Here is a 70272-nt window from a genome sequence, read left to right as displayed (position 1 = left end):
CTTGTTGGCTTGATGAAGCCAACACCAGGGACAGAAGACATAAGACAGGGAAAGCTACACTAACCTCTGCATCTCAGTGCCTCAAACTAGATCCTGATCTGGACTCTGCTCTGCCCAGAAGACAGCCAGCACCAGCTGTGGACCAAGGAGGAGCAGCCAGCGCTCCGGAAATGATGACAGCCACAGTCATAACCACACCATCACAGCCAATTCCATGCCCAAGGGTGGGAAGACAAGGACTTCCACCTCCACCATATGCTACAAGATATTGTGCACCGCACACCTTTCCCCATGGGATGAAAGCAGAACACGACCAGGCACAGTTTTCAAGTCAACAGACTACTCAGACCATGGACATACAACGAGATGAAAGAAGCTGCTACTCACCTCCCCTCAGTCAAAAATGGGGGAGAGGAGTTTGCAACACAATTGGACGTTTTCTGTCAACAATTCAGACCATCTGAATGAACTGAAGCGACGAGGACATCACAACAAGGGACAGGGCAGGCCGTGGGACAACTGACGCTTGTTTCACGTGTGGAATGATGGGACATTGGGCTAAAGACTGTTCGAAAAAAACAAGGAAAATGAGAACGAGATTCCACATGAGACCGAGGCTGATTGACTAGGGGTGGAGCAGAGGACAGTGACGGACACATCTGGTTATGACGCAAGGGCTGAGACGGCAGATCACTCCACACAGCAGATAAGTAGAAATGCATCCACTGACATGCAAAACACAACAGAAATAGACACACCCAGCAAGCAACAGCTTATCTCACTAGCCATTCAACAGAATTATTTTGTTTTGGTTTGTTTTGGTTTTATTTGTTTTGGTTTCCACTTCCCAATGTATTCTTGTAACAAGGATTCCCCAAACAAATTCCTTTGTCAGATATGGTAGGGAAGACCTAATGTCAACAACACACTGACTTCATGACATCACAAGGCCTCCACTGCACTACTCACATCTTGCAGGGAGCAGACAGTGAGTTTGAGGAAATATGGTATAGGACAGATCAGGACAGACACACACTCAGACTAAACTGGTTATATTGGACCTATAATCGATGTGCTGTGTCAGTAACTCTGTCTAATCCATTTTCTAAAACTCTGTTCAGGATACCACACTCCAACCCCCATGTTTCACTGGTCAAACCCAAAACTAAAAGGTGGGAGGACTTGGGACCTTGGATTGCAATGAGGCCTCCGGGTGGGGAAAAACATCAGATCCTGATGTTGATTTCCATCCGCTTCTAAAAGGTGCACCGAAAAAGATTTTCTGCTGTAGTGACTGCGGAAAACACTGTTGAGCTCATTCCAGACACAAATTTCCAAACAACCACAGAGGTAAAAGATTTCTTTGATTCATTTTTCGGCAATCACATTGTCATAGAAGACGTCTCTGAAATTCCTGAGCTAAGTCAGGTACCATCATGTTTATGGGCACAGCACAAATATGATGTAGGACTGATTAAAGGTGCCGAACCAGTTGTGATCACACCAAAATCTTTGTATAGGCCATGCAAAATCAATATCCTTGAAGCAGGAGTAATTGTTACATATTAAAAATCTCCTGTGCAAATACCAATTTTTCCTGTAAAGAAAATCAGAAATGCTGAGCAACACGATAAGTGGAGATTTGTACAGGATCTGCAAGCAGTAAATGCAGCAGTCCACGCGCGCACCAAATATACCAAATCCACACACAATTCTCTTTCGAGTTCCATCTGACAGTAAATGGTTCTATGTTGTTGATCTCGAAAATGCTTTTTTTTTTTTTTAGTATCCCAGTGGATAAAGAGCCAATTTTGGTTTGCTTTTCAATTTGAGTCCAAAATGTACACTTTTTCTAGGCTCTGTCAAGACTATACTGAATCTCCAACCATTTTTAATGCAGCATTAAAAGACAATCTAAATTCACTCAACTTACCAATTGGTAGTATTTTTTTTTTGCAATATGTGGGTGACCTAATGATTTGCTCTCTCACACAGGAAGCCTGTGTACAAGACACACTCGCTGTTCTGAACCATCTGGCTGATAACGGTCACAAGGCCAGTTTGTCAAAACTTCAGTTTGTTTCAAAACAAGTCACTTTTCTGGGTCATGTGATCACAGCAGAGGGCAAAACCCTCTCACCCAAACGAATTGAAGCAATCCAAAACATTCCACAGCCTGAAACAAAGAAACAGGTAATGAGTTTTTTAGGAATGACGTCATATTGCAGACAGTGGATCCCAAATTATGCAGAAATTGAAGCGCCATTAAGTGCTCTCGCCCATGGGAGAGGCCTTACAGCAAAAGATAAGGTCATTTGGACACCTGAGGCTGTAAAAGCCTTTGTTGATTTGAAATTGGCATTACAATCTCCACCAACATTGGGCCTTCCGGATTGCACCAAACCATTCACGAAGACTGTTGACGAACAGGGGGGGTACATGACTTCCATATTGACACAAGACCATGGGGGACGACAGAGACCGGTAGCTTATTTCTCATCAAGACTTGACTCGGTTGCTACAGGACTTCCTACATGTCTAAGAGCTGTGGCAGCTGCAGAAAAAGCTGTGAAAGCCTCATGTGACATTGTAGGCTATGCTGATCTCACCATACTGGTGCCACATGCGGTTTCAATGATTTTGCTTGAACAGAAAACTTCCCACCTGTCAACAGCAAGGTGGCTCAGATATAACACAATTCTGCTTGATATGCCTAACATAACTGTTAAAATATGCAATGTTCTTAACCCTGCAACTCTTCTCCCTACACCAGATGATGGACAACCACATGACTGTGTGGCAGTAATAACTGAAGTTTGTTCCCCCAGACCTGATCTGCAGGACACACCTCTGCAGAACGCTGACCTGGAACTGTTTGTGGATGGCTCAGCCTCGAGAAACTCAACAACCGGTAAAAACCAAACGGGCTTTGCTATTACAACATTACATGACACAATTGTTGCACAGCCACTCCCCTCAAATTATTCTGCACAAGCAGCAGAATTAGTAGCGCTGACAGAGGCTTGCAAGATTGCAGCTAACAAAACAGCCAACATATATACTGACAGTATATATGCATGGGGAGTGGTACATGATTTTGGCCGCCTTTGGGCCAATAGAGATTTTTTAACATCAACAGGCAAACCTATAGCCCATCATGCAATGGTTGCTGCACTTCTCGATGCTGTCCTCCTTCCAAAACAGGTTGCTATCTGCAAATGCCAAGCACACACAAATAATGACGATCTTGTTTCACAGGGGAATACCAGAGATGACGCTGCAGCCAAAACAGCGGCACAGCTAGATAACACTAACAATAACATTCAATGTCTTGCTATTGTTAACTCACCACTGACATCCACAGTTGATTTGTTTGACCTACAGGCCAGAGCCAGCCCTGAAGAGAGGGTGGCTTGGAAGAAAGCAGGCCTAATGGTAGACAAGGTCTACCCAAATACTTATTTCCTCATTATGCTAAGTTGACACATGGGGGATCATGTGTCAAAAGGGGGAATGATGAGTGAAATACAGAGGTATTGGTTCACAAAGGGTTTCTCTAACTTTTCCCAAAAATTTTGTCAAAGTTGTGTGATCTGTGCTACTAACAATGCAGGCAGAGGCGTCCAGATGCAACAGAGTGCGCATCCACCACCACAAAAACCTTTTGATCACTTACACATGGATTTCATTGAGCTAACGCCTAGTGAGGGAAAGAAATACTGTTTGGTTTTTGTTGACATGTTTTCCAAATGGGTAGAAGCTTTTCCCACTTCTAAGCAGGACTCAGCAGCAGTAGCCAAGGCTCTAATCAGAGAAATAATTCCCAGATGGGGAATTCCAGGTAAAATCTCATCCGACAATGGTACACCTTTCGTGAGCGCAGCCCTTAAGAGCGTGGGTGAGTATTTCGGCATTGAAATGAAGCAACATTGTGCTTATCACCCAGCCAGTGGGGGGACTGTTGAAAGAGAGAATGGTACATTGAAAGGAAAATTGGCTAAATGTTGTGAGGAAACTGGTTTAACTTGGACAAAAGCACTACCGATTGTTTTGATGCACATGAGAGCTAGGGTCAGAAGCAGAAATGGCCTTAGCCCATTTGAAATCCTCTTTGCACGACCTATGAATACAGGAATTGGACCGGTCAAGAGGCAACTTCCCAGTGTGAGGATGAAATGTTACGTTATTGTGCAAACCTGTCCTCTGTGCTTACTGATATTCACAAACAGGCTAAGGACGCCCTACCAACTGCCACGGAGCGAAAACCACATGACCTGGAATCTGGAGACTGGGTCGTAGTGAGGGATCTGAGGAGAAAGAGCTGGAAAGCACGCAGGTGGAACGGACCTTTCTAAATCCTCCTCACCACGGAAACAGCAGTGAAGGTCGCAGAGCGGGCCACCTGGATACACGCCAGCCACTGCAAACGGGTTCCTGAACCCACGGAGGAGATACCATCAAGCGTGCAGAGCATCAGTAAGTGAACCAACACTTTCCCCCGCCTTGTACTGACCAACAGAAGGGGTGTGGTTTAAAGTAGGACCACACGTCTCTAGTACACTGATTACGGGGGTAAGCTGAGGCACCACGGCTGATGCAATGACGCCAACGAATATACAGTGGCGCTGGAGGGGTGACAGATGTAGAGGAATTTGCAGCATATTCCTGCTCACTGTCATCATCGTCCTGCTACTGCTCCTGCAACAAGACACATCTCAGCCTGAACAACAACAGGGGGGAAAAAACTCAAACAGCAGCTGCAGAGCATCCAACTGCAGAAAGAGGAGAGAATTGCTGCCTGAGTTTACTCATCCCCTACTGAAGCCTGAGGAAAATTCTTGGTACGCTGTAGTACTATCGACAGCCAGAAAGATTACAAATGACAGCTGCTATGTCTGCACACAACTTCCTCACGGGGTGGGAGACGCAATACCTGTGACGCCGACACCATTGAATGTTCCGGAGACACTAGGCGTCATGGTAGCTTTCACCCTGGGGGGTTTCCCTGGAGGACCGGATTGTGAAGGACATGGCTGAGAACATCGACATGTGCAACATCAGCATCGTCAACTACGGGGGTTCAACGGCGAGATTCTGGAACATGACGCAGGTGAAACAACCAGGAGTTCACCAATCTGTCATGACTATAAACCCCATCCAACAACAAGGAACTGTTTGTTTCACTAGGAAGTGCTTCACTGAACAAGAGCACTTCCTGGGAATATCACTGTGCAAGCAGGTGGTTACGGCTACCTGTGGGACATTACGGACAATATGACTCATATTGTCTCACACCTGAATGACCTGTTGTATGAACAAAAGATCAAAGACTCTGTGAATCAAAGTCCATGGTTATGGCTGACCCAGAGAGGATGGAAAATGACATTACTGAGAGCATTGACACCTTTGCTTGTTACCCTGACAGTGTTTATGGTTGTGATCTGTTGTGCTATACCTTGCATTAAAGCTTTGGTCACTTCATTGGTTAAAACCCCTGTTGGGCAATTCATGATTCAATCTGAAGATGATTCCTCTCTGAACTGGGTTCCACCCTATGCTGACTTACATGATTTTGACAGTACTGTTTAATCTAGTATCGCTCAATCTGGGAATATAGTTTGCTTTGATTACTTGAGGAAAAAAAAAGATGTTGTTAATCAGATTTTTTTGATCATTAGTTTTGAATTTCAATGATTAATGTTTGTTTGATTAATGTTAATTTGTGAGCGTAATACGCTCAAATGGGGGAATGTAATGGAAATTCTTATTATTCATCTTGTCTGAGCAAATGAGTAATTATGTTATTTGATTAGATGTATGTGTGTGCATCATAATCTGTTGACCATGCCATGAAATGCTGATTTAAGGAATATCATTGACCTTTGATGGAACATCATGTATGTTATAGTCTACTGATTAACTATTGTCCTGATTGTATACACGTGATGACGTGCCTATTGTGATGACATTGGTCTGTTGATAGAACAATGTCTCCCTTTCTATGATAATGTATTGTATATAATCTGACTGTTTCCTCTGCTCGGGGCTCGCTTTTTCATCTCACGCTTGAGACAGAAGGAGTCCGTCTGCAGACGACTGAATAAACTAGAGAAAGACAACGTTACCAGCTTTGTGCTTATTGATAAATAAATATTGCCAGAACACTTCCTTCTTCCTCCCTTCTTTCCTTCCTTTCTTCCTTCCTCCTTTTTCTCCTTCCTCACTCCCTTCCTTCCTTCCCTCCTCCTTTCCTTCCTTTCTTCCCTCCTCCTTTCCTTCCTTCCCTCCTCCTTTCCTTCCTTCCTCCTCCTCCTCCTCCTCCTCCTCCTCCTCCTCTGACTCTAACAGAGTAGCAGCACTCTGCTGGCACTCTGTCCTTCTACAGTCTCCTCTGACACACTGTCTGTCTGTCTCTCTGTCTGTCTGTCTGCCTGTCTGTCTGCCTGTCTCTGTCTCTCTGCCTCTCTGTCTGTCTCTCTGTCTGTCTCTCTGTCTGTCTATCTGCCTGTCTGTCTCTCTGCTTGTCTCTCTGTCTCTCTCTCTGTCTCTCTGCCTCTCTGTCTGTCTCTCTGTCTGTCTGTCTGTCTGCCTGTCTGTCTATCTCTCTGTCTCTCTGTCTGTCTCTCTGTCTGTCTGTCTGTCTCTCTGTCTGTCTCTCTGTCTGTCTGTCTGTCTCTCTGTCTGTCTGTCTGTCTGTCTGTCTGTCTCTCTGTCTGTCTTTGTTATATTCAGAGGTCAGAATGTCTTGTCTGTCTCTCTCTTGTGTCTCCAGGTCTCACCATCGTCCTGCTGGGACACTCCGGAGTCGGTAAAAGTGCGACAGGAAACACCATCTTAGGCCGACCAGCGTTTGAGTCTAGAAAGACTCTCATACCGGTGACCACACAGATCTGTGAGCAGACAGGAAGTGTGTTAGGGACACAGGTCTCAGTGGTGGACACTCCAGGAATATTCTGTGATGGTGCTGAGAGGGAGATTAAGACCTTCTGTCGGGAAGCTCTGGAGTCCAGCAGACCCAAACTGTTCCTGGTGCTGCTCCGAGTGGGTCGGTTCACAGCAGAGGACCAGAAGGCCGTGGAGGCGGCTGTCTCACTGCTGTCAGATCGACAGTTTGAGACCTGTTACCTGCTCTTCACAGGCGGAGACGCTTTGAAGGACATCACACTGGATCACTACATCAATGAAGACCACGAGGAACCTGGTCCGCAGGTTCTCAGGAAGGAACCACGTCTTCAACAATGAAGACGGAGGACAGGAACAAGTCAGAGAGCTGCTGCTGAAGTCAGGTGAGATTCTTCATACATGACATCATACATGACATCATACATCATACATGACATCATACCTGACATCATACATGACATCATACATAATACATGACATCATACATGACATCATACATCATACATGACATCATACATGACATCATACATCATACATGACATCATACATGACATCATACATCATACATGACATCATACATGACATCATACATCATACATGACATCATACATCATACATGACATCATACATGACATCATACATCATACATGACATCATACATGACATCATACATCATACATCATACATGACATCATACATGACATCATACATCATACATGACATCATACATCATACATCATACATGACATCATACATGACATCATACATGACATCATACATCATACATGACATCATACATGACATCATACATCATACATGACATCATACATCATACATGACATCATACATGGCATCATACATGACATCATACATTACATCATACATGACATCATACATCATACATGACATCATACATGACATAATACATGACGTCATACATGACATCATACATGACATCATACATGACATCATACATCATACATGACATCATACGTGGCATCATACGTGACATCATACTTGACATCATACGTGACATCATACATCATGTTATAGTTATATAATATGTATATTTCCACATGTATGACGTGTGTCTCTCCTCCTATCAGCTGATGGGCTCAGGAAGTCTCTCCAGCTGGTGGAACGGAGGATCTTTCTGTTCGGTGTTTCAGGATCTGGGATCAGTTCTTCAGGAAACACAATCCTGGGCCGGATCAGTTCCCATCAGACTGCAGCTTTGAGTCAGTCAGTACAGAGACTGTCTGTAAGTCAGCACAGGTGGACGGTCACCGGCTCACTGTGGAGGACTGTCCTGGAATCACAGTCAGAGATCCAGACACAGGTCTCTGGAAGGTGATTTCAGAGATCAAGAAGATGATGAGGAAGAAGAGGATGACAGATGATGATGATGTACCTGCTGTGGTGTTTGTGGTGAGAATTGGCAGGATGTCCGGAGAGGAGTTGACCCTGATCAGGTCAGTGACAGAAGGATTTTACGGTCATATTCTTCATCACATGATGGTTCTGTTCACTCATGGAGATGAGCTGGGAGGCCGGTCCATCGATCAGCTGATCCAGTCCAGCACATATGTGTCTGTCCTGGTGTCCAGATGTGGACGACGATACTGTGTGTTCAACAACAAGGAGACAGGAAACAGAGAGCAGGTCCAAAGGTTCCTGAACATCATCGATCAAATGTGTGTCGATAATAAAAAAACAGTCTATGATATATTATATATAAGGTCTGAAATGTTCTTTATGTTCAGTGACATGTTTGAATTCTCTCTTAATCCCCTTCTTGAAGCTACGAGTCGTCTTAATGAACTTTATAAAGAGCTTGATGATGAAGATAGATCACAGTGACTGAAAACACCAACCTTCATCATCATCATCATCAGTTACTGCTGCTACATGCATGTTACCATGGTTACGTGATTATCCACATGCGTCCTCTCAGCTGTGCTGCTGCTGACAGTTCACAGTGACGTTTGTTTCAGACTGAGGACCAAACTTAAATATATCATTGCTGTGAAAGTGAAACTGTACATGTGGCTCTGCAGAGGTGAGTCTATTATAAGAAGAGATGTGAAGGGTTAGAGTTACTCTGCTATACTCTCTCTCTCTCTCTCTGTCTCTCTCTCTCTCTCTCTCTCTCTCTCTCTCTCTGAGCTCTCTCTCTCTCTGTCTCTCTCTCTGTCTCTGTCTCTCTGTCTCTCTCTCTGTCTCTCTCTCTGTCTCTCTCTCTGTCTCTCTCTCTCTCTCTCTCTCTGAGCTCTGGACTCAACATGTTCATCAACTTGATAAATGTGTAAAATAAAATGAATGCAGAGAAACACCGACCATGTGTGAATGTTCATTTGTTCAAACGGTTGAAATAAAATAACTGCTGATCCAAACTTCTGTTAATCTTCAGCTGGAAGAACCCAGAAATACAATCTGTGTTTATAATTCAAAGTTTTTATTCTTTTTTCATTATTGCAGCAGACACAACGAACATCAAATACAACAGACACAATGGAGGTCAAAGATAGTAGTAATAGTAATAGTAAGAGATAAATAGAAAAATAAATAAATAAAATTAAAAATGAACTAACTAAATGAATTAGTTAGTTAATTAACTAAAAATAAGAGAGGCAGGTAATAAATAGGCAAAGGCAGGCAGATTAACACATCTGTCTACCAAAACTATCCCATTCTTCTTTTATCAAATCATTTTCACAATTTAATCTCCCCAACATCTTCTCGTCCCCATCATCTGTGTTTTCCACATACTCAGGGTGGGAGCTTGGGGTTCCCTCCAACACCTCAGAACAGCTTTTAATATTTTAAAACTATATTTGTTCAACAGGGGTACCACAGTTCTGTCTTGGTGATCTGGGAAGTTCACTATGAATGATTTGCTCATATAATCTATAACTTTCTCCCATAAGCGGAGGATCCGAGACCCAAGGGTGTAGGTTTGGTCTCAGCATTGGTAGGGACAATATAACAGCATAACCTGCACGTCTGTCGGACTGGTTGGACTGTGTGTCTGTACAGTGTGTGTCTGCGTGTGTGTGTGTGTGTGTGTGTGTGGGGGGGGGGGTTGTGGGGTTGTTTGGTCATCAGCCAAATGAGACTGTGACTCTGAACATAATGCAAATCATTCACTCCATAACGGTCGGGTCTATCGTTGCAAAATATGGGAAGACAATCTAAACGACTCTATAACTGCACTCCAAAGATAATGTGAATAAGGTTAAAGGTTAAAAGTTGTTGGAACAATTTGGGCCTCCTGAAAAGTTGGTATGGTCATGTCCCTTCCTCCCCCCATGCCGAGAACATTCCCATCATGCATGGATAAATGTGCCACTTCCTGCCCCACACTCCCAACATAGATCTGTGTTCATTACTTATGTTTATATTTAGTCTGTTTGTTCCAACAAAGAATAAATAAAGTAATAAATAAATAAAGTAATTTCGTGTAGTACCTGTGAAGGCCTGCAGGGGGCAGCAGCGCCTCCTCCTCTCTGAGTCCCGCTCTGCAGCAGCAGCAGAAGAAGAAGCAGCTGATTTCCAGCTGAAAGCTCCGGAAGCTTTCTGTGTTTGAGTCCAGAACCGGAGCAGACCGGGACCCGGAGCGGACCAGGACCCGGACCCAGAGCAGACCAGGACCCGGAGCAGACCGGGACCCAAAGCAGACCCGGACCCGGAGCAGACCGGGACCAGGAACAGACCAGGACCCGGAGTTAGCAGCTGTTAGCAGGTCAGAAGCTTCTTTTATTAACTGTTTATATTCAGCTGTACGTTAAATATATATATATACAGTATGAATGTAACTTATATATACAGATATATAAAAGTTACATTCATACTGTATATATATCTATATCTATGTGTGTGTGTGTGTGTGTGTGTGTGTGTGTATATCTATATGTCTTCACACAGCATGAATGATCACTCTGAGTGATTTTGTGTTTTCAGGTCAACATGAGTCGATCAGCTGTGAAACCCAGAGACCAGGACGAGGAGGACGACTTCTACGACTGCCAGGAGACTCTGCAGGAGGAGCAGGGAGACAGGCTGCAGGAGGAGCAGGGAGACAGGCTGCAGGAGGAGGAGCAGGGAGACAGGCTGCAGGAGGAGCAGGGAGACAGGCTGCAGGAGGAGCAGGGAGACAGGTGGCAGGGAGACAGGCTGCAGGAGGAGCAGGGAGACAGGCTGCAGGAGGAGCAGGGAGACAGGCTGCAGGGAGACAGGCTGCAGGAGGAGCAGGGAGACAGGCTGCACGAGGAGCAGGGAGACAGGCTGCACGAGGAGCAGGGAGACAGGCTGCAGGGAGACAGGTGGCAGGAGGAGCAGGGAGACAGGCTGCAGGGAGACAGGCTGCAGGGAGACAGGCTGCAGGGGGAGCAGGGAGACAGGCTGCAGGGAGACAGGCTGCACGAGGAGCAGGGAGACAGGCTGCACGAGGAGCAGGGAGACAGGCTGCAGGAGGAGGAGCAGGGAGACAGGCTGCAGGAGGAGCAGGGAGACAGGCTGCACGAGGAGCAGGGAGACAGGCTGCACGAGGAGCAGGGAGACAGGCTGCAGGAGGAGCAGGGAGACAGGCTGCAGGAGGACTCGGACGGTGGAGCTGAGTTTGATGATGAATATCTGAGGGAGGAGCAGAAGGAGCTGACGGAGGAGGAGAGAGAGGTAAGAACCTTTAACCCAGAACCAGGAGGAGAGAGGAGCCCAGTGCATCATGGGAGTCCCCCGGCAGTCTAAGCCTATAGCAGCATAAACTAGGAGCTGGAGCCCAGTGCATCATGGGAGTCCCCCGGCAGTCTAAACCTATAGCAGCATAAACTAGGAGCTGGAGCCCAGTGCATCATGGGAGTCCCCCGGCAGTCTAAGCCTATAGCAGCATAAACTAGAAGCTGGAACCCAGTGCATCATGGGAGTCCCCCGGCGGTCTAAGCCTATAGCAGCATAAACTAGGAGCTGGAACCCAGTGCATCATGGGAGTCCCCCGGCAGTCTAAGCCTATAGCAGCATAAACTAGGAGCTGGAACCGGCCCCAACTAGAAGCTTTATCACAAAGGAACGTTTGAAGCCTACTCTTAAACGTAGAGAGGGTTCTGCCCCCCGGGTTCATCATCCAGCAGGAACCAGAACCAAAGCGGTCCCGGGTCCTGCTGGATGATTCAACACAGGGTCTCCAGAGCTGTGATGGTTACTGGTTTAATGGTTACTGGTTTAATGGTTTAATGGTTTGTTGGTTTCAGAGTCGACGGCAGCAGAGTTTAACTGTGAAGGAGAAAGGCAACAGTCACTTTAAAGCTGGAGGTGAGTACAAACCAGTAGAACCAGTATAACCAGTATATAACCAGTATATGAACCAGTATAACCAGTATATAACCAGTATAGAACCAGTATAACCAGTATAACCAGTATATGAACCAGTATGTAACCAGTATAGAACCAGTATATAACCAGTATATAACCAGTAGAACCAGTATAGAACCAGTATATGAACCAGTATATAACCAGTATAGAACCAGTAGAACCAGTATAACCAGTATGTGTCCTGTGTGCAGACTGGTTGGAGGCGGAGCAGAGCTACACAGAGTCTCTGGTTTTGTGTCCGGTGTGTTTCAGCAGAGAGCGATCCGTGCTGTTCTCCAACCGAGCTGCTGCAAGACTGCACATGGTAACTACCGTCACCACGGTAACACACCCTAACTACCGTCACCACGGTAACACACCCTAACTACCGTCACCATGGTGACACACTGTAACACACCGTCCCCACAGTAACACACCCTAACTACCGTCACCATGGTAACACACGTAACACACCGTCACCATGGTAACACACCGTCACTATGGTAACACACGGTAACATATCGTAACCATGGTAACACACTGTAACTACCGTAATCATGGTAACACACTGTAACACACCCTAACTACCGTCACCATGGTAACACACCCTAACTACCGTCACCACGGTAACACATCGTCACCATGGTAACACACGGTAACACACCGTCACCATGGTAACACACTGTAACTTCTGTAACATTCTGTCACCATGGTAACACACTGTAACTACTGTCACCATGGTAACACACCGTCACTATGGTAACACACTGTAACACACCGTCACCATGGTAACACACCGTCACCATGGTAACACACTGTAACACACTGTCACCATGGTAACACACTGTCACCATGGTAACACACTGTAACTATTGTCATCATGGTAACACACTGTCACCATGGTAACACACTGTAACTATTGTCATCATGGTAACACACTGTAACACACCGTCACCATGGTAACACACTGTAACACACCGTCATCATGGTAACACACTGTAACTATTGTAACATACCGTCACCATGGTAACACACTGTAACTATTGTAACATACCGTCACCATGGTAACACACTGTAACTACTGTAACATACTATCACCATGGTAACACACTGTAACTATTGTAACATACCGTCACCATGGTAACACACTGTAACTATTGTAACATACCGTCACCATGGTAACACACTGTAACTATTGTACTCTTCCTGTGTGTCTCAGGACCGGAAGGACCAGGCGATCTCAGACTGCTCCAGAGGTGAGTGATGACATCACACTGCAGCTGATTGATGGGTTGTGTGGTTGCCATAGCGATAGCGCATACTGATTAATGGGTTGTGTGGTTGCCATAGCGATAGCCTGTACTGATTGATGGGTTGTGTGGTTGCCATAGCGATAGCGTGTATTGATTGATGGGTTGTGTGGTTGCCATAGCGATAGCGTGTATTGATTGATGGGTTGTGTGGTTGCCATAGCGATAGCGTGTGCTGATTGATGGGTTGTGTGGTTGCCATAGCGATAGCGTGTATTGATTGATGGGTTGTGTGGTTGCCATAGCGATAGCGTGTGCTGATTGATGGGTTGTGTGGTTGCCATAGCGATAGCGTGTATTGATTGATGGGTTGTGTGGTTGCCATAGCGATAGCGTGTATTGATTGATGGTTTGTGTGGTTGCCATAGCGATAGTGTGTACTGATTGGTGGGTTGTGTGGTTGCCATAGCGATAGCGTGTATTGATTGATGGGTTGTGTGGTTGCCATAGCGATAGCGTGTGCTGATTGATGGGTTGTGTGGTTGCCATAGCGATAGCGTGTATTGATTGATGGGTTGTGTGGTTGCCATAGCGATAGCGTGTGCTGATTGATGGGTTGTGTGGTTGCCATAGCGATAGCGTGTATTGATTGATGGGTTGTGTGGTTGCCATAGCGATAGCGTGTATTGATTGATGGTTTGTGTGGTTGCCATAGCGATAGTGTGTACTGATTGGTGGGTTGTGTGGTTGCCATAGCGATAGTGTGTATTGATTGATGGTTTGTGTGGTTGCCATAGCGATAGAGCTGAACCCGGACTATGTGCGGGCGCTGCAGAGGAGGGCCGAGCTTTACGAGCAAACCGACAAACTGGACGAAGCTCTGGAGGATTACAAGAAGGTTCTGGACCAGGACCCGACCCACGGGGGGGCCCGGAGGGCCTGCATGGTGACTACTACACACTATACTACACACTATACTACACACTATACTACACACTACTACACACTACTAGACACTATTACACACCACTACACACTACTACACACTATACTACACACTACTACACACTATACTACACACTATACACACTACTACACACTATACCTGTTCTAATGATGAAATAACAACCTGTCTCTCTCTGCCTGTCTGTCTGTCTCTCAGAGGCTGCCTCAGCAGATTCAGGAGAGGAATGAGAAGCTGAAGGAGGAAATGATGAGTACGAGCTGCACCTGAACGCACCTCAATAACTTAATCACTAAATCACTCATTAATTAATTAATTAATATTTGTAGTTTGTCTGCGTAGCGTTGCCATGGTTTCCACTTAGTTTATTATTTAACCTCATGGTGTTATGATGGTTCTCTATTAAACACAACAACTTTACAGCAGAATATTTCATATTTCATTATGACCTCTGACCCCTGACTGACCCCTGTGTGACCCCTGCAGGTAAGCTGAAGGACCTGGGGAACCTGATCTTGAGGCCTTTTGGTCTCTCCACCAACAACTTCCAGCTGAACCAGGACTCAGAGACGGGGTCCTACTCTGTGAACTTCGTCCAGAAGCCCGGAGACACGTGATGATGACGTCACTGATGACCTCACCGACGTCACTGATGACCCCATCGACGATGATGACGTCACTGATGACATCACTGCTCCCTCTGTGCTCTACCAAATAAAAGCTGCTGCACTTGTTTCCTGTGTCAGTGTTCTCTATCGCCACGGTAACAGCTCACATCACCACGGTAACCTCAGCAGCTGCTGACCAATCAGCTGGAAACACGAGTCACAGTCAGAATAATAACTGATCAATAACTTTATTGATCACAAGACAAAAAAACAGAATCATTTTATTTATTGAACAGTGATCAGACGCTAGGGGGAGGGATGGTCATGTGATCAGACGCTAGGGTGAGGGGGAGGGGTGATCAGACGCTAGGGGGAGGGGTGGTCATGTGATCAGTGATCATGTGATCAGTGAGCTCTGCGGGACAGCAGCATCTCTCTGATGTTATCCTCCGCTTCCTTCACGCTGCGTTCAAGGTACACCTTCTTCTGCTGGAAATAAGAGAACACACTGTCAGACAGACAGACAGACACACACACACAGACACAGACACACACACCTCTGATCAGCTGATCAATAAGTGTTATACCTCCAGTTCTTTGATCTTCTCATCAGCTGTTTTCTGTTTGTCTGTCAGCTGATTATTGATTTCCTCCTTAGACTGCAGGATGAACCTGAAACACACAAATTACACACATTATATATACACACACACACACACACAGCCTTTCTATCTAGGTGAGTCTCAGGTGAGGCTTGTGTGGTTGCCATGGAGACTCACATGCGTCCCACTCCCTCGTAGAGCCGCGTGTTGTCCGGCAGCGTGGTGATCTCTGCGTGCGTGAGCTTGGCGTGTTTCTGGACTCGAGTCAGCTGATCGATCTGAAGATCTGCGAGTTTCACCTTCTGCTGCGTGTCGATCATCTTCACCTGCAGCTCAGAGAAGGCCTACAGACAGGAGGGCTCACTCTGGTTAATATCCTACAGACAGGAGGGCTCACTCTGATTAATATCCTACAGACAGGAGGGCTCACTCTGGTTAATATCCTACAGACAGGAGGGCTCACTCTGATTAATATCCTACAGACAGGAGGGCTCACTCTGATTAATATCCTACAGACAGGAGGGCTCACTCTGATTAATATATAATATCCAGCCTACAGACAGGAGGGCTCACTCTGATTAATATACAGCCTACAGACAGGAGGGCTCACTCTGATTAATATCCGAGAGGGGTAGTGGGGGGGGTAGAGGGGTAGATGGGGGTTTAGGGTAGGGCTGGACGATTAATTGAATTTTAATCGCGATATCGATTTTGGCCTCCCGCGATTATAAAAACATTAATAATCGACATAAAGCGATTATTGTTCCGCCCGGCGCGGAGCACCTGTGACGTAAATGCAACCCCTCCCGTCTTTCCCAGCTGGTTCTGTGTACCGCCCCTCATGTTAGACCCGCTGGAGGAACTCTGTGTTTCTGCTGATCTGGGAGATTTAAACTGACAGAAAGGCCTCTCACTCACACACACACACACACACACACACGCTGCACTGAGAGACACACACACACACACACAGACACACACACGCTGCACTGAGAGTCACACACACACACATACACGCTGCACTGAGAGTCACACACACACGCTGCACTGAGAGTCACACACACGCTGCACTGAGAGTCACACACACACACACACACACACACACACACACACACACACACACACACACACACACACACACACACACACACACACACACACACACACACACACACACACACACGCTGCACAGAGTCACACACACACGCTGCACTGAGAGTCTCACACACACACACACACACACACACACACACACGGGGGGGGGGTAGAGGGGTAGATGGGGGTTTAGGGGGGAGGTAGTGGGGGGGTAGAGGGGTAGATGGCGGTTTAGGGGGGAGGTAGTGGGGGGTGGGGAGGTAGAGGGGTAGATGGGGGGGTAGAGGGGTAGATGGGGGTTTAGGGGGGAGGTAGTGGGGGGGTTGAGGGGTAGATGGGGGGGTAGAGGGGTAGATGGGGGGGGTAGAGGGGTAGATGGGGGTTTAGGGGGGAGGTAGAGGGGTAATAATCGACATAAAGCGATTATTGTTCCGCCCGGCGCGGCGCACCTGTGACGTGAATCCAACCCCTCCCGTCTTTCCCAGCTGGTTCTGTGTCCCGCCCCTCACGTTAGACCCGCTGGAGGAACGCTGTGTTTCTGCTGATCTCACACACACACACACACACACACGCTGCACTGAGAGTCACACACACACACACACTGCACTGAGAGTCACACACACACTGCACTGAAAGTCACACACACACACACACACAGAGTCATATAAAGACACACCAATATACATGAACACACACACACACACACACACACACTGCACTGAAAGTCACACACACACACACACACACACACACACACGCTGCACTGAGTCACACACACACACTGCACTGAGAGACACACACACACACACACACGCTGCACTGAGAGTCACACACACACACACACACACACACACACACACACACACACACACACACACACACACACACAGGGGGGGAGGTAGTGGGGGGGTAGAGGGGTAGATAGGGGTTTAGGTGGGAGGTAGTGGGGGTAGAGGGGTAGATGGGGGGGTAGAGGGGTAGATGGGGGGTTTAGGGGGGAGGTAGAGGGGTAGATGGGGGTTTAGGGGGGAGGTAGTGGGGGGGTAGAGGGGTAGATGGGGGTTTAGGGGGGAGGTAGTGGGGGGGTAGAGGGGTAGATGGGCTAGATGGGTGGGTAGAGGGGTAGATGGGGGTTTAGGGGGGAGGTAGTGGGGGGGGTAGAGGGGTAGATGGGCTAGATGGGGGGGTAGAGGGGTAGATGGGGGTTTAGGGGGGAGGTAGTGGGGGGGGGTAGAGGGGTAGATGGGGTTTAGGGGGGAGGTAGTGGGGGGGTTTAGGGGGGAGGTAGTGGGGGGGTAGAGGGGTAGATGGGGGTTTAGGGGGGAGGTAGTGGGGGGTAGAGGGGTAGATGGGGGGGGTAGAGGGGTAGATGGGGGTTTAGGGGGGAGGTAGTGGGGGGGGTAGAGGGGTAGATGGGGGTTTAGGGGGGGAGGTAGTGGGGGGGTAGAGGGGTAGATGGGGGTTTAGGGGGGAGGTAGTGGGGGGGTAGAGGGGTAGATGGGCTAGATGGGGGGGTAGAGGGGTAGATGGGGGTTTAGGGGGGAGGTAGTGGGGGGGGGGGTAGAGGGGTAGATGGGGTTTAGGGGGGAGGTAGTGGGGGGGTTGAGGGGTAGAGGGGTAGATGGGGGTTTAGGGGGGAGGTAGTGGGGGGGGGGTAGAGGGGTAGATGGGGTTTAGGGGGGAGGTAGTGGGGGGGTTGAGGGGTAGAGGGGTAGATGGGGGTTTAGGGGGGTGTAGAAGGGTAATAATCGACATAAAGCGATTATTGTTCCGCCCGGCGCGGAGCACCTGTGACGTAAATCCAACCCCTCCCGTCTTTCCCAGCTGGTTCTGTGTCCCGCCCCTCACGTTAGACCCGCTGGAGGAACGCTGTGTTTCTGCTGATCTCACACACACACACACACACACACACACACACACACACACACACACACACACACACACTGCACTGAGAGACACACACACGCGCGCTGCACTGAGAGTCACACACACACACACACACACACACTGCACTGAGAGTCACACACACACACGCTGCACTGAGAGTCACACACACACACGCTGCACTGAGAGTCTCACACACACACACACACACGCTGCACTGAGAGTCTCACATACACACACACACACACACACTGCACTGAGAGTCACACACACACACACACACACACACACACACACACACACACTGCACTGAGAGTCACACACACACACACGCTGCACTGAGAGTCACACACACACACACGCTGCACTGAGAGTCACACACACACACGCTGCACTGAGAGTCACACACACACACACACGCTGCACTGAGAGTCACACACACACACACACACGCTGCACTGAGAGTCTCTCACACACACACACACACACACTGCACTGAGAGTCACACACACACACGCTGCTCTGAGAGTCACACACACACGCTGCTCTGAGAGTCACACACACACGCTGCACACACACACGGGGGGGAGGTAGTGGGGGGTAGAGGGGTAGATGGGGGTTTAGGGGGGAGGTAGTGGGGGGGTAGAGGGGTAGATGGGGGTTTAGGGGGGAGGTAGTGGGGGGTAGAGGGGTAGATGGGGTAGGGGGGGTTTAGGGGGGTAGATGGGGTTAGGGAGGAGGTAGTGGGGGGTTGAGGGGTAGATGGGGGTTAGGGGGGAGGTAGTGGGGGGTAGAGGGGTAGGGGGGTAGAGGGGTTTAGGGGGGGTTAGGAGCCGCCGTGTCTGCCGGTTTTTAACCTCTAACCGGTTTAACTAACCGTTTGTTCCGGTTTGTTTCTCAGCTGTAAATATTTTATATTATATAAAATATATTATACATAATTTACATTAAATTATTATTATTATAAATCACACTGAGCGCGTGCATGAGTCTCAGTTAGCTCCTCGTGCCACAGACCGTTAGCTGTCCGCGTGCAGGCTGCTGTTAAACACAGCTGACAGACAGACCGACAGGTGACGTCAGACAGGTAGACAGGTGAACAGGTAGATATATAGATATATATTTATGTGTTTACCTTTTTCAGCTCCAGATCTATGGACGTCGCCATCTTCTCTAACTAGCACTGCTACACACTGCGCATGTGCACTGACCACTCCTTCTTCTTCTTCTTCTTCTTCTTCTTCTTGACATCCAGTTTCCGGTGCGTTAGCGCCACCAGCTGCTCTGGAGGCGGAACCTAATCTAATGTAATCAGCAGCAACAGCAGTTAGTTAATAAGTCAATGTGAAAGTTTATTAGTGATACTATAATTATATTTTATATATCTTAAGCTGAGTGAGACATCTTTGTTTAAACCCCGGTAAACGGCAGCAGAGTGAGACATCTTTGTTTAAACCCCGGTAAACGGCAGCAGAGTGAGACATCTTTGTTTAAACCCCGGTAAACGGCAGCAGAGTGAGACATCTTTGTTTAAACCCCCGGTAAACGGCGGCAGAGTGAGACATCTTTGTTTAAACCCCGGTAAACGGCAGCAGAGTGAGACATCTTTGTTCAAACCCCGGTAAACGGCAGCAGAGTGAGACATCTTTGTTTAAACCCCGGTAAACGGCGGCAGAGTGAGACATCTTCTCAGCTGTGTTGTAATAGAATATCTTTGCTCCCGGTTGTGCCCGCCCCCGGAAACGGAATTATGCGCGCGCGCGGGATTTAAGTTTAGAATCAGCGCGCGGCAGCAGCTCGAGCTTTGTCGGTTTGTCTCATACAGTCTATGGTTTGTCTCCGCGCGGACAGTAAACAACAACAACAACAACAACATGGCAACTCCACCGAAGAGAGCGCGAGCTGTTCCCGCCACTTTCTCCCGCAGAGGAAAAAAGATTTCCATCGAGGGAAACATCGGTGAGTTCAACCCGGTAACTCCGGTAACCCCGTTAAACTCCGGTAACCCCGTTAAACTCAGGTCACCTCGGTAACCCTGTCAAACTCCCCTAACTCCGGTAACCCTGTTAAACTCCGGTAACCCTGTTAAACTCCGGTAACCCTGTTAAACTCCGGTAACCCTGTGAAACTCCGGTAAACCTGTTAAACTCCCGTAACTCCGGTAACCCCCTTAAACCCCGGTAACCGGTAGTCTGTTAGGACCAGAGCAGCTGCTGGTTATAAAACCTTCATCCTGACCCGTCATGGTTAGGGTTGGGGGGGGGGGGTCATGGTTAGGGTTGGGGGGTCATGGTTATGGTTAGGGTTAGGGGGGGTCATGGTTAGGGTTGGGAGGGGGTTGGGGGAGGGGTCGGGGGGGGTCATGGTTAGGGTTGGGAGGGGGTCGGGGGGGGTCATGGTTATGGTTAGGGTTAGGGGGGGTCATGGTTAGGGTTGGGAGGGGTTTGGGGGGGGGTCATGGTTAGGGTTGGGGGGGTCACGGTTATGGTTAGGGTTAGGGGGGGTCATGGTTAGGGTTGGGGGGGTCACGGTGAAGTTGACTTCCTGTGTGATGAAATGTGTTCTATAAACATCTGGAGCTGAATCACATCAGTGTATCATGACTATAAAACTACTTCCTGTATTTCCTGAGATATCTTAAATACTTTTACTTGTTGAAGCAAATACTTTTAGTACTTTTACTTTAGTAATATTGTGACTGAGCTACTTTACTAGTATTGCAGTAATATTTGGAGTATCTGTACTTTTACTAGTAACGGAGTAATATTTGGAGTATCTGTACTTTTACTAGTATTGCAGTAATATTTGGAGTATCTGTACTTTACTAGTATTGCAGTAATATTTGGAGTATCTGTACTTTACTAGTATTGCAGTAATATTTGGAGTATCTGTACTTTACTAGTATTGAAGTCGTCTGATCATCATAATTATTATTTTATTATAAACTCTGAAGATTTACATTCTCACCTGTCTCTCTCTCTCCACCTGTCTCTCTCTCCACCTGTCTGTCTGTCTCTGTGCCTGTCTGTCTGTCTCCACCTGTCTGTCTCTCCACCTGTCTCTCTCTCTCCACCTGTCTGTCTGTCTGTCTCTGTCTGTCTCTGCCTGTCTGTCTCTGTACCTGTCTGTCTGTCTCTCCACCTGTCTGTCTGTCTCTCCACCTGTCTGTCTCTCTCCACCTGTCTGTCTGTCTGTCTCTGTACCTGTCTGTCTGTCTCTCCACCTGTCTTTCTGTCTGTCTCTGCCTGTCTGTCACTGTACCTGTCTGTCTGTCTCTGTACCTGTCTGTCTGTCTCTCCACCTGTCTTTCTGTCTGTCTCTCCACCTGTCTGTCTGTCTCTCCACCTGTCTGTCTCTCTCCACCTGTCTGTCTGTCTGTCTCTGTACCTGTCTGTCTGTCTGTCTCTCTCTCCACCTGTCTGTCTCCACCTGTCTGTCTGTCTCTCCACCTGTCTGTCTCTCTCCACCTGTCTGTCTGTCTGTCTCTGTACCTGTCTGTCTGTCTGTCTCTCTCTCCACCTGTCTGTCTCCACCTGTCTGTCTGTCTCTCCACCTGTCTGTCTCTCCACCTGTCTGTCTCTGTACCTGTCTGTCTGTCTCTCCACTTGTCTGTCTCTCTCTCCACCTGTCTGTCTCCACCTGTCTGTCTGTCTCTCCACCTGTCTGTCTCTCCACCTGTCTGTCTCCACCTGTCTGTCTCTCAGCTGCAGGTAAGTCTACGTTTGTGCGCCTCCTCCAGGCGGCGTCGGAGGACTGGGAGGTGATTCCTGAACCGATCGGGAAATGGTGCAACATCCAGAACGACAGCGAGGACGTCTACCAGGTGAGTCCCACCTGGTGATGTCACAGGATGAGCTCTCAGTCCTTTCAGAATAAAGTGCTGAGTCCTTTCAGAATAAAGTGCTCAGTCCTTTCAGAATAAAGTGCTCAGTCCTTTCAGTGTAAAGTGCTCAGTCCTTTCAGAATAAAGTGCTCAGTCCTTTCAGAATAAAGTGCTAATGTTAAACTGTGTGCAGGAGCTGAGTTCGTCTCAGAAGAGCGGAGGAAACCTGCTGCAGATGCTCTACGATAAACCCAGCCGCTGGTCCTACACCTTCCAGGTACTGCCCCACCCACTGACCCCTGACTCCACCCACCTAATACCTGACCCCACCCACTGACCCCTGGCCCCACCCACCTGATACATGGCCCCACCCACCTGATACCTGACCCCACCCACTGACCCCTGGCCCCACCCACTGACCCCTGACCTGACCCCACCCACTGACCCCTGACCCCACCCACTGATACCTGACCCGACCCCACCCACTGACCCCTGGCCCCACCCACTGACCCCTGACCTGACCCCACCCACTGATCCCTGACCCCACCCACTGATCCCTGACCCCACCCACTGACCAATGACCCCACCCACTGACCCCTGACCCCACCCACCTGATACCTGACCCCACCCACTGACCTTTCTAGTTTACCAATACACTTTTTATTGTTGATCTTCTGATTAGTGAATGACCTGCAACTACCTGTCTGTCTCTCCACCTGTCTGTCTGTCTCCACCTGTCTGTCTGTCTCCACCTGTCTGTCTGTCTGTCTCCACCTGTCTGTCTGTCTGTCTCCACCTGTCTGTCTGTCTCCACCTGTCTGTCTCTCAGAGTTATGCGTGTCTCAGCAGAGTTCGTTCTCAGCTTCAGGCTCCGTCAGTCAAACTTCAGCAGGCAGAGAATCCGGTTCAGTTCTACGAACGCTCCGTCTACTCAGACAGGTAACTACACCTGAGACAGGTAACTACACCTGAGACAGGTCACTACACCTGAGACAGGTCACTACACACCTGAGACAGGTCACTACACATTACACATCTGAGACAGGTCATTACACACCTGAGACAGGTAACTACACACCTGAGACAGGTCACTACACACCTGAGACAGGTAACTATACCTGAGACAGGTCACTACACACCTGAGACAGGTCATTACACACCTGACACAGGTCACTACACACCTGAGACAGGTCACTACACATTACACACCTGAGACAGGTCACTACACCTGAGACAGGTAACTACACATTACACACCTGAGACAGGTCACTACACACCTGTGACAGGTCACTACACACCTGAGACAGGTCACTACACACTACACACCTGAGACAGGTAACTACACACCTGAGACAGGTAACTACACATTACACACCTGAGACAGGTCATTACACACCTGAGACAGGTCATTACACACCTGAGACAGGTAACTACACATTACACACCTGAGACAGGTCATTACACACCTGAGACAGGTCATTACACACCTGAGACAGGTAACTACACATTACACACCTGTGACAGGTCATTACACACCTGAGACAGGTAACTACACATTACACACCTGAGACAGGTAACTACACATTACACACCTGTGACAGGTCATTACACACCTGAGACAGGTAACTACACATTACACACCTGAGACAGGTAACTACACATTACACACCTGAGACAGGTAACTACACATTACACACCTGAGACACGTAACTACACACTACACACCTGAGACAGGTCACTACACACCTGAGACAGGTAACTACACACCTGAGACAGGTCACTACACACCTGAGACAGGTCACTACACACTACACACCTGAGACAGGTCACTACACACTACACACCTGAGACAGGTAACTACACACTACACACCTGAGACAGGTAACTACACACTACACACCTGAGACAGGTAACTACACACCTGAGACAGGTCACTACACATTACACACCTGAGACAGGTCACTACACATTACACACCTGAGACAGGTAACTACACACCTGAGACAGGTCACTACACACCTGAGACAGGTAACTATACACCTGAGACAGGTAACTATACACCTGAGACAGGTAACCACACACCTGAGACAGGTCATTACACACCTGAGACAGGTCATTACACACCTGAGACAGGTCATTACACACCTGAGACAGGTAACTACACACCTGAGACAGGTAACTACACCTGAGACAGGTAACTACACACCTGAGACAGGTAACTACACCTGAGACAGGTAACTACACACCTGAGACAGGTCACCATGGTAAGGAGGGCCATGCGAGTACAGGTAACCATGGTAACGGTGTGTCCTGTGTCTACAGGTACGTGTTTGCCTCCAACCTGTATGAGAGCGGAGACCTGGTGGACACAGAGTGGAGCGTCTACCAGGACTGGCACACCTGGTTACTACGGCAGTTTGAGGATGACCTCGCCCTCAACGCCATCATCTACCTGAGGGCACAGCCGCAGGTACCACTGGTTATACTGGTTATACTGGTTATACTGGTTATAATGGTTATACTGGTTAGACTGGTTATACTGGTTATACTGGTTATACTGCGGTGTGTTCAGGGTCTGACAGAGTGTGTGTATATTCCAGCGCTGCATGCAGGTTATACTGGTTATACTGGTTATACTGGGGTGTGTTCAGGGTCTGACAGAGTGTGTGTATATTCCAGCGCTGCATGCAGAGGCTGCTGCACCGCGGCCGGGAGGAGGAGCAGGGAATCCCTCTGGAGTATCTGGAGCAGCTTCACTTCAAACATGAGTCCTGGCTGGTCCACCGGAACCTCAGGTACCACGGACCCCCACCCTAACCCGGACCCTGACCCTTTATACCCTGGACCCTAACCCAGACCCCCACCCTGACCCTTTATACCCTGGAACCTAACCCAGGGTCCCCCTGACCCTTTATAACCCTAACCCAGGGTTAGGGTGCTGTATCAGGGTCAGGGTCAGGGTTAGGGTGCGTGGTGCGTTCAGGGACAGTAACGTGTGTGTGTGTGGCTGGCGTGGTGCGTTCAGGGACAGTAACGTGTGTGTGTGGCGTGGTGCGTTCATGGTCAGTAACGGACTGTGGTGCGTTCAGGGCCAGTAGTAACGGTGCGTGGTGCGTTCAGGGTCATAAGGGTCTGCATGGTGCATTCAGGGCCAGTAGTAAAGGTGTGTTTTGTCTGCAGGTTAGATTTCGAGTACCTGAACGATCTTCCCGTCCTGGTTTTGGACGTAGACGACGATTTTAAGAGCGACGGCATCAAGCAGGCGGAGATCGTTGACAAGGTGAGTTTAAGGGTTTAGAGTTAGAACGTTTCAGCTGCTCGTCTTTAACTTTTAATGTTTGACTTTTATTCTTCTTTTCTTTCAGGTGCGAGAGTTCCTCACCACGCTGTAGATCCAACCAATCACAGCTCAGGATGCCAGCAGCCGACTCTTCTGATTGGACGACAGCAACGTCACACTTTATACATTTTAAAGTTTTTACTCATTTTAGATTTTATTAGTTTTTATATCCACGTTACCTCTGAGTGTGTTACTGTGTGTGTGTTACAGTGTGTGTGTTACTGTGTGTGTGTGTGTGTGTGTGTGTTACAGTGTGTGTGTTACTGTGTGTGTTACAGTGTGTGTGTTACAGTGTGTGTGTGTGTTACAGCGTGTGTGTTACTGTGTGTGTGTGTGTGTGTGTTACAGTGTGTGTGTGTTACAGTGTGTGTGTGTGTGTGTGTTACAGTGTGTGTGTGTTACAGCGTGTGTGTTTCTTTGCATTACTTTTATATTTATTCTTCAGCCTGAATCATTTTTCTTCTCTAAGCTGAAAGTGAAATGTCCCTGAATGCACCACGATGCGTTCAGGGACAGTTGGATTATTTCTCTCTGTTTGTTTAAATAAATCACTCAGAATGATTCAAAGTGTCTCAATCTTTATTTAAACACGTTAGAACAGGGATAGTATCTGGTACCTGCTGCTCCATCAGGGATAGTACCTGGTACCTGCTGCTCCATCAGGGATAGTACCTGGTACCTGCTGCTCCATCAGGGATAGTACCTGGTACCTGCTCCTCCATCAGGGATAGTACCTGGTACCTGCTGCTCCATCAGGGATAGTACCTGGTACCTGCTGCTCCATCAGGGATAGTACCTGGTACCTGCTGCTCCATCAGGGATAGTACCTGCTGCTCCTCCATCAGGGATAGTACCTGGTACCTGCTGCTCCATCAGGGTTAGTACCTGGTACCTGCTGCTCCATCAGGGATAGTACCTGGTACCTGCTGCTCCATCAGGGATAGTACCTGGTACCTGCTGCTCCTCCATCAGGGATAGTACCTGGTACCTGCTGCTCCTCCATCAGGGATAGTACCTGGTACCTGCTGCTCCATCAGGGATAGTACCTGCTGCTCCTCCATCAGGGATAGTACCTGGTACCTGCTGCTCCTCCATCAGGGATAGTACCTGGTACCTGCTGCTCCATCAGGGATAGTACCTGGTACCTGCTCCTCCATCAGGGATAGTACCTGGTACCTGCTGCTCCATCAGGGATAGTACCTGGTACCTGCTCCTCCATCAGGGATAGTACCTGGTACCTGCTGCTCCTCCATCAGGGATAGTACCTGGTACCTGCTGCTCCTCCATCAGGGATAGTACCTGGTACCTGCTGCTGCTCCATCAGGGATAGTACCTGGTACCTGCTGCTCCATCAGGGATAGTACCTGGTACCTGCTGCTCCATCAGGGATAGTACCTGGTACCTGCTGCTCCTCCATCAGGGATAGTACCTGGTACCTGCTCCTCCATCAGGGATAGTACCTGGTACCTGCTGCTCCTCCATCAGGGATAGTACCTGGTACCTGCTGCTCCTCCATCAGGGATAGTACCTGGTACCTGCTGCTCCATCAGGGATAGTACCTGCTGCTCCTCCATCAGGGATAGTACCTGGTACCTGCTGCTCCTCCATCAGGGATAGTACCTGGTACCTGCTGCTCCATCAGGGATAGTACCTGGTACCTGCTCCTCCATCAGGGATAGTACCTGGTACCTGCTGCTCCATCAGGGATAGTACCTGGTACCTGCTCCTCCATCAGGGATAGTACCTGGTACCTGCTGCTCCTCCATCAGGGATAGTACCTGGTACCTGCTGCTCCTCCATCAGGGATAGTACCTGGTACCTGCTGCTGCTCCATCAGGGATAGTACCTGGTACCTGCTGCTCCATCAGGGATAGTACCTGGTACCTGCTGCTCCATCAGGGATAGTACCTGGTACCTGCTGCTCCTCCATCAGGGATAGTACCTGGTACCTGCTCCTCCATCAGGGATAGTACCTGGTACCTGCTGCTCCATCAGGGATAGTACCTGGTACCTGCTGCTGCTCCATCAGGGATAGTACCTGCTGCTCCTCCATCAGGGATAGTACCTGGTACCTGCTGCTCCTCCATCAGGGATAGTACCTGGTACCTGCTGCTCCATCAGGGATAGTACCTGGTACCTGCTCCTCCATCAGGGATAGTACCTGGTACCTGCTGCTCCATCAGGGATAGTACCTGGTACCTGCTCCTCCATCAGGGATAGTACCTGGTACCTGCTGCTCCTCCATCAGGGATAGTACCTGGTACCTGCTGCTCCTCCATCAGGGATAGTACCTGGTACCTGCTGCTGCTCCATCAGGGATAGTACCTGGTACCTGCTGCTCCTCCATCAGGGATAGTACCTGGTACCTGCTGCTCCATCAGGGATAGTACCTGGTACCTGCTGCTCCATCAGGGATAGTACCTGGTACCTGCTGCTCCTCCATCAGGGATAGTACCTGGTACCTGCTCCTCCATCAGGGATAGTACCTGGTACCTGCTGCTCCATCAGGGATAGTACCTGGTACCTGCTGCTGCTCCATCAGGGATAGTACCTGGTACCTGCTGCTCCATCAGGGATAGTACCTGGTACCTGCTGCTGCTCCATCAGGGATAGTACCTGGTACCTGCTGCTCCATCAGGGATAGTACCTGGTACCTGCTGCTCCATCAGGGATAGTACCTGGTACCTGCTGCTCCATCAGGGATAGTACCTGGTACCTGCTGCTCCATCAGGGTTAGGGTGAGAGAAGCCTCCTCTGGTTATGTGTTTGTGTCGCAGCAGTTTAACTCAGCGTTGCTATGGCGACCTCGCTCACGTTGAGGAGGAACTATGAAGTAACGGAGAACTCTGTAGTATTGTGTAGTGTTACTGCAGTACTCTGTAGCAGTACTGCAGTATTGTGTAGTATTACTGCAGTATTGTGTAGTAGTACTGCAGTACTCTGTAGTATTGTGTAGTAGTACTGCAGTATTGTGTAGTAGTACTGCAGTACTCTGTAGTATTGTGTAGTGTTACTGCAGTACTCTGTAGCAGTACTGCAGTATTGTGTAGTATTACTGCAGTACTCTGTAGTATTACTGCAGTACTCTGTAGTAGTACTGCAGTATTGTGTAGTAGTACTGCAGTACTCTGTAGTAGTACTGCAGTACTCTGTAGTAGTACTGCAGTATTGTGTAGTAGTACTGCAGTACTCTGTAGTATTGTGTAGTAGTACTGCAGTACTCTGTAGTAGTACTGCAGTACTCTGTAGTATTGTGTAGTAGTACTGCAGTACTCTGTAGTTGTACTGTAGTATTGTGTAGTAGTACTGCAGTATTGTGTAGTAGTACTGCAGTATTGTGTAGTAGTACTGCAGTACTCTGTAGTAGTACTGCAGTATTGTGTAGTAGTACTGCAGTACTCTGTAGTATTGTGTAGTAGTACTGCAGTACTCTGTAGTAGTACTGTAGTATTGTGTAGTAGTACTGCAGTATTGTGTAGTAGTACTGCAGTATTGTGTAGTAGTACTGCAGTATTGTGTAGTAGTACTGCAGTACTCTGTAGTATTACTGCAGTACTCTGTAGTAGTACTGCAGTATTGTGTAGTAGTACTGCATTACTCAGCAGTTCTCCAGCTGAACTAATAATTACTAGTTCGGGGTCGGGGTGGTTAGGGTCGGGGGGGGGGGGGGGTTTATGGCGGGGGGGGGTTGGGGGGGTTGTGTTAATGTTCGGCGGGGGGGGGGGGTGTTGGTGGGAGGGGGGTTGTGTTAATGTTCGGACACTAACACACATTAACACTCGATCAGTGATTAAAGGCTCAGTTCACTAAAACACTACAGACGTGTTTTACATGCCTGTGTGGGTGGGGGGGGGGGGGTGTGTGTGTGTGTGTGTGTGTGCATGTTTAGCGTGTGTGTATATTGTGTTTAGCGTGTTCTTGGTGTGTGTGGTTAGTGTGTGTGTGTGTGTGTGTGGTTAGTGTGTGTGTGTGTGGGGGGGGGGGGGTTAGTGTGTGTGTGTGTGTGTGTGTGTGTGTGTGTGTGTGTGTTGTTGGTGTGTGTGTGTGTGTGTGTGTGTGTGTGTGTGTGTGTGTTCTTGGTGTGCGGCGTGCTGAGATGTTTGTTGGTTCTAAACTCAGTCGGATGAATTCCAGCAGAGAGAAACTCAGCGAGCAGCGAGCACAGAAAACAAACCGGCTGGCCCCCCACCGGGACCGGCTGCCCCCCCCCCCCGGGACCGGCTGCCCCCCCCCCCCCCCCCCCCCGGGACCGGCTGGCCCCCCCCCGGGACCGGCTGGCCCCCCCCCCCCCGGGACCGGCTGGCCCCCGACCGGGCCCGGGACAGGAGGTAGGAGGCAGGAGGTAGGGGGTAGGAGGTAGGGGGTAGGAGGTAGGAGGTAGGGGGTAGGAGGTAGGAGGTAGGGGGTAGGGGGTAGGAGGTAGGGGGTAGGAGGTAGGGGGTAGGAGAAACGTCTGGAGAAGTTCCAGCTTGGTGTTTTAAAGTTTCATGAAGTAAAACCACAGAAACATCCGACGTGTCGTAAAGTCTCGACTGGCTCACCCATTAACTGACACCCAGTGATGATCAGCCAAGAGAGAGGGTTGGGGTTAGAGAGAGACATCGCCACGGTTACGATGGTCCGCAGCCACTGAACCGGACAGCAGACGGAGGACAGGCAGGACTCGGCTCTCTGTGCCCCCCCCAGCAGACCGTGAGTCTGAAAATCCTTGTGTGTGTTTCTTTGTGTTTTGTGCAGCAGCTTTAATCCTTTAAGAAGGGTCAGGGTTCCTTTAAGAAGTCTCAGCAGACGGAAAGTTTCACCTGTTAGAGGGTCGGGGTCGGGACTGAAACGCTGCTGCTGCTGGGACATGAGTTCACTCAGCCGGCAGCCCGGCCCAAGACCCAGTCTGACCACCGAGTCTGGACCAGTCTGAGCACCGAGTCTGGACCAGTCTGGACCAGTCTGAGCACCGAGTCTGGAGCAGTCTGAGCACCGAGTCTGGACCAGTCTGAGCACCGAGTCTGGAGCAGCTGTGGAGCGGTTTGGGAGGGTTTTGGGGTTTTTTGGGAGTCGAGCAGGTTTTTGATAGTCTGGTTTCTGGGAGTCTGGGAGGTCTTTAGAGGTCTTTGGAGGTTTTTGGAGGTTTTTGGAGGTTTCTGGGAGTCTGGGAGGGTTTTTGGTTTTTGGGAGGTCCGAGCAGCGTCGATGTTTCATTGAAACTTTTTAAAGTTGATCGGAGGTTTGTTTGTGTTCTCAGGTCTGAAGGAAGCGAAACTCAAAGCCTGAAGAAACATTCACAGTTTAGCAGCTGAGACGACAAACATCTGATTCTGGATATCATTTTAATATTAATTAAATTATTAATATTAAAATTAATATTTAATAATAATTATTACTAAGGGAACTCATGGAAACATGAACCAGCATTAAAATATATTAAAATATTTTATTAACTTTATAAAAACGTTGAACTGAAGACACAAAGATGGGCTTCGCCGACCTGCTGGATGAGGTGAGTTAATCTGATTACTGCGACTGTATTCTGATCACTGCGACTGTAATCTGATTACTGCGACTGTAATCTGATTACTCCGACTGTAGTCTGATTACTGCGACTGTAGTCCGACTACTGCGACTGTAGTCCGACTACTGCGACTAATCTGATTACTGCGACTGTAGTCCGACTACTACGACTAATCTGATTACTGTGACTGTAATCTGATTACTACGACTGTAATCTGATTACTACGACTGTAATCTGACTACTGCGACTGTAGTCTGATTACTGCGACTAATCTGATTACTGCTACTGTAATCTGATTACTGCGACTGTAATCTGACTACTGCGACTGTAATCTGATTACTGTGACTAATCTGACTACTGCGACTGTAATCTGACTACTGTGACTAATCTGATTATTGTGACTAATCTGACTACTGCGACTGTAATCTGATTACTGTGACTAATCTGATTACTGTGACTAATGTGATTACTGTGACTACTGTGACTGTAATCTGATTACTGTGACTGTAATCTGATTACTGCTACTGTAATCTGATTACTGCGACTGTAATCTGATTACTGTGACTAATCTGACTACTGCGACTGTAATCTGATTACTGTGACTAATGTGATTACTGTGACTAATGTGATTACTGTGACTGTAATCTGATTATTGTGACTGTAATCTGATTACTGTGACTGTAATCTGACTACTGTGACTGTAATCTGACTACTGCGACTGTAATCTGATTACTGTGACTAATGTGATTACTGTGACTGTAATCTGATTACTGCGACTGTAATCTGACTACTTAGACCAGGTGTGAAGGAGGTGTGTCACCTGTCTGTCTCTCTCCCGTTGCCATGGTGCCTGTCTGTCTCTCTCCCGTTGCCATGGTGAGGTGGGGGGGTTCGGCAGGTACCAGTGGCTCCATGTGACCCTGATCAGTTTACCTGGGCTCATGATGGCGAGTCAGAACCTGCTCAACAACTTCATCTCTGGAATCCCCGCCCACCACTGCAGCCCGGCCAATCACAGCCTCCGAAACCTGTCTCACTACCAGGTAGGCCAATCACAGCCTCCGCAACCTGTCTAACTACCAGGTAACCTGTCTCACTGCCAGGTAACCTGTCTCACTACCAGGTAACCTGTCTCACTGCCAGGTAACCTGTCTCACTACCAGGTAACCTGTCTCACTGCCAGATAACCTGTCTCACTGTAACCTGTCTCACTGTAACCTGTCTCACTACCAGGTAACCCGTCTCACTACCAGGTAACCTGTCTCACTGTAACCTGTCTCACTGTTTCAGGTGGACGAGCAGCAGCTGATGAAGGTTTTCATTCCTCTCGACTCTTCAGGAAATAGACTCGACCGCTGCAGGAGGTAACCGGGCCCTGTGTCAGTCACCTGTCCCCACCTGTCCTCACCTGTCCACCTCACCTGTCCCCACCTGTCCCCACCTGACCTCACCTGTTCACCTGTCCTCACCTGACCTCACCTGTCCACCTCACCTGTCCCCACCTGACCTCACCTGTTCACCTGTCCTCACCTGTCCTCACCTGTCCACCTCACCTGTCCCCACCTGACCTCACCTGTCTTCCTCACCTGTCTTCCTCACCTTTCCACCTCACCTGTCGTCACCTGACCTCACCTGTCCTCACCTGTTCACCTGTCCTGTCATCACCTGACCTCACCTGTCCACCTCACCTGTCCTCACCTGTCCACCTCACCTGTCCTTCTCACCTGTCCTCACCTGTCCTTCTCACGTGTCCTCACCTGGCCTCACCTGTCCACCTCACCTGTCCTCACCTGTCCTTCTCACGTGTCCTCACCTGTCCTTCTCACATGTCCTCACCTGTCCTCACCTGTCCTCACCTGTCCCCACCTGTCCCCACCTGTCCACCTCACCTGTCCTCACCTGTCCACCTGTCCTCACCTGTCCACCTCACCTGTCCTCACCTGTCCACCTCACATGTCCTCACCTGTACACCTCATCTGTCCTTCTTGTCTGTCCTCACCTGTCCAACTCACCTGTCCACCTGTCCTCACCTGTCCGCAGGTACGTGGAGCCTCAGTGGCAGCTGCTAGATGCTAATGTGACGGCTAACGTTAGCGCGCTGACGGAGGAATGTTTGGACGGATGGACGTTCAGCCGCGCCGAGTTTCACGCAACGACCGTCTCCGAGGTAACGGGGAGGACGCTGATCACCTGATCACCTGATCATTCTGATGCCAAAACCTGTCTCTCTGTCTCCACCTGTCTGTCTCTCTACCTGTCTCTCTGTCTCTACCTGTCTGTCTCTCCACCTGTCTGTCTCTCTACCTGTCTCTCCACCTGTCTGTCTCTCCACCTGTCTCTCCACCTGTCTGTCTCCACCTGTCTGTCTTTCTACCTGTCTGTCTCTCAGTGGGACCTGGTGTGTACGCTGCGTCCTCTCAAACAGATGATTCAGACCATTTATATGGGCGGAGTTTTAACAGGAGCCATCATCTACGGAGGGCTGTCAGACAGGTACCTGTCCGTCTGTCCTTACCTGTCTGTCTCTGTCCTTCTTACCTGTCTGTCTCTGTCCTTACCTGTCTGTCTCTGTCCGTCTTACCTGTCTGTCTCTGTCCTTCTTACCTGTCTGTCTCTGTCCGTCTTACCTGTCTGTCTCTGTCCTTCTTACCTGTCTGTCTCTACCTGTCTATCTGTGCTTACCTGTCTGTCTCTGTCCTTCTTACCTGTCTGTCTGTCCTTACCTGTCTGTCTCTGTCCCAGGTTTGGGAGGCGGTCTGTCCTCATCTGGTCTTACCTGCAGCTAGGTGTGCTCGGCTGTTGCTCCGCCCTTTCTCCGTCTTACTCCACCTACTGCGTCTTCAGGTTCCTGAGCGGCATGGCGGTGTCCGGGATCATCCTCAACGGAGTCTCACTGAGTACCTGTCTACCTGTCTACCTGTCTGTCTGACTGTCTACCTGTCTACCTGTCTGTCTGACTGTCTACCTGTTTACCTGTCTGTCTGTCTGTCTGCCTACCTGTCTGTCTACCTGTCTGTCTACCTGTCTCTCTCTCCACCTGTCTCTCTCTCCACCTGTCTTACTTGTCTCACCTGTCTCACCTGTCTCTCTCCACCTGTCTCACCTGTCAGAGGTGGAGTGGATCCCGACCAAGGCGAGGACGTTAGTCGGCACGCTCACTTCCTTCTTCTTCACCTTTGGTCAGATGATCCTGGCGGGGCTTGCCTATTGGCTGAGGGACTGGAGGAAGCTGCAGGTGTTCGTCTGTGCTCCCCACTTCCTGTTCTTCGCCTACAGCTGGTGAGTGTCACACCTGTCTGCCTCACCTGTCTACCTCACTTCCTGTTACATCAAAGCAAATGCATTAACCCTAAACCTTATATCCTGCTCTGTGATTGGTCAGGTTGTATAGTCTGCTCTGATTGGTCAGGTTGTATCCTCTGCTCTGATTGGTCAGGTGGTATCCTCTGATTGGTCAGGTTGTATCCTCTGCTCTGATTGGTCAGGTGGTATAGTCTGCTCTGATTGGTCAGGTTGTATCCTCTGCTCTGATTGGTCAGGTTGTATCCTCTGATTGGTCAGGGTTGTATCCTCTGCTCTGATTGGTCAGGTTGTATCCTCTGCTCTGATTGGTCAGGTGGTACTCGGAGTCGGCCCGTTGGCTGGTCCTGCGTCGGCGTTCTGAGGACGCGTTGAAGACGCTTCACCGCGTCGCTCGGATCAACGGGAGACCGGAGATGGTCGACAAGCTAACGCTGGAGGTAACGAGTCACATGACCTTTACTCTCCGTGTGCCGTCCAATCAGAGCAGAGATCTGTACCATGTGACCTGCAGGTGCTCCAGTCCCACATGAAGAAAGAGATGGAGCTCAGCCAATCGTCTTTCACCGCCTACGACCTGCTGAGGACCCGAGGGATGAGACGCATCTCCATCTGCCTCATCGCCGTCTGGTGACTTCCTGTCTACCTGTTGACTTCCTGTCTACCTGCTCACTTCCTGTCTACCTGTTGACTTCCTGTCTACTTGTTGACTTCCTGTCTAAATGTTGACTTCCTGTCTACCTGTTGACTTCCTGTCTACCTGTTGACTTCCTGTCTACCTGTTGACTTCCTGTCTACTTGTTGACTTCCTGTCTAAATGTTGACTTCCTGTCTACCTGTTGACTTCCTGTCTACTTGTTGACTTCCTGTCTACCTGTTGACTTCCTGTCTACTTGTTGACTTCCTGTCTACCTGTTGACTTCCTGTCTCTCTTGCAGGTTCTCCACCAGCTTTGCGTACTACGGTTTGGCGATGGACCTGCAGAAGTTTGGGGTTAGCATCAATGCTACATGTTAGCTTACACCTGTCCAACTGTCCACCTGTCTACCTGTCCGCCTGTCTACCTGTCTACCTGTCCACCTGCCCACCTGTCCACCTGTCTACCTGTCCACCTGTCTACCTGTACACCTGTCTACCTGTCTAACTGTCCACCTGTCTACCTGTCTACCTGTCTAACTATCCAACTGTCTACCTGTCCACCTGCCCACCTGTCCACCTGTCTACCTGCTCACCTGTCCACCTGTCCACCTGTCTAACTGTCTAAATGTCCACCTGTCTAACTGTCCACCTGTCCACCTGTCTACCTGTCTACCTGTCCACCTGTCTACCTGTCAACCTGTCTAACTGTCCACCTGTCTACCTGTCAACCTGTCTAACTGTCCACCTGTCTACCTGTCGAACTGTCCACCTGTCTACCTGTCCACCTGTCTACCTGTCCACCTGTCTAACTGTCCACCTGTCTACCTGTCCAACTGTCTACCTGTCCAACTGTCTACCTGTCCACCTGCCCACCTGTCCACCTGTCTACCTGTCCACCTGTCTAACTGCCCACCTGTCTACCTGTCCACCTGTCTAACTGTCCACCTGTCCACCTGTCCACCTGTCTACCTGTCCACCTGTCTACCTGTCTACCTGTCCACCTGTCTACCTGTCAACCTGTCTAACTGTCCACCTGTCCACCTGTCTACCTGTCTACCTGTCCACCTGTCTACCTGTCCACCTGTCTACCTGTCCACCTGCCCACCTGTCCACCTGTCTACCTGTCCACCTGTCTAACTGCCCACCTGTCTACCTGTCCACCTGTCTAACTGCCCACCTGTCTACCTGTCCACCTGTCTAACTGTCCACCTGTCTACCTGTCCACCTGTCTACCTGTCCACCTGTCTACCTGTCAACCTGTCTAACTGTCTACCTGTCTACCTGTCTACCTGTCCAGGTGAGTATTTACTTGATGCAGATCATCTTTGGAGCCGTTGATTTTCCCGCCAAACTTCTGGCTCTGGGCATGCTCAGTTACCTCGGCCGGAGAGTGTCTCAGGCCGTCTGCCTCTTCCTGTCAGCCCTCATCATCTTCGCCAACATCTTCGTCCCGACAGGTAACCCGGTCTATAACCCAGTCTACCCAGTCTACAGTACAGTCTATAACCCAGTCTATAACCCAGTCTATAACCCAGTCTACCCAGTCTATAACCCAGTCTATAACCCAGTCTACCTAGTCTACAACCCAGTCTAACCAGTCTACCCAGTCTAACCAGTCTATAACCCAGTCTACCTAGTCTACAACCCAGTCTATAACCCAGTCTAACCAGTCTATAACCCAGTCTAACCAGTCTATAACCCAGTCTACAGTATAGTCTATAACCCAGTCTATAACCCAGTCTACCCAGTCTACAACCCAGTCCATAACCCAGTCTACCCAGTCTATAACCCAGTCTACCCAGTCTATAACCCAGTCTACAGTACAGTCTATAACCCAGTCTATAACCCAGTCTACCCAGTCTATAACCCAGTCTATAACCCAGTCTACCCAGTCTACCCGGTCTATAACCCAGTCTACCCAGTCTATAACCCAGTCTGTAACCCAGTCTACCCAGTCTATAACCCAGTCTATAACCCAGTCTACCCAGTCTATAACCCAGTCTATAACCCAGTCTAACCAGTCTACCCAGTCTATAACCCAGTCTACCCAGTCTATAACCCAGTCTACCCAGTCTACCCAGTCTATAACCCAGTCTATAACCCAGTCTACCCAGTCTATAACCCAGTCTACCCAGTCTATAACCCAGTCTACCCAGTCTATAACCCAGTCTATAACCCAGTCTATAACCCAGTCTAACCAGTCTGTAACCCAGTCTATAACCCAGTCTACCCAGTCTATAACCCAGTCTACAGTACAGTCTATAACCCAGTCTACCCAGTCTATAACCCAGTCTACCCAGTCTATAACCCAGTCTACCCAGTCTATAACCCAGTCTAACCAGTCTGTAACCCAGTCTGTAACCCAGTCTATAACCCAGTCTACCCAGTCTATAACCCAGTCTACAGTACAGTCTATAACCCAGTCTATAACCCAGTCTATAACCCAGTCTACCCGGTCTATAACCCAGTCTACCCGGTCTATAACCCAGTCTACCCAGTCTATAACCCAGTCTATAACCCAGTTTATAACCCAGTCTATAAGCCAGTCTACAGTGCAGTCTATAACCCAGTCTACCCAGTCTATAACCCAGTCTACCCAGTCTATAAGTACAGTCTACAACCCAGTCTATGAGTACAGTCTATATAACTGAATTCCCCCCCCCCCCCCCCCCCAGACATGCAGACCCTCAGGACTACGTTGGCGTGTCTCGGTAAAGGTTTCACCTCGGCTTCCTTCACCACCGTGTACCTTTACACCGGAGAGCTGTACCCCACCATCATCAGGTGAGCTCCACCTGTTCACCTGCTCCACCCCCCTACCCCCTACCTATGCTCCACCTGCTCCACCCCCCTACCCCCCTACCTATGCTCCACCTGCTCCACCCCCCTACCCCCTACCTATGCTCCACCTGCTCCACCCCCCTACCCCCCTACCTATGCTCCACCTGCTCCACCACTCACACACTCAGCTCTCCTGTGACCTCTGACCCCCCCACCTGTGTGTCCTGTCTCCAGGCAGACTGGGATGGGTCTCGTCTCCACGATGGCTCGAATCGGCAGCATGGCGGCGCCGGCCGTCCTCATCCTGGACGAGGTGACATCACAGCTGTCAATCACCCAACCCTAACCCTAACCCCCCCCAACCCTAACCCTAAGCCCCCCAACCCTAACCCTAACTCTATATACAACCCTAACCCTAACCCCCCCCAACCCTAACCCTAACCCTATATACAACCCTAACCCTTCCCCCCCCCAAACCCTAACTCTATATACAACCCTAACCCTAACCCTAACCCCCCCCGCCTAACTCTATATACAGTTACAACCCTAACCCTAACCCCCCCCCCGCCTAACCCTAACTCTATATACAACCCTAACCCCCCCCCCAACCCTAACTCTATATACAACCCTAACCCCCCCCCCAACCCTAACTCTATATACAACCCTAACCCCCCCCCCCAACCCTAACTCTATATACAACCCTAACCCCCCCCCCCGCCTAACCCTAACTCTATATACAACCCTAACCCCCCCCCCCCCCAACCCTAACTCTATATACAACCCTAACCCCCCCCCCAACCCTAACCCTAACTCTATATACAGTTACAACCCTAACCCTAACCCTAACCCTAACCCTAACTCTATATACAACCCTAACCCTAACTCTATATACAACCCTAACCCTAACTCTATATACAACCCTAACCCTAACCCCCCCCCCAACCCTAACCCTAACTCTATATACAGTTACAACCCTAACCCCCCCCCCCAACCCTAACCCTAACTCTATATACAGTTACAACCCTAACCCCCCCCCCAACCCTAACCCTAACTCTATATACAGTTACAACCCTAACCCCCCCCCCCCAACCCTAACCCTAACTCTATATACAGTTACAACCCTAACCCCCCCCCCCAACCCTAACCCTAACCCTAACCCTATATAAAGCTGCAGTTGGAAATATTCGACCTCCACAGAAGCTACGGTGAAGTGAATCGAGGTTTATGACAATATGACAAAAACTTAAACTAAAATATTTATTGAGTTATTTTGAGGGTTAGGGCTGGGGGGGGGGGGGGGGGGGGTTAGGGTTAGGTTAACATTAATTGACTGAACTTTGAGTTCTAATGAAAAATTAAACTCTTCAGTTTTATTCAGTTTCAGTTCGTAGTGGATCTTTATAACTTCTTATAATCCTGCTGACGAGCTTCTTAAACTCTCGTCTTTAAATCTCACCAAACATTTAAATCCATGACTCTGGTGGACCTGGACCCTAACCCCCCCCCCCAACCCTAACCCTAACCCTCTGGTGGACCTGGACCCTAACCCCCCCCCAACCCTAACCCTAACCCTCTGGTGGACCTGGACCCTAACCCCCCCCCAACCCTAACCCTAACCCTCTGGTGGACCTGGAGGTGTTTGGGATCATTGTCTTCCTGGAGAGTCTAATGATCACCAACGTCCCGGTATCTCTGGGAGTCCTTAATGCCAGGTTCACCACCAGTGACCCGCCTCCATGTTAGAGTGTTTCGGTATTCTTCAGGTCGGGTTAACCCTCCCCCTCCCCCTCCCCCTAACCCCCCCAACCCCAACCCTAACCTCCCAGCATAGTCTAGTCCACCTCTGATGTTCCTTGTGGTCGTCAGCTCATCCTGTCGATGTTCTGCAGCTACAGCCTTAAACTTCCTTATAACCCTAACCCTTTTCCAAAAGCTTAATTATAAAGAGGTTGAATAATTATTATATGGCTATATTAATAAACTGTTACACACAAATACTTTATACACTATATACTTTATACATTTACTCAACTCATAAATAAACTATAAATACTCATTAATAAATCCTTACAATCTGTGGGAGGGTCAATATTTGTGATTGCAACTATATATGTGTGTGTGTGTGTGTATCTGTGTGTGTGTGTGTGTGTGTGTGTATCTGTGTGTGTGTGTGTGTGTATCTGTGTGTGTGTGTGTGTGTGTGTGTGTGTGTGTGTATCTGTGTGTGTGTGTGTGTGTGTACAGATAAATATATAATAATAATAATAAGTAAGGAGTCAGAAAACGTTCTTAGTCGTGTAGCTAACGTGTGGATGGACTACAGCTAACGTGTGGATGGACTACAGCTAACGTGTGGATGGACTACAGCTAACGTGTGGATGGACTACAGCTAACGTGTGGATGGACTACAGCTAACGTGTGGATGGACTACAGCTAACGTGTGGATGGACTACAGCTAACGTGTGGATGGACTACAGCTAACGTATGTATGGACTACAGCTAACGTGTGGATGGACTACAGCTAACGTGTGGATGGACTACAGCTAACGTGTGGATGGACTACAGCTAACGTGTGTATGGACTACAGCTAACGTGTGTATGGACTACAGCTAACGTATGTATGGACTACAGCTAACGTGTGTATGGACTACAGCTAACGTGTGTATGGACTACAGCTAACGTGTGTATGGACTACAGCTAACGTGTGTATGGACTACAGCTAACATGTGTATGGACTACAGCTAACGTGTGTATGGACTACAGTTAACGTGTGTATGGACTACAGCTAACGTGTGTATGGACTACAGTTAACGTGTGGATGGACTACAGCTAACGTGTGTATGGACTACAGCTAACGTGTGTATGGACTACAGCTAACGTGTGTATGGACTACAGCTAACATGTGGATGGACTACAGCTAACGTGTGTATGGACTACAGTTAACGTGTGGATGGACTACAGCTAACGTGTGTATGGACTACAGCTAACGTGTGTATGGACTACAGCTAACGTGTGTATGGACTACAGCTAACGTGTGTATGGACTACAGCTAACGTGTGTATGGACTACAGTTAACGTGTGTATGGACTACAGCTAACGTGTGTATGGACTACAGTTAACGTGTGGATGGACTACAGCTAACGTGTGGATGGACTACAGCTAACGTGTGTATGGACTACAGCTAACGTGTGGATGGACTACAGCTAACGTATTGATGGACTACATTTCCCAGGTGTTCCCAGCTCTGCCCAGTGTGGTGTACGGGGGGGCGGCGGTGCTGGCGGCCGGGTTCGCCTGCTTCCTGCCGGAGACGCTGAACGTACCACTGCCCGACACCATCGACGACGTGGAGGAGAGATGGTACCGTTAGCTTCTATAGCTGCTAATGCTACCTGATCACTATTAAACAGCTGATCACTATTAAACAGCTGATCACTAACTATTAAACAGCTGATCACTATTAAACAGCTGATCACTATTAAACAGCTGGTCACTATTAAACAGCTGATCACTAACTATTAAACAGCTGATCACTATTAAACAGCTGATCACTATTAAACAGCTGATCACTAACTATTAAACAGCTGATCACTATTAAACAGCTGATCACTATTAAACAGCTGATCACTATTAAACAGTTGATCACTAAGTATTAAACAGCTGATCACTATTAAACAGCTGATCACTAACTATTAAACAGCTGATCACTATTAAACAGCTGATCACTATTAAACAGCTGGTCACTATTAAACAGCTGATCACTATTAAACAGCTGATCACTATTAAACAGCTGGTCACTATTAAACAGCTGATCACTATTAAACAGCTGATCACTATTAAACAGCTGATCACTATTAAACAGCTGGTCACTAACTATTAAACAGCTGATCACTATTAAACAGCTGATCACTATTAAACAGCTGATCACTATTAAACAGCTGATCACTATTAAACAGCTGATCACTATTAAACAGCTGATCACTAACTATTAAACAGCTGATCACTATTAAACAGCTGATCACTATTAAACAGTTGATCACTAAGTATTAAACAGCTGATCACTATTAAACAGCTGATCACTAACTATTAAACAGCTGATCACTATTAAACAGCTGATCACTATTAAACAGCTGGTCACTATTAAACAGCTGGTCACTATTAAACAGCTGATCACTATTAAACAGCTGATCACTATTAAACAGCTGGTCACTCACTATTAAACAGCTGATCACTATTAAACAGCTGATCACTATTAAACAGCTGGTCACTATTAAACAGCTGATCACTATTAAACAGCTGATCACTATTAAACAGCTGGTCACTATTAAACAGCTGATCACTATTAAACAGCTGATCACTATTAAACAGCTGATCACTAACTATTAAACAGCTGATCACTATTAAACAGCTGATCACTAACTATTAAACAGCTGGTCACTATTAAACAGCTGGTCACTATTAAACAGCTGGTCACTATTAAACAGCTGATCACTATTAAACAGCTGGTCACTATTAAACAGCTGATCACTAACTATTAAACAGCTGATCACTATTAAACAGCTGATCACTAACTATTAAACAGCTGGTCACTATTAAACAGCTGGTCACTATTAAACAGCTGGTCACTATTAAACAGCTGATCACTATTAAACAGCTGATCACTAACTATTAAACAGCTGATCACTATTAAACAGCTGGTCACTATTAAACAGCTGATCACTATTAAACAGCTGATCACTATTAAACAGCTGATCACTATTAAACAGCTGATCACTAACTATTAAACAGCTGATCACTATTAAACAGCTGATCACTAACTATTAAACAGCTGATCACTATTAAACAGCTGATCACTAACTATTAAACAGCTGATCACTATTAAACAGCTGATCACTAACTATTAAACAGCTGATCACTATTAAACAGCTGGTCACTATTAAACAGCTGATCACTATTAAACAGCTGATCACTATTAAACAGCTGATCACTATTAAACAGCTGGTCACTAACTATTAAACAGCTGATCACTATTAAACAGCTGATCACTATTAAACAGCTGATCACTATTAAACAGCTGATCACTATTAAACAGCTGGTCACTAACTATTAAACAGCTGATCACTATTAAACAGCTGATCACTATTAAACAGCTGGTCACTATTAAACAGCTGGTCACTATTAAACAGCTGATCACTATTAAACAGTTGATCACTAAGTATTAAACAGCTGATCACTATTAAACAGCTGATCACTAACTATTAAACAGCTGATCACTATTAAACAGCTGATCACTATTAAACAGCTGGTCACTATTAAACAGCTGATCACTATTAAACAGCTGATCACTATTAAACAGCTGGTCACTCACTATTAAACAGCTGATCACTATTAAACAGCTGATCACTATTAAACAGCTGGTCACTATTAAACAGCTGATCACTATTAAACAGCTGATCACTATTAAACAGCTGGTCACTATTAAACAGCTGATCACTATTAAACAGCTGATCACTATTAAACAGCTGATCACTATTAAACAGCTGATCACTAACTATTAAACAGCTGATCACTATTAAACAGCTGATCACTATTAAACAGTTGATCACTAAGTATTAAACAGCTGATCACTATTAAACAGCTGATCACTAACTATTAAACAGCTGATCACTATTAAACAGCTGATCACTATTAAACAGCTGGTCACTATTAAACAGCTGGTCACTATTAAACAGCTGATCACTATTAAACAGCTGATCACTATTAAACAGCTGGTCACTCACTATTAAACAGCTGATCACTATTAAACAGCTGATCACTATTAAACAGCTGGTCACTATTAAACAGCTGATCACTATTAAACAGCTGATCACTATTAAACAGCTGGTCACTATTAAACAGCTGATCACTATTAAACAGCTGATCACTATTAAACAGCTGATCACTAACTATTAAACAGCTGATCACTATTAAACAGCTGATCACTAACTATTAAACAGCTGGTCACTATTAAACAGCTGGTCACTATTAAACAGCTGGTCACTATTAAACAGCTGATCACTATTAAACAGCTGGTCACTATTAAACAGCTGATCACTAACTATTAAACAGCTGATCACTATTAAACAGCTGATCACTAACTATTAAACAGCTGGTCACTATTAAACAGCTGGTCACTATTAAACAGCTGGTCACTATTAAACAGCTGATCACTATTAAACAGCTGATCACTAACTATTAAACAGCTGATCACTATTAAACAGCTGGTCACTATTAAACAGCTGATCACTATTAAACAGCTGATCACTATTAAACAGCTGATCACTATTAAACAGCTGATCACTAACTATTAAACAGCTGATCACTATTAAACAGCTGATCACTAACTATTAAACAGCTGATCACTATTAAACAGCTGATCACTAACTATTAAACAGCTGATCACTATTAAACAGCTGATCACTAACTATTAAACAGCTGATCACTATTAAACAGCTGGTCACTATTAAACAGCTGATCACTATTAAACAGCTGATCACTATTAAACAGCTGATCACTATTAAACAGCTGGTCACTAACTATTAAACAGCTGATCACTATTAAACAGCTGATCACTATTAAACAGCTGATCACTATTAAACAGCTGATCACTATTAAACAGCTGGTCACTAACTATTAAACAGCTGATCACTATTAAACAGCTGATCACTATTAAACAGCTGGTCACTATTAAACAGCTGGTCACTATTAAACAGCTGATCACTATTAAACAGTTGATCACTAAGTATTAAACAGCTGATCACTATTAAACAGCTGATCACTAACTATTAAACAGCTGATCACTATTAAACAGCTGATCACTATTAAACAGCTGGTCACTATTAAACAGCTGATCACTATTAAACAGCTGATCACTATTAAACAGCTGGTCACTCACTATTAAACAGCTGATCACTATTAAACAGCTGATCACTATTAAACAGCTGGTCACTATTAAACAGCTGATCACTATTAAACAGCTGATCACTATTAAACAGCTGGTCACTATTAAACAGCTGATCACTATTAAACAGCTGATCACTATTAAACAGCTGATCACTATTAAACAGCTGATCACTAACTATTAAACAGCTGATCACTATTAAACAGCTGATCACTAACTATTAAACAGCTGGTCACTATTAAACAGCTGGTCACTATTAAACAGCTGGTCACTATTAAACAGCTGATCACTATTAAACAGCTGATCACTAACTATTAAACAGCTGATCACTATTAAACAGCTGGTCACTATTAAACAGCTGATCACTATTAAACAGCTGATCACTATTAAACAGCTGATCACTAACTATTAAACAGCTGATCACTATTAAACAGCTGATCACTAACTATTAAACAGCTGGTCACTATTAAACAGCTGGTCACTATTAAACAGCTGATCACTATTAAACAGCTGATCACTATTAAACAGCTGATCACTATTAAACAGCTGGTCACTAACTATTAAACAGCTGATCACTATTAAACAGCTGATCACTATTAAACAGCTGATCACTATTAAACAGCTGATCACTATTAAACAGCTGGTCACTAACTATTAAACAGCTGATCACTATTAAACAGCTGATCACTATTAAACAGCTGGTCACTATTAAACAGCTGATCACTAACTATTAAACAGCTGGTCACTATTAAACAGCTGATCACTATTAAACAGCTGGTCACTGTTAAACAGCTGATCACTAACTATTAAACAGCTGGTCACTATTAAACAGCTGGTCACTATTAAACAGCTGATCACTATTAAACAGCTGATCACTATTAAACAGCTGATCACTATTAAACAGCTGATCACTAACTACCTGTCTGTCTGTCTGAAGGTCTGGACGAGGCCCCGCCCACCAGCAGAAGGAGGACATGGCTCTGACGGGGGTTGGGGCCCCTGAGGACCCGGGGACCCCTGAGGACGACCCGGGGGCCTTAAAGGACAGTTTGGCTTTAAAAGAACTGAAGGAAGCAGAAGGGACCGGTCTCAACGCCCTCTGACCAATCAGATTACGCCACATCAGAGAGTTAGAGCCAATGACACGCTGGACTGAAACTTGACCAATCAGACGTCAGAATTATTAATTATTAAATAAAAATAAAAAGCAAACAAGAATCAGATGAAATTAAAATAATCCAGAGAATAAATCAATGAACTCAGATGTTTGATTGACGGCTGTAGAAATATAATTAAAAATAAAATGTGATTAATATTAAACTGTGTTTGTGTTCATACTGATACAGGCTGCCTTAATCATCATTATAAAATATATGTATATACAATATATAATATATAATATATAATATATACATTATTATTACTTAAGAACATTCTCTATAAAGAATATTTTAAGGAGGGTTCGGTCAAGAGAAATTCAGAACATTTTATATTTTATAGAATTAAAAAGTACAGTCTGTATCTTAGAAGAAACATCTGGATGGGACGCAGGTCGGGTTGATCAAGCCCCGGCCTGCGTCCCAGCGGCGACCCACGGATCAGCCCTCCGCGTCCCAGCAGCGACCCACGGATCAGCCCTCCGCGTCCCAGCGGCAACCCACGGATCAGCCCTCTGCGTCCCAGCAGCGACCCACGGATCAGCCCTCCGCGTCCCAGCGGCAACCCACGGATCAGCCCTCCGCGTCCCAGCAGCGACCCACGGATCAGCCCTCCGCGTCCCAGCGGCAACCCACGGATCAGCCCTCCGCGTCCCAGCAGCGACCCACGGATCAGCCCTCTGCGTCCCAGCGGCGACCCACGGATCAGCCCTCTGCGTCCCAGCGGCGACCCACGGGTCAGCCCTCTGCGTCCCAGCGGCGACCCACGGATCAGCCCTCCGCGTCCCAGCGGCGACCCACGGATCAGCCCTCCGCGTCCCAGCGGCGACCCACGGATCAGCCCTCCGCGTCACAGCGGCGACCCACGGGTCAGCCCTCTTCTTGGCTGCTCCTTTCACGCCCGGTCCAGAGTGAACGTCTTGCGAAGCCTCTGCAGCCGACCTCTCTGGGCTGGTAGAAAGTTCTCCAGCCTCTGCTCCTGCACTCCTCCACTAGTTCCTGGTACTTGGCCCGTTTCCTCTCATTAGCTTCCTCTATGTGCTCTTCCCAGGGAACCGTAAGTTCCAGCATGATCAGGTGTGTTGAAGCCTCAGAGGTAATGATCATGTCTGGCCTCTGCTGGGAACTTCAGCTGCTTTCCCAGGTCGGCCTGCAGCTGCCAGTCAGAGGCTGTGTGGCGGAGGCCTGTTGTCTGTGGCCGTGCGCAGGGCTTCTCTCCAGAGTTCATGAAGGGGATTGTCCTCTTCGGGGCTTGCTGGGTTAGGGTTAGTCCTCTTCGGGGCTTGCTGGGTTAGGGTTAGGGTTAGTCCTCTTCGGGGCTTGCTGGTGCTTGCTGGTGCAGATGGCTGAGGCTTCACTTTCGGCAACTGCCTTAAGCACCTGGTCATGGCGCCAACGATAGCACCCATCTGCCAGGGCCTTTGGGCAGCTTCTGAGGAGATGTTTCAAGGAGCCTCTTCCAGAGCAGAGAGGCAAGAAGGTACCTCGCTCTTCCCCCGAACATGGAGGTTTGCTGGGCTTGGCAGGGCATCATAGACTGCTTTCTATATATATAAGTACAGTCTATATATATATAAGTACAGTCTATATTTAAGGGTTAGGGTTATTTGGGTAAATGTGAGATAATTTATAATTATTGTATTTTTAGGGTCGAAGCAGCAAAACCCAGACCCTCAGAGACCTGAAGCTAACCCCGACCCTCAGAGACCTGAAGCTAACCCAGACCCTCAGAGACCTGAAGCTAACCCAGACCCTCAGAGACCTGAAGCTAACCCAGACCCTCAGAGACCTGAAGCTAACCCCGACCCTCAGAGACCTGAAGCTAACCCAGACCCTCAGAGACCTGAAGCTAACCCAGACCCTCAGAGACCTGAAGCTGCTTCTGTAATAATCTACAGAGTCCAGAGTCAGTCCACGCTCTGGACTCATCTGCAGCTCGCTGATCGCTAACCCAGCTAACCCTGACCCTGACCCCTGACCCAGTGACCCCTCACCCTGACCCCTGACCCAGTGACCCTCAGCAGGGGGTCAGTGGTTCTTTAGGATCTGCCTTTAGACTCAAACTGGAGACAAAGACAAACGTTGGATGTTTAATTATTTATTGTGAACAGCTGACACGTTACAACCATCAGATCTGTCCTCTGTGGGACACCGTAGCTCAGATTTGTCCTCTGTGGGACACCGTAGCTCAGATTTGTCCTCTGTGGGACACCGCAGCTCAACTTCTCTACAGAATCATTATTAACCAAAAAATCACAAAAACGCTTTTTACAACATTTACTGAGAAAATTATTCATCTATTATTCACAGGACACAGTGGAGGACAGACCGTCCCTCAGTGAGGACAGACCATCCCTCAGTGGAGGACAGACTGTCCCTCAGTGGAGACGGTTCGTCCCTCAGTGAGGACAGACCGTCCCTCAGTGAGGACAGACCGTCCCTCAGTGGAGACAGACCGTTCCTCAGTGGAGACAGACCGTCCCTCAGTGAGGACAGACCGTCTCTCAGTGAGGACAGACCGTCCCTCAGTGGAGGACAGACCGTCCCTCAGTGAGGACGGTTCGTCCCTCAGTGTAGACAGACCGTCCCTCAGTGAGGACAGACCGTCCCTCAGTGAGGACAGACTGTCCCTCAGTGGAGGACAGACCGTCCCTCAGTGGAGACAGACCGTCCCTCAGTGAGGACAGACCGTCCCTCAGTGGAGGACAGACTGTCCCTAAGTGAGGACAGACCGTCCCTCAGTGAGGACAGACCGTCCCTCAGTGGAGACAGACCGTCCCTCAGTGGAGACAGACCGTCCCTCAGTGGAGGACAGACTGTCCCTAAGTGAGGACAGACCGTCCCTCAGTGAGGACAGACCGTCCCTCAGTGGAGGACAGACTGTCCCTAAGTGAGGACAGACCGTCCCTCAGTGAGGACAGACCGTCCCTCAGTGGAGGACAGACCGTCCCTCAGTGGAGGACAGACTGTCCCTCAGTGGAGGACAGACCGTCCCTCAGTGGAGACAGACCGTCCCTCAGTCAGGACAGACCGTCCCTCAGTGAGGACAGACCGTCCCTCAGTGAGGACAGACTGTCCCTAAGTGGAGGACAGACCGTCCCTCAGTGGAGACAGACCGTCCCTCAGTCAGGACAGACCGTCCCTCAGTGGAAGACGGTCTGTCTCCAGCGCTTGTCGGGGGTGAAGGGCCAGAGACAGTCGGTGATGGCGGAGGTGAAAGGTCGCGGGGTCACGCTCAGGTTCAGCAGCTCCAGGCGGGAACAGTTCAGCTGGCTGTTGATTGGACGAGGAGCCGAAGCTGCTGGCTGCTCGGTGAGCTGCAGACAGACAGGAAGTAATCAATGACATCATCAATGACATCATCAATGACATCATCAATGACATCATGAACACAGTTTATGTCTCAATATATTTACAGATACAGTAAACCCTCACTCATCAGCTGTTTGACCCTCACCCATCAGCTGATTGACCCTCACCCATCAGCTGATTGACCCTCACCCATCAGCTGATTGACCCCCACCCATCAGCTGTTTGACCCTCACCCATCAGCTGTTTGACCCTCACCCATCAGCTGTGTGACCTGCTGTCCATCAGCTGATTGACCCTCACCCATCAGCTGTTTGCCCCTCACCCATCAGCTGTTTGACCCTCACCCATCAGCTGATTGACCCTCACCCATCAGCTGTTTGACCCTCACCCATCAGCTGTTTGACCTGCTGTCCATCAGCTGATTGACCCTCACCCATCAGCTGTTTGACCCTCACCCATCAGCTGTTTGACCCTCACCCATCAGCTGATTGACCCTCACCCATCAGCTGATTGACCCCCACCCATCAGCTGTTTGACCCTAACCCATCAGCTGATTGACCCTAACCCATCAGCTGTTTGACCCTCACCCATCAGCTGATTGACCCTCACCCATCAGCTGTTTGACCCTCACCCATCAGCTGTTTGACCCTAACCCATCAGCTGTTTGACCTGCTGTCCATCAGCTGATTGACCCTCACCCATCAGCTGTTTGACCCTCACCCATCAGCTGTTTGACCCTCACCCATCAGCTGTTTGACCCTCACCCATCAGCTGATTGACCCTCACCCATCAGCTGTTTGACCCCCACCCATCAGCTGTTTGACCCCCACCCATCAGCTGTTTGACCCTAACCCATCAGCTGTTTGACCCCCACCCATCAGCTGTTTGACCCCCACCCATCAGCTGTTTGACCCCAACCCATCAGCTGTTTGACCCCCACCCATCAGCTGATTGACCCTCACCCATCAGCTGTTTGACCCTCACCCATCAGCTGATTGACCCTAACCCATCAGCTGTTTGACCCTAACCCATCAGCTGTTTGACCCTAACCCATCAGCTGTTTGACCCTCACCCATCAGCTGTTTGACCCTAATCCATCAGCTGTTTGACCCTCACCCATCAGCTGTTTGACCCTAATCCATCAGCTGTTTGACCCTCACCCATCAGCTGTTTGACCCTAATCCATCAGCTGTTTGACCCCCACCCATCAGCTGATACTTACAGGAATGAGGTGATTGGACGGCAGGTTGAAGGCCTGAGCGATGGCGACGGCCGTCTCATATTTGGTCATCTGCTCTTTACCCGAGAAATGGAAGATCCCTCTGATAGACGGGTCCTGGAGAGACAGACAGGCAGGGGGTGAGACAGGTACTGGAGAGACAGACAGGCAGGGAGTGAGACAGGTACTGGAGAGACAGACAGGCAGGGGGTGAGACAGGTACCTGTCTCCCTCTCTGGGACAGACGGGTACCTGTCTCCCTCTCTGGGACAGGCAGAAACAGACAGACGGGTACCTGTCTCCCTCTCTGGGACAGACAGAAACAGACAGACGGGTACCTGTCTCCCTCTCTCGGACAGACGGGTACCTGTCTCCCCTCTCTGGGACAGACAGAAACAGACAGACAGGTACCTGTCTCCCTCTCTGGGACAGGCAGAAACAGACAGACGGGTACCTGTCTCCCTCTCTGGGACAGACAGAAACAGACAGACAGGTACCTGTCTCCCTCTCTGGGACAGACAGAAACAGACAGACAGGTACCTGTCTCCCTCTCTGGGACAGACAGAAACAGACAGACGGGTACCTGTCTCCCTCTCTGGGACAGACGGGTACCTGTCTCCCTCTCTGGGACAGACAGAAACAGACAGACGGGTACCTGTCTCCCTCTCTGGGACAGACAGGAACAGACAGACGGGTACCTGTCTCCCTCTCTCGGACAGCTTCCTGCAGACGGCGGCGACGTCGCGGGCGTCGGTGGGGAACCGCTGCTGGCAGTGATCCAACGTGCAGCTTTCTGTCGCCTCCTGAACTTTGAGCCACAACGACGTCACGGCGCTCTCAGACACCGACTCCACCTCCCCGAACAGCACGGGCACCCTGAGGACCACCGCACCTACACACACACACACACACACACACACACACACACACACACACACACACACACACACACACACACACACACACACACACACACACACACACACAGGTAAATGTCTGAGGTTACTTAAAGGAAGCAGATATAAGGTCAGAGGTTAGGGTTCCTGTACCGCTCTGTAACAGGATGTGATGTCACACAGGTGAGACAGTAACAGGATGTGATGTCACACAGGTGAGACAGTAACAGGATGTGATGTCACAGGTACCTGGACAGTGTCGCAGCGCCTCCCTCTCTCCCTCCAGCTTGCTGCGGCCGTAGAGGTTCAGAGGGTTCGGGCTGTCGTCCTCTCCGTACGGCGGGTTCCTCCCGTCAAACACGTAGTCCGTACTGATGTAGAGGAAGAACGCTCCGCACACCGCTAGAACATAGAACACAGAGAACACAGAGAACACGGCTGAGACATAGAACACAGAGAACACGGCTAGAACATAGAACACATAGAACACGGAGAACACGGCTGAGACATAGAACACAGAGAACACGGCTGAGACATAGAACACAGAGAACACGGCTGAGACATAGAACACAGAGAACACGGCTGAGACATAGAACACAGAGAACACGGCTGAGACATAGAACACAGAGAACACGGCTGAGACATAGAACACAGAGAACACGGCTGAGACATAGAACACGGAGAACACGGCTGAGACATAGAACACGGAGAACACGGCTGAGACAGAGAACACGGCTGAGACATAGAACACAGAGAACACGGCTGAGACATAGAACACGGAGAACACGGCTGAGACATAGAACACGGAGAACCCGTAGAGAACACGTACCTGCCTCCCTGGCGAGCGCGCTCGTGGCGTGCACGTTCAGGTTGACCGCCGCCTCCGTGTGTCTCTCTACGACGTCCGGACGTCGCTCCGCCGCGCAGTGAACCACCACCTCCGGCTGGGGGGACACAGACCGGGTTAGGGTTAGTCCTGGACCCTGTAGTCCTGAACCCTGTAGTCCTGTACCTACTGTAGTCCTGAACCCTGTAGTCCTGTACCGACTGTAGTCCTGTACCTACTGTAGTCCTGTACCGACTGTAGTCCTGTACTGACTGACTGTAGTCCTGTACCTACTGTAGTCCTGTACCGACTGTAGTCCTGTACCTACTGACTGTAGTCCTGTACCGACTGACTGTAGTCCTGTACCTACTGTAGTCCTGTACTGACTGTAGTCCTGTACCTACTGTAGTCCTGTACCTACTGACTGTAGTCCTGAACCCTGTAGTCCTGTACCTACTGTAGTCCTGTACTGACTGTAGTCCTGTACCGACTGACTGTAGTCCTGGACCCTGTAGTCCTGTACCTACTGTAGTCCTGTACTGACTGTAGTCCTGTACCTACTGACTGTAGTCCTGGACCCTGTAGTCCTGTACCTACTGACTGTAGTCCTGTACCTACTGTAGTCCTGTACCTACTGTAGTCCTGTACCTACTGTAGTCCTGTACCTACTGACTGTAGTCCTGGACCCTGTAGTCCTGTACCTACTGACTGTAGTCCTGTGCCTACTGACTGTAGTCCTGTGCCTACTGTAGTCCTGTACCTACTGACTGTAGTCCTGTACCGACTGTAGTCCTGTACCGACTGACTGTAGTCCTGGACCCTGTAGTCCTGTACCTACTGACTGTAGTCCTGTACCTACTGTAGTCCTGTACCTACTGACTGTAGTCCTGTACCGACTGACTGTAGTCCTGGACCCTGTAGTCCTGTACCTACTGTAGTCCTGTACTGACTGTAGTCCTGTACCTACTGACTGTAGTCCTGTGCCTACTGTAGTCCTGTACCGACTGACTGTAGTCCTGGACCCTGTAGTCCTGTACCTACTGACTGTAGTCCTGTGCCTACTGTAGTCCTGTACCGACTGACTGTAGTCCTGGACCCTGTAGTCCTGTACCGACTGACTGTAGTCCTGGACCCTGTAGTCCTGTACCTACTGACTGTAGTCCTGTACCGACTGACTGTAGTCCTGGACCCTGTAGTCCTGTACCGACTGACTGTAGTCCTGGACCCTGTAGTCCTGTACCTACCAACTGTAGTCCTGTACCGACTGTAGTCCTGTACCTACTGACTGTAGTCCTGGACCCTGTAGTCCTGTACCTACCGACTGTAGTCCTGTACCGACTGTAGTCCTGTACCGACTGTAGTCCTGAACCCTGTAGTCCTGTACCTACTGTAGTCCTGTACTGACTGTAGTCCTGTACCTACCGACTGTAGTCCTGTACCTACTGTAGTCCTGTACTGACTGTAGTCCTGTACCTACTGACTGTAGTCCTGTACCGACTGTAGTCCTGAACCTACCGACTGTAGTCCTGTACCTACCTACTGTAGTCCTGTACCGACTGTAGTCCTGTACCTACCTACTGTAGTCCTGTACCTACTGTAGTCCTGTACCTACTGACTGTAGTCCTGTACCTACTGTAGTCCTGTACCTACTGACTGTAGTCCTGTACCTACTGACTGTAGTCCTGTACCGACTGTAGTCCTGTACCTACTGTAGTCCTGTACCTACTGTAGTCCTGTACCTACTGTAGTCCTGTACCTACTGACTGTAGTCCTGTACCTACCGACTGTAGTCCAGTACTGACTGTAGTCCTGTACCTACTGACTGTAGTCCTGTACCTACTGTAGTCCTGTACCGACTGTAGTCCTGTACCGACTGTAGTCCTGTACCTACCGACTGTAGTCCTGTACCTACCGACTGTAGTCCTGTACCGACTGTAGTCCTGTACCGACTGTAGTCCTGTACCGACTGACTGTAGTCCTGTACCGACTGTAGTCCTGAACCCTGTAGTCCTGTACCGACTGTAGTCCTGTACCTACTGACTGTAGTCCTGTACCTACAGTAGTCCTGTACCTACTGTAGTCCTGTACCGACTGACTGTAGTCCTGTACCTACTGTAGTCCTGTACCTACTGTAGTCCTGTACTGACTGTAGTCCTGTACCTACCGACTGTAGTCCAGTACTGACTGTAGTCCTGTACCGACTGTAGTCCTGTACCGACTGTAGTCCTGTACCGACTGTAGTCCTGTACCTACTGTAGTCCTGTACCGACTGTAGTCCTGTACCTACTGTAGTCCTGTACCTACTGACTGTAGTCCTGTACCTACTGACTGTAGTCCTGTACCGACTGTAGTCCTGTACCGACTGTAGTCCTGTACCTACTGTAGTCCTGTACTGACTGTAGTCCTGTACCTACTGTAGTCCTGTACCGACTGTAGTCCTGTACCTACTGACTGTAGTCCTGTACCTACTGACTGTAGTCCTGTACCTACTGTAGTCCTGTACCTACTGACTGTAGTCCTGTACCTACCGACTGTAGTCCAGTACTGACTGTAGTCCTGTACCTACTGACTGTAGTCCTGTACCGACTGTAGTCCTGTACCTACCGACTGTAGTCCTGTACCTACCGACTGTAGTCCTGTACCGACTGTAGTCCTGTACCGACTGTAGTCCTGTACCGACTGACTGTAGTCCTGTACCGACTGTAGTCCTGAACCCTGTAGTCCTGTACCGACTGTAGTCCTGTACCTACTGACTGTAGTCCTGTACCTACAGTAGTCCTGTACCTACTGTAGTCCTGTACCTACTGTAGTCCTGTACCTACTGTAGTCCTGTACCTACCGACTGTAGTCCAGTACTGACTGTAGTCCTGTACCGACTGTAGTCCTGTACCGACTGTAGTCCTGTACCGACTGTAGTCCTGTACCTACTGTAGTCCTGTACCGACTGTAGTCCTGTACCTACTGTAGTCCTGTACCTACTGACTGTAGTCCTGTACCTACTGACTGTAGTCCTGTACCGACTGTAGTCCTGTACCGACTGTAGTCCTGTACCTACTGTAGTCCTGTACTGACTGTAGTCCTGTACCTACTGTAGTCCTGTACCGACTGTAGTCCTGTACCTACTGACTGTAGTCCTGTACCTACTGACTGTAGTCCTGTACCTACTGTAGTCCTGTACCTACTGACTGTAGTCCTGTACCTACTGTAGTCCTGTACCTACTGTAGTCCTGTACCTACTGTAGTCCTGTACCTACTGTAGTCCTGTACCGACTGTAGTCCTGTACCGACTGTAGTCCTGTGCCGACTGACTGTAGTCCTGAACCCTGTAGTCCTGTACCGACTGTAGTCCTGTACCTACTGACTGTAGTCCTGTACCTACTGTAGTCCTGTACCGACTGTAGTCCTGTACCTACCGACTGTAGTCCTGTACTGACTGTAGTCCTGTACCTACTGACTGTAGTCCTGTACCGACTGTAGTCCTGTACCTACTGACTGTAGTCCTGTACCTACTGTAGTCCTGTACTGACTGTAGTCCTGTACCTACTGACTGTAGTCCTGTACCGACTGTAGTCCTGTACCTACTGACTGTAGTCCTGTACCTACTGTAGTCCTGTACTGACTGTAGTCCTGTACCTACCGACTGTAGTCCTGTATCTACTGTAGTCCTGTACCTACTGTAGTCCTGAACCTACCGACTGTAGTCCTGTACCTACTGACTGTAGTCCTGTACCTACTGTAGTCCTGTACTGACTGTAGTCCTGTACCGACTGTAGTCCTGTACCTACTGTAGTCCTGTACCTACTGACTGTAGTCCTGTACCTACCGACTGTAGTCCTGTATCTACCTACTGTAGTCCTCTACCTACTGTAGTCCTGTACCGACTGTAGTCCTGTACCTACTGTAGTCCTGTACCTACCGACTGTAGTCCTGTACCGACTGTAGTCCTGTACCTACCGACTGTAGTCCTGTACTGACTGTAGTCCTGTACCTACTGACTGTAGTCCTGTACCTACTGACTGTAGTCCTGTACCTACTGACTGTAGTCCTGTACTGACTGTAGTCCTGTACCGACTGTAGTCCTGTACCTACTGACTGTAGTCCTGTACCTACTGACTGTAGTCCTGGACCCTGTAGTCCTGTACCTACTGTAGTCCTGTACCTACTGTAGTCCTGTACCGACTGTAGTCCTGTACCTACCGACTGTAGTCCTGCACCTACCGACTGTAGTCCTGTACCGACTGTAGTCCTGTACCTACCGACTGTAGTCCTGTACCTACTGTAGTCCTGTACCGACTGTAGTCCTGTACCTACCGACTGTAGTCCTGTACCTACCGACTGTAGTCCTGTACCTACTGACTGTAGTCCTGTACCTACTGTAGTCCTGTACCGACTGACTGTAGTCCTGGACCCTGTAGTCCTGTACCTACCGACTGTAGTCCTGTACCTACTGACTGTAGTCCTGTACCTACTGACTGTAGTCCTGGACCCTGTAGTCCTGTACCTTCTGTAGTCCTGTACCTACCGTAGTCCTGTACCGACTGTAGTCCTGTACCTACTGACTGTAGTCCTGTACCGACTGTAGTCCTGTACTGACTGTAGTCCTGGACCCTGTAGTCCTGTATCTACTGACTGTAGTCCTGTACTGACTGACTGTAGTCCTGAACCCTGTAGTCCTGAACCCTGTAGTCCTGTACCTACTGTAGTCCTGGACCCTGTAGTCCTGTACCTTGTATTCTTGGAGCAGACCCCGGACGGCGTCCTCGTCGGTGAGGTCACAGCGGAGGAGTCGTGGTCTGGCCCTCCGGTACCCGGTCCCGATCACCAACCAGCCGTTGTTCTCGAACTCTTTGCAGACGGCCCGACCCAGGAGACCGGTTGCCCCGGTAACCAGGACCCTGTGAGCCGGGACCGGCCCCTCCTCCTGAAATACACACACAGGGGTCAAAGGTCAGACGATGAGTCGGTGTTGTCATGGAAACCAAACATCCATCAATGCAGCGTGAAGCATTTCTGCCTTAGAACGTCTGAAAGGCTCCAAAATCTGTTTCCAGTTAAAGTCCCACGTAGAACCCTGAGAACCGGCTCAGACCGGCTCAGACCGGCTGCACGCCCGCTCGCTGTTTGTCTCGAGTCTCGTGTCCTCTTCAGCCTCCACGTTGTCCTCTTCAGCCCCCGGGTTCTCCTCTTCAGCCTCCACGTTGTCCTCTTCAGCCTCCGGGTTCTCCTCTTCAGCCCCCGGGTTCTCCTCTTCAGCCTCCACGTTCTCCTCTTCAGCCTCCACGTTGTCCTCTTCAGCCTCCCGGTTCTCCTCTTCAGCCCCCGGGTTCTCCTCTTCAGCCTCCACGTTCTCCTCTTCAGCCTCCACGTTGTCCTCTTCAGCCTCCCGGTTCTCCTCTTCAGCCCCCGGGTTCTCCTCTTCAGCCTCCACGTTCTCCTCTTCAGCCTCCTCGTTCTCCTCTTCAGCCTCCGGGTTCTCCTCTTCAGCCCCCAGGTTCTCCTCTTCAGCCTCCACGTTCTCCTCTTCAGCCTCCGGGTTCTCCTCTTCAGCCTTCACGTTCTCCTCTTCAGCCTCCGGGTTCTCCTCTTCAGCCTCCGGGTTCTCCTCTTCAGCCCCCGGGTTCTCCTCTTCAGCCTCCTCGTTCTCCTCTTCAGCCTCCGGGTTCTCCTCTTCAGCCTTCACGTTCTCCTCTTCAGCCTCCGGGTTCTCCTCTTCAGCCCCCGGGTTCTCCTCTTCAGCCTCCCCGTTCTCCTCTTCAGCCTCCCGGTTCTCCTCTTCAGCCTCCGGGTTCTCCTCTTCAGCCTTCACGTTCTCCTCTTCAGCCTCCGGGTTCTCCTCTTCAGCCCCCGGGTGCTCCTCTTCAGCCTCCACGTTCTCCTCTTCAGCCTCCGGGTTCTCCTCTTCAGCCTCCGGGTTCTCCTCTTCAGCCTCCGGGTTCTCCTCTTCAGCTTCCTCGTTCTCCTCTTCAGCCTCCGGGTTCTCCTCTTCAGCCTCCCGGTTCTCCTCTTCAGCCCCCGGGTTCTCCTCTTCAGCCCCCGGGTTCTCCTCTTCAGCCTCCTCGTTCTCCTCTTCAGCCTCCGGGTTCTCCTCTTCAGCCTCCTCGTTCTCCTCTTCAGCCTCCTCGTTCTCCTCTTCAGTCTCCCGGTTCTCCTCTTCAGCCTCCGGGTTCTCCTCTTCAGCTTCCTCGTTCTCCTCTTCAGCCTTCACACACACACACACACACACACACACACACACACACACACACACACACACACACAGTAACACACACACACTGTAACACACACACAGTAACACACACACACACACACACAGTAACACACACACAGTAACACACACACACACACAGCAACACACACACAGTAACACACACACACAGTAACACACACACACACACACACACACACACACTGTAACACACACACACACACACACACACTAACTTATTTAATGTATTAAACAGTTTAATCAGCAGCCTCTTTCTCCGTGCACTGTGCTCGTGCACTGTGCTCGTGACACTGTTGCACTTTGCTCCTTTAATGAGGAAATAAAGTTCAGATAAAACTTAAAGATCAGCCGGTGTGCACGCGCCTCGGTGTCTACCTGGACCAGGTGCACGCGCCTCGGTGTTTACCTGAACCAGGTGCACGCGGCCCGGGCTGAAGTGAATCCTCAGTTCTGCGCCTGCGCGGCTCATCTCTCCTGTAATCGATACTTGTGCTGATCGATATCTGATTATTGGTCCTATTGGTGATCGATCATTGATCCGTCTGCTGCGGCTGATGCGCACTTCCTCTCTGCACTTCCGCCCTCACAGTGGTCAGCTGACTGCCGTAAAGCAGCTGTCGCGGTGAGGCTAGATGTTAGCATGCAGGCTAACACGCACTCTATAAGAAACAATGCATTATGAGAAATAACCGGCACCGGGAGCCGGTTTAAAGGAGACTCACCTCCGAACCGGACCCGGTCATCTGATTCCAGACCCGCATGAATCCGCACAGACCCGCACAGACCTCCCGCTGCGGTGCAACGCTTCTTCTGCTGCTGCTGATTAACGGGCGCGTTACCGCCACCTGCTGGAGACACGTGACTCCTGTGCAGTGTGACGTCACTTTAACTCCGAATATATTTAACTTTATTTTATTATTTTACCTCAGATCACAGAGAACACAGAGAACAGAGAGAACAGAGAGAACACAGAGAACAGCTCTAGCTGAGGAACTTCAGATAGGAACAAGTGGAACAGCCTTCAGTATCTAAAACCTGAGTTGATGTGTTCTCTGTTCTCTGTGTTCTCTGTTCTCTGTGTTCTCTGTTCTCTGTGTTCTCTCTGTTCTCTGTTCTCTCTGTTCTCTGTGTTCTCTCTGTTCTCTGTTCTCTGTGTTCTCTCTGTTCTCTGTGTTCTCTGTTCTATCTGTTCTCTGTGTTCTCTGTGTTCTCTGTGTTCTCTGTTCTCTGTTCTCTGTGTTCTCTCTGTTCTCTGTGTTCTCTGTTCTCTGTGTTCTCTCTGTTCTCTGTTCTATCTGTTCTCTGTGTTCTCTCTGTTCTCTGTTCTCTGTGTTCTATCTGTTCTCTCTGTTCTCTCTGTTCTCTCTGTTCTATCTGTTCTATCTGTTCTATCCGTTCTCTGTGTTTCAGTAAATGACACGATGACAAAGTGTGATGTTAGAACCTTAGAGTCCAGATGTGTGAGAGGAACATGAAGGGTTCTGGTTCCGGTTAGGTCACGTTCTCCCCGTCAAACAGTCCAAACAGCTGAGAGACAGTGGAACACTGTTTCTGAAATGGGACGGGTTCTATTATTAGAACGGGTTCTATTATTAGAATAGGGATTACAAAAGTATTACGGCTGCTCATATTCACAACAGACCAGGATCCTGACAAACGGAACCCAGATGGGACTCAATGAGAACCCGAAACGGAACCCAGATGGGACTCAGTGAGAACCTGAAACGGAACCCAGATGGGACTCAGTGAGAACCCGAAACGGAACCCAGATGGGACTCAGTGAGAACCCGAAACGGAACCCAGATGGGACTCAGTGAGAACCTGAAACGGAACCCAGATGGGACTCAGTGAGAACCCGAAAGGGAACCCAGATGGGACTCAGTGAGAACCTGAAACGGAACCCAGATGGGACTCAGTGAGAACCTGAAACGGAACCCAGGTGGGACTCAGTGAGAACCTGAAACGGAACCCAGATGGGACTCAGTGAGAACCTGAAACGGAACCCAGATGGGACTCAGTGAGAACAGTGCTGATGTCTGAGAGGAACACGTGATACGGATGTCACATGACTCCAGGTGTGCAGCCGATCCGTTCTGCATGTGCCCTCCCCCCCATAACTTCCTGTCACCCCCCCCCCCCCCCCCCTGGTCCTGGTCCTGAGTCCCTGGCCCAGTCTCCTGGTCCTGACCGGAGCAGATGGACCCTGAAGGTAAAGGAGGGAAATGTGTTGCTAAGGGTTACTGTGTGTGTGTGTGTGTGTGTGTGTGTGAGTGTGTGTGAGTGTGTGAGTGAGTGTGTGTGAGTGTGTGTGTGAGTGTGAGTGTGTGAGTGAGTGTGTGTGTGAGTGTGAGTGTGTGTGTGAGTGTGAGTGTGTGAGTGAGTGTGTGTGTGAGTGTGAGTGTGTGAGTGAGTGTGTGAGTGAGTGTGTGTGAGTGTGTGTGTGTGTGAGTGTGTGTGAGTGTGTGAGTGTGTGTGTGTGAGTGTGTGTGTGTGTGTGTGTGTGTGTGTGTGTGTGTGTGGGTGTGTGTGTATGTGTGTGTGTGTGTGTGTGTGTGGGTCAGGAGGTTCAGACTCTCTCAGTTATCTCCAACGTTCCTCTGCAGAGATTAAAACACTCGTCAGTTATCAAAGATCTAAAAATAAATTTAACAGACAGCAGAGAACAAACATGTCCGCACCATCACTGATACTGCTGACAAACACGCCGTTACCGTGGCAACAGCATCAACAACGCCGTCACCCTGACGACAGCTGACAGTCACACATAAACTCTGATCAGAGGCTCATAAACCAAAAAGCTTCATTTGGATTTTCTTTCATAGTTTTTAAATAAATATAATTATTTTCTTTTGTTTCAGAATTTAACATTTCAAACTATTTGAGATCCTGCAGGGTGTCTATCCATCTATCTATCTATCTATCTATCCAATCAGTCAGTTGGTGTAACGGCTCAGAAGGCAGGGAACCCAACAGGAAGTTATTTAATCAGAGTCAAAACCAGGAAGACAAATCCAAGGGAGCAAAAATCCAAAAACCGGGAACCAGGCAAGACGGGCAGGAATGACACCGGCAGAGTAACGCTGGAAAGGTAGGCATGAAAACACGAGACACTCTGGCAGAGGACAAGTGGAAATGAGCCTTTACATGATGATGATTGCAACCAGGTGTGGAGATGGGCGGGGAAGCACAGGTGAGGGGAGTCAGCTGATGAGGGTGAACATGACCACTACTGATCAACCCTCAGAACCAGACTCAGAGTGGGAGAACATCTTTTAACAGGAAGAACCCTCAGAACCAGACTCAGAGTGGGAGAACATCTGCCTGGACCGGTTGGAGTAGAGAGAGAGAGAGAGGAAGGAGAGGAGAGAGAGGAAGGAGAGGAGAGAGAGAGGAGAGGAGAGAGAGGAAGGAGAGGAGAGAGAGAGGAAGGAGAGGAGAGAGAGAGGAAGGAGAGGAGAGAGAGAGGAAGGAGAGGAGAGGAGAGAGAGGAAGGAGAGAGAGAGGAAGGAGAGGAGAGAGAGGAAGGAGAGAGAGAGAGGAGAGGAGAGAGAGGAAGGAGAGGAGGAGAGAGAGAGAGGAGAGGAGAGAGAGGAAGGAGAGGAGAGAGAGGAAGGAGAGAGAGAGGAAGGAGAGGAAAGAGAGAGAGGAGAGAGAGGAAGGAGAGGAGAGAGAGGAAGGAGAGGAGAGAGGAAGGAGAGGAGAGAGAGGAAGGAGAGAGAGAGGAAGGAGAGGAGAGAGAGAGGAAGGAGAGGAGAGAGAGAGGAAGGAGAGGAGAGAGAGAGGAAGGAGAGGAGAGAGAGGAAGGAGAGAGAGAGGAAGGAGAGGAGAGAGAGAGAGGAGAGAGAGGAAGGAGAGGAGAGAGAGGAAGGAGAGGAGGAGAGAGAGAGAGGAGAGGAGAGAGAGGAAGGAGAGGAGGAGAGAGAGAGAGGAGAGGAGAGAGAGGAAGGAGAGGAGAGAGAGGAAGGAGAGAGAGAGGAAGGAGAGGAAAGAGAGAGAGGAGAGAGAGGAAGGAGAGGAGAGAGAGGAAGGAGAGGAGAGAGAGGAAGGAGAGGAGAGAGGAAGGAGAGGAGAGAGAGGAAGGAGAGGAGAGAGAGGAAGGAGAGAGAGAGGAAGGAGAGGAGAGAGGAAGGAGAGGAGAGAGAAGCACATTGAAGGTCCAGGACTGGAATCTGACATCCGGACGTCTCCAGGCCCAGATTACCTGTGAGACCAGAAAGCACAGACAACTCCGGGGAAGAAGTTTAGATGGATGGATAGAGAGAGAGAGGGAGGAGGAGAGAGGATAGATGGATGGATAGAGAGAGAGAGGGAGGAGGAGAGAGGATAGATGGATGGATAGAGAGAGAGGGAGGAGGAGAGAGGATAGATGGATGGATAGAGAGAGAGAGGAGGAGAGAGGATAGATGGATGGATAGAGAGAGAGAGAGAGGAGGAGAGAGGATAGATGGATGGATAGAGAGAGAGAGGAGGAGAGAGGATAGATGGATGGATAGAGAGAGAGAGGGAGGAGGAGAGAGGATAGATGGATGGATAGAGAGAGAGAGAGAGGAGGAGAGAGGATAGATGGATGGATAGAGAGAGAGAGGGAGGAGGAGAGAGGATAGATGGATGGATAGAGAGAGAGAGGGAGGAGGAGAGAGGATAGATGGATGGATAGAGAGAGAGAGGGAGGAGGAGAGAGGATAGATGGATGGATAGAGAGAGAGGGAGGAGGAGAGAGGATAGATGGATGGATAGAGAGAGAGAGGAGGAGAGAGGATAGATGGATGGATAGAGAGAGAGAGAGAGGAGGAGAGAGGATAGATGGATGGATAGAGAGAGAGAGGAGGAGAGAGGATAGATGGATGGATAGAGAGAGAGAGAGAGGAGGAGAGAGGATAGATGGATGGATAGAGAGAGAGAGGAGGAGAGAGGATAGATGGATGGATAGAGAGAGAGAGGGAGGAGGAGAGAGGATAGATGGATGGATAGAGAGAGAGAGAGAGGAGGAGAGAGGATAGATGGATGGATAGAGAGAGAGAGAGGGAGGAGGAGAGAGGATAGATGGATAGATAGAGAGAGAGAGGGAGGAGGAGAGAGGATAGATGGATGGATAGAGAGAGAGAGGGAGGAGGAGAGAGGATAGATGGATGGATAGAGAGAGAGAGGGAGGAGGAGAGAGGATAGATGGATGGATAGAGAGAGAGAGGGAGGAGGAGAGAGGATAGATGGATGGATAGAGAGAGAGAGGGAGGAGGAGAGAGGATAGATGGATGGATAGAGAGAGAGAGGGAGGAGGAGAGAGGATAGATGGATGGATAGAGAGAGAGAGGGAGGAGGAGAGAGGATAGATGGATGGATAGAGAGAGAGAGGGAGGAGGAGAGAGGATAGATGGATGGATAGAGAGAGAGAGGGAGGAGGAGAGAGGATAGATGGATGGATAGAGAGAGAGAGGGAGGAGGAGAGAGGATAGATGGATGGATAGAGAGAGAGAGAGAGGAGGAGAGAGGATAGATGGATGGATAGAGAGAGAGAGGGAGGAGGAGGAGAGAGGATAGATGGATGGATAGAGAGAGAGAGGGAGGAGGAGAGAGGATAGATGGATGGATAGAGAGAGAGAGGGAGGAGGAGAGAGGATAGATGGATGGATAGAGAGAGAGAGGGAGGAGGAGAGAGGATAGATGGATGATAGAGAGAGAGAGAGAGGAGGAGAGAGGATAGATGGATGGATAGAGAGAGAGAGGGAGGAGGAGAGAGGATAGATGGATGGATAGAGAGAGAGAGGGAGGAGGAGAGAGGATAGATGGATGGATAGAGAGAGAGAGGGAGGAGGAGAGAGGATAGATGGATGGATAGAGAGAGAGAGGGAGGAGGAGAGAGGATAGATGGATGATAGAGAGAGAGAGAGGGAGGAGGAGAGAGGACGGTCTCTCTGCAGGGTCTGCTGGTCTCTGCAGGGTCTGGTAGCCCCTGCTGGTCTGTGCTGGTCTGTGCAGGGCCTGCTGGTCTCTGCTGGTCTCTGCAGGGTCTGGTCTCTGCAGGGTCTGGTCTGTGCAGGGCCTGCTGGTCTGTGCAGGGTCTGGTCTGTGTAGGGTCTGGTCTGTGCAGGGTCTGGTCTCTGCAGGGTCTGGTCTGTGCAGGGTCTGGTAGCCCCTGCTGGTCTCTGCTGGTCTCTGCAGGGTCTGGTAGCCCCTGCTGGTCTGTGCAGGGTCTGGTAGCCCCTGCTGGTCTGTGCAGGGTCTGGTCTCTGCAGGGTCTGGTAGCCCCTGCTGGTCTGTGCAGGGTCTGGTCTCTGCAGGGTCTGGTCGCCCCTGCTGGTCTCTGCAGGGTCTGGTAGCCCCTGCTGGTCTCTGCTGGTCTCTGCAGGGTCTGGTCTCTGCAGGGTCTGGTCTCTGCAGGGTCTGGTCGCCCCTGCTGGTCTGTGCTGGTCTCTGCAGGGTCTGGTCTCTGCTGGTCCGGCCCCCCCTCTGCAGCCTCGTCTGTCAATCACCTCCCAGAATAGAAAGCTGCAGTCTGACACCGAGTCCCTCAGAAACACCAGCTGACAGCAGGACACACGCTGCTCTGGGAACTTTCTCCACAGCTGCTCTGATGGTAAACATTCCTGAACCCTGGACCGGGTCCCGAACTGCAGCCTGAACCAGGACCGGGTCCCGAACTGCAGCCTGAACCAGGACCGGGGTCCACATAAGACCTGCACACGGAGTCCAGCAGTGTGATGTGACTCAAACATATTAGAGGTAAAATCCTCCGGTTTCCTTCGGTCTTCATTTCATGTCTGAACGTTTGCTGAGGGTTAGGGGGGTTAGGAGGGTTAGGGGGGGTTAGGAGGGTTAGGAGGGTTCTGGGGGGGTTGGGGGAGTTCGGGTGGTTAGGGTTTAGGGGCTTTATGAATGTTTGCTGAGGGTTCGGGGGGTTTAGGGGCTTTCTGAACTTTTGTTTGTTGTTTTCTGAGCAGCTGTTGTGGGTTAAGGTTTAGGGGGGTAAGGGTTTAGGGGTTAGGGTTTAGGGTTTAGGGGGGTAAGGGTTTAGGGGTAAGGGGGGTAAGGGTTTAGGGGGAAAGTTCTTGTAATGTCCGTGTGTTGATGTGTGTGTGTGGAGGGGTGAATGTGTCTAGATATATTTATTATTTTATTTTATTTTATTTTATTTTATTTTTATAATGATGCCCTGACTGGAGAGCACTTTTAATTTCGTTAGGGTTAGGGTTTAGGGTTAGGGTTTAGGGGTTAGGGTTAGGGTTTAGGGGGGTAAGGGTTTAGGGTTTAGGGGTTAGGGGGGTAAGGGTTTAGGGGTAAGGGTTTAGGGGGGTAAGGGGTAAGGGTTTAGGGGTTAGGGGGGTAAGGGTTTAGGGGTAAGGGTTTAGGGGGGTAAGGGGTAAGGGTTTAGGGTTTAGGGGGGTAAGGGTTTAGGGTTAGGGTTGTGACAATGACAATAAAGATCTATTTTATTTACCAGAGTTTCACTTTGAGAACGTTTTAGTGGTTTAACTGATCATTTGTTGCTATGGTGTTAATTAACGTGGTTGCTATGGTGTTAATTAACGTGGTTGCTATGGTGTTAACGTGGTTGCTATGGTGTTAATTAACGTGGTTGCTATGGTGTTAATTAACGTGGTTGCTATGGTGTTAACGTGGTTGCTATGGTGTTAACGTGGTTGCTATGGTGTTAATTAACGTGGTTGCTGTGGTGTTAATCAACGTGGTTGCTATGGTGTTAACGTGGTTGCTATGGTGTTAACGTGGCTGCTATGGTGTTAATTAACGTGGTTGCTATGGTGTTAATTAACGTGGTTGCTATGGTGTTAACGTGGTTGCTATGGTGTTAACGTGGTTGCTATGGTGTTGACGTGGTTGCTATGGTGTTAACGTGGTTGCTATGGTGTTAATGTGGTTGCTATGGTGTTAATTAACGTGGTTGCTGTGGTGTTAATTAACGTGGTTGCTATGGTGTTAATTAACGTGGTTGCTATGGCGTTAACGTGGTTGCTATGGTGTTAATTAATGTGGTTGCTATGGTGTTAATTAACGTGGTTGCTATGGACGCTGTTGAATCTGTTGTTATTTTTTGTGTTTGATGATGTAAGAAACAAACTGAATTTGAAGCTCTGTGATTGGCTGAAGCATTTCCTGTCGCTGTGGTAACGTTTTTAAAGTCTCTTTGATAACGAAACAATACGACTTAACCCGAACCCTTAACCCGAACCCTCTCAGATCTACGACTTAACCCGAACCCTCTCAGATCTACGACTTAACCCGAACCCTTAACCCGAACCCTCTCAGATCTACGACTTAACCCGAACCCTTAACCCGAACCCTTAACCCGAACCCTCTCAGATCTAAGACTTAACCCGAACCCTCTCAGATCTAAGACTTAACCCGAACCCTCTCAGATCTACGACTTAACCCGAACCCTTAACCCGAACCCTTAACCCGAACCCTCTCAGATCTAAGACTTAACCCGAACCCTCTCAGATCTAAGACTTAACCCGAACCCTTAACCCGAACCCTTAACCCGAACCCTCTCAGATCTAAGACTTAACCCGAACCCTCTCAGATCTAAGACTTAACCCGAACCCTCTCAGATCTACGACTTAACCCGAACCCTCTCAGATCTAAACCTGAACCCTCTCAGATCTACGACTTAACCCGAACCCTTAACCCGAACCCTGTCAGATCTAAAACTTAACCCAAACCCTGTCAGATCTAAACCCGAACCCTCTCAGATCTAAGACTTAACCCGAACCCTCTCAGATCTACGACTTAACCCGAACCCTTAACCCGAACCCTTAACCCGAACCCTGTCAGATCTAAACCCGAACCCTTAACCCGAACCCTGTCAGATCTAAGACTTAACCCGAACCCTCTCAGATCTACGACTTCTTTATCGTCAGAGAACTTTTAGATGATAGTTTATTTTGCTGCTGACGTTTAATTCACTTCTTTCTCTTTACAGTATGTTTGATGTCGTGTTCTTTTATCTGATCAGTGATCAATCATACATATCAGAGCCCCCCCCCCCCCATGTTTCCTGTCTGCTGCTTAATGAAGACATATCAGAACCTGAACAGAGAGACATGATGAACCTGCCCTAATCCGAACCCGAACCTGCGTGGTTCTCCTGAACCCTAGAGAGAGGGTTAGCCCGAACCCGAACCCGAACCTGCGTGGTTCTCCTGAACCCTAGAGAGAGGGTTAGCCCGAACCCGAACCCGAACCTGCGTGGTTCTCCTGAACCCTAGAGAGAGGGTTAGCCCGAACCCGAACCCAAGCTGCAGGTTTCTGTTCCAACCAACCAGGAGACACGTGTCGGGCCTGGTGAGCTCTGATCTGAGTTCCTGGTCTAGATGTTGATTCATAATCAATAATTGCCTCTATGAGATAAAACACCTTTTTTTGTTTTAACTTAAAATTAGTTTTAGATATTTTAATAGTTCCTCTTATCGAGAATGATTTAGTTTAATCCTGCAGGTCTGACGACTCCACTACAAAGTGGATCCTGGACCTTTGTCCTCAGGTGTTCTGGTAGCAGGTTCTGACCCTCCTGGTGTTTGTTATGATCCATGGCTAGCTCAGGTTCAGATGGGGCCGTTCCTCCCAGTCGCCCCCCCACCAGGTTTCTCCATCTTCCCCCAGCAGAACTGTGGACTCAGCGGGCCGCGGCCCCTCCAGGGCCCAGAGAGTCCAAGAAGGCTGCAGACACACAGACAGTCAGAGTCTTCCTCCCAAAAACACCAAGTCACAAGGAGTCACAACTCCAACACTGCTGCACTCAGCTGGAGACTCAGGCTATCTCCACACCCCAGAACCCAGAACCCCCCCACACCGCCCGGGTCCTCTCACCCTGCTGACTCCAGAGAAGAATAGAGTCCGGTTCCTCTCCAGGAGTTTGGTTCCAGAGCCGGTGCTGTGTGTAGAGGTCAGCCCAAATATATGTAGTTGGTACTGCTCCACCTCCCACACCAACCATGTGATGCTCCACGGCTCGGCATGCTTAGGTCCCCACTTGATCCACAACCCCACATTTAATCCCTGCAGGTGGTGGCCCACAGGGCGGTGACTCCATGTTGTTTTTGGGGCTGTGCCCAGCCGTCGCCTGGGTATCAAGGCCCGGTCACCGGACGCTAACCCACTAACCGGTGAGCTCCTCTCCCAGGTCTGGCTCCAGGAGAGAACCCTGGTCTCCCTCTCCTGGGCCAGGTTCTCACCTCGCTTTTATGTTGCTCCATTGGATTCGTTCTTGGTCTGAACTCTCACCTGAGACCAGTTTGCCTTGGGACAAGAATATAACGTGATTTATGTTTTATTTCTGTTTAACAGTGAAACTGTCTGTTGTAAGAGCTGATCAGTCAATCAATCAATCAGTCAGTCAGTCAATCAGTCAATCAGTCAATGAATCAATCAACATGTTGTGTTGCAGAGACTGAAAGACGACCATGATGAGCAGCAGGCCGGATGGAGGAAGACGAGGGAGCGAGCCCTTCCTCAGCGCTCACCGCTGCCCTGAGGTCGACCTGCTGCCGCCGTGTTCACTACTTCCTGCCGAGAGACACGCTGACCTCACCTGTACCGGTCGGTCTGATTACCTGGACGTCTCCTTTTGCCATGAGTCTGAGGAAGAGGAGGAGGAGGAGGAAGAGGAGGAGGAGGAGCAGCAGGAGGGGGAGGAGGAGGGCAGCATCAGTGATTGGTCAGAGGAGGATCTTTCTCTCCATTTCTCTCCGTCCGTCATCCTCCCATCAGATGACGAAGACTTCGATTTAGAGAGTGGCTTCGAATGTGTCGACGTTACCGTAGAGACGCAGGTGAGACAGTCGCTGCTTAGCAACGTAGAGACGCAGGTGAGACAGTCGCTGCTTAGCAACGTAGAGACGCAGGTGAGACAGTGGCTGCTTAGCAACGTAGAGAGGCAGGTGAGACAGTCGCTGCTTAGCAACGTTTAGACGCAGGTGAGACAGTCGCTGCTTAGCAACGTAGAGACGCAGGTGAGACAGTCGCTGCTTAGCAACGTTTAGACGCAGGTGAGACAGTCGCTGCTTAGCAACGTTTAGACGCAGGTGAGACAGTCGCTGCTTAGCAACGTAGAGATGCAGGTGAGACAGTCGCTGCTTAGCAACGTAGAGACGCAGGTGAGACAGTCGCTGCTTAGCAACGTAGAGATTCAGGTGAGACAGTCGCTGCTTAGCAACGTAGAGATTCAGGTGAGACAGTCGCTGCTTAGCAACGTAGAGACTCAGGTGAGACAGTCGCTGCTTAGCAACGTTTAGACGCAGGTGAGACAGTCGCTGCTTAGCAACGTAGAGATTCAGGTGAGACAGTCGCTGCTTAGCAACGTAGAGACTGAGGTGAGACAGTCGCTGCTTAGCAACGTAGAGATTCAGGTGAGACAGTCGCTGCTTAGCAACGTTTAGACGCAGGTGAGACAGTCGCTGCTTAGCAACGTAGAGACGCAGGTGAGACAGTCGCTGCTTAGCAACGTTTAGACGCAGGTGAGACAGTCGCTGCTTAGCAACGTAGAGACGCAGGTGAGACAGTCGCTGCTTAGCAACGTAGAGATTCAGGTGAGACAGTCGCTGCTTAGCAACGTTTAGACGCAGGTGAGACAGTCGCTGCTTAGCAACGTAGAGACGCAGGTGAGACAGTCGCTGCTTAGCAACGTTTAGAGCCACAAGGTTC

General features: G+C 49.2%; 5 protein-coding genes and 1 pseudogene across 7 annotated transcripts; 4 read left to right on the top strand and 2 right to left on the bottom strand.

The window, feature by feature from the left end:
• LOC128371665 (GTPase IMAP family member 8-like) overlaps window positions 1-8720 on the top strand; it is a 92392-nt pseudogene extending 83672 nt beyond the window's left edge.
• A 1710-nt stretch (window positions 8721-10430) lies between these two features.
• ttc1 (tetratricopeptide repeat domain 1) lies at window positions 10431-15110 on the top strand. The gene is made up of 9 exons (XM_053332229.1): window positions 10431-10645; window positions 10864-11225; window positions 11490-11577; window positions 12150-12210; window positions 12462-12574; window positions 13469-13505; window positions 14297-14445; window positions 14662-14716; window positions 14950-15110. Exons 2-9 carry the CDS (start codon window positions 10870-10872, stop codon window positions 15078-15080), a joined length of 990 nt encoding a protein of 329 aa, XP_053188204.1. The 5' UTR covers window positions 10431-10645; window positions 10864-10869; the 3' UTR covers window positions 15081-15110.
• Window positions 15111-15431: 321 nt separating this feature from the next.
• On the bottom strand, window positions 15432-19852 carry pfdn1 (prefoldin subunit 1). 2 transcript variants are annotated; one of them, XM_053332245.1, is made up of 4 exons: window positions 19788-19852; window positions 15851-16017; window positions 15659-15743; window positions 15432-15560 (listed from the first exon to the last, which is right to left on the bottom strand). In XM_053332245.1, exons 1-4 carry the CDS (start codon window positions 19818-19820, stop codon window positions 15477-15479), a joined length of 369 nt encoding a protein of 122 aa, XP_053188220.1. In that variant the 5' UTR covers window positions 19821-19852; the 3' UTR covers window positions 15432-15476. The 2 variants fall into 2 exon arrangements, with proteins under 2 accessions (XP_053188220.1, XP_053188221.1); XM_053332246.1 differs by having other exon boundaries at window positions 15432-15557.
• A 674-nt stretch (window positions 19853-20526) lies between these two features.
• Window positions 20527-26041, top strand: LOC128371848 (deoxycytidine kinase 2-like). Its single transcript, XM_053332235.1, has 8 exons — window positions 20527-20611; window positions 22357-22475; window positions 22669-22752; window positions 23305-23414; window positions 24798-24945; window positions 25155-25270; window positions 25656-25755; window positions 25841-26041. Exons 1-8 carry the CDS (start codon window positions 20527-20529, stop codon window positions 25865-25867), a joined length of 789 nt encoding a protein of 262 aa, XP_053188210.1. The 3' UTR covers window positions 25868-26041.
• A 5241-nt stretch (window positions 26042-31282) lies between these two features.
• oatx (organic anion transporter X) lies at window positions 31283-46084 on the top strand. Its single transcript, XM_053332032.1, has 15 exons — window positions 31283-31309; window positions 32203-32364; window positions 32612-32685; window positions 33362-33488; window positions 33711-33814; window positions 34064-34218; window positions 34432-34600; window positions 34938-35061; window positions 35136-35251; window positions 35560-35614; window positions 36558-36717; window positions 37936-38044; window positions 38276-38354; window positions 41274-41401; window positions 45919-46084. The coding sequence occupies exons 1-15, from the start codon at window positions 31283-31285 to the stop codon at window positions 46082-46084; spliced, it is 1755 nt and encodes a 584-aa protein (XP_053188007.1).
• A 3118-nt stretch (window positions 46085-49202) lies between these two features.
• On the bottom strand, window positions 49203-59449 carry mat2b (methionine adenosyltransferase II, beta). Of its 2 annotated transcripts, none has more exons than XM_053332227.1 (7): window positions 59024-59189; window positions 57118-57312; window positions 52395-52509; window positions 51815-51967; window positions 51368-51561; window positions 50673-50786; window positions 49203-49455 (listed from the first exon to the last, which is right to left on the bottom strand). In XM_053332227.1, exons 1-7 carry the CDS (start codon window positions 59084-59086, stop codon window positions 49282-49284), a joined length of 1008 nt encoding a protein of 335 aa, XP_053188202.1. In that variant the 5' UTR covers window positions 59087-59189; the 3' UTR covers window positions 49203-49281. The 2 variants fall into 2 exon arrangements, with proteins under 2 accessions (XP_053188202.1, XP_053188203.1); XM_053332228.1 differs by lacking the exon at window positions 59024-59189 and adding an exon at window positions 59340-59449 and having other exon boundaries at window positions 49205-49455.
• Between the last annotated feature and the right edge of the window lie 10823 nt (window positions 59450-70272).

Source organism: Scomber japonicus, chromosome 13 (genome assembly GCF_027409825.1).
Source record: "Scomber japonicus isolate fScoJap1 chromosome 13, fScoJap1.pri, whole genome shotgun sequence".
NCBI classification, from domain to species: domain Eukaryota; kingdom Metazoa; phylum Chordata; class Actinopteri; order Scombriformes; family Scombridae; genus Scomber; species Scomber japonicus.
This window is presented reverse-complemented; position numbering and strand designations above follow the sequence as displayed.

Excerpts from the sequence above, each read along its gene's own strand:
- oatx (XM_053332032.1), top strand. The coding sequence starts at position 31,283 with ATGGGCTTCGCCGACCTGCTGGATGAG. Across the intron at positions 32,686-33,361 it reads AGACTCGACCGCTGCAGGAG|GTACGTGGAGCCTCAGTGGC; the intron begins GTAACCGGGCCC and ends ACCTGTCCGCAG. Across the intron at positions 35,062-35,135 it reads TCGACAAGCTAACGCTGGAG|GTGCTCCAGTCCCACATGAA; the intron begins GTAACGAGTCAC and ends TGTGACCTGCAG.
- LOC128371848 (XM_053332235.1), top strand. The coding sequence starts at position 20,527 with ATGGCAACTCCACCGAAGAGAGCGCGAGCTGTTCCCGCCACTTTCTCC. Across the intron at positions 24,946-25,154 it reads ACCTGAGGGCACAGCCGCAG|CGCTGCATGCAGAGGCTGCT; the intron begins GTACCACTGGTT and ends TGTATATTCCAG. Across the intron at positions 25,756-25,840 it reads AGGCGGAGATCGTTGACAAG|GTGCGAGAGTTCCTCACCAC; the intron begins GTGAGTTTAAGG and ends CTTTTCTTTCAG.
- ttc1 (XM_053332229.1), top strand. The coding sequence starts at position 10,870 with ATGAGTCGATCAGCTGTGAAACCCAGAGACCAGGACGAGGAGGACGAC. Across the intron at positions 11,226-11,489 it reads GACAGGCTGCAGGGAGACAG|GCTGCAGGAGGACTCGGACG; the intron begins GTGGCAGGAGGA and ends GCAGGGAGACAG. Across the intron at positions 13,506-14,296 it reads GATCTCAGACTGCTCCAGAG|CGATAGAGCTGAACCCGGAC; the intron begins GTGAGTGATGAC and ends TGGTTGCCATAG.
- pfdn1 (XM_053332245.1), bottom strand. The coding sequence starts at position 19,820 with ATGGCGACGTCCATAGATCTGGAGCTGAAAAAG. Across the intron at positions 16,018-19,787 it reads TAGATCTGGAGCTGAAAAAG|GCCTTCTCTGAGCTGCAGGT; the intron begins GTAAACACATAA and ends TCCTGTCTGTAG. Across the intron at positions 15,744-15,850 it reads TACGAGGGAGTGGGACGCAT|GTTCATCCTGCAGTCTAAGG; the intron begins GTGAGTCTCCAT and ends TGTGTGTTTCAG.
- mat2b (XM_053332227.1), bottom strand. The coding sequence starts at position 59,086 with ATGAGCCGCGCAGGCGCAGAACTGAGGATTCACTTCAGCCCGGGCCGC. Across the intron at positions 52,510-57,117 it reads GTCTGCTCCAAGAATACAAG|CCGGAGGTGGTGGTTCACTG; the intron begins GTACAGGACTAC and ends GTGTCCCCCCAG. Across the intron at positions 51,562-51,814 it reads GGCGCTGCGACACTGTCCAG|GTGCGGTGGTCCTCAGGGTG; the intron begins GTACCTGTGACA and ends GTGTGTGTGTAG.